General features: G+C 39.3%; 1 protein-coding gene across 1 annotated transcript; it reads left to right on the top strand.

The window, feature by feature from the left end:
* The first annotated feature begins 12,549 nt into the window (after positions 1 to 12,549).
* On the top strand, positions 12,550 to 49,144 carry cxxc4 (CXXC finger 4). Its single transcript, XM_008412037.3, has 3 exons — positions 12,550 to 13,094; positions 16,598 to 17,538; positions 46,349 to 49,144. The coding sequence occupies exons 2-3, from the start codon at positions 16,714 to 16,716 to the stop codon at positions 46,391 to 46,393; spliced, it is 870 nt and encodes a 289-aa protein (XP_008410259.1). The 5' UTR covers positions 12,550 to 13,094; positions 16,598 to 16,713; the 3' UTR covers positions 46,394 to 49,144.
* The last annotated feature ends 22,945 nt before the right edge of the window (positions 49,145 to 72,089 follow it).

Genomic DNA, 72,089 nt, shown 5'->3' on the forward strand with positions numbered 1-72,089 from the left:
AAAAAGCATTTGCTCAAATCTTTTGCAAAACATGTCTGTTTGTGAGGAAATGATCTTGTTGGCCAACTGCCTGACAGCAACAACACATCCCTTTCCTTTAGCTTTATCTGAGTGCTGGCAGCTGAGATGGTCTGATAGCACAGACACGAAATCATCTTCTAACTTGCCGGCGGTTGTTGTGGGGGGATGTAAAAACTACCTTATGGTTACTTTCACAATCACAATTCTGCAATTTAAGCACAAGAAGAAACACAAATAATGGAGGCAACAATAAAGAAGGAAGTTCTATGACACAATACTGGTCTCTCAAGGAGTAGAAACTCTGTCTTTCTGCTCTATATCTGTCAGTTTTGAACACGAGATGGCTAAACATGAGTTTCAGGTAGGTCTGATGTACAGACCCTAGACATTTGTACTCTTTAAAGGGTCAACATGGGATTTATATATATACATATAAATAAAATAGATGATGAATTAACAGAGAATGAACTGTGCTTTCTCCTAATTTGGCTCCATACGTTAAATTTGAACAATTTTGTTCTTGCTCTTACCTACATCCAGTTCCAGAGTTCAGAAGAGAAGTTAAATATCTTCTATATATTTGGTTTGACTGTAACGGATTCTTCCTATACAAGATGCTCACAGCAGACTTAGGGTTGCATATTAATGCTTCATATCCACTGAGTTGCTACACAGTGCTTAATGCCTTTATGTACATCTCTGAGCATGTATAGTGCCATCTACTTGCTACTTTTTAAAGTGCATTTGGCATAACTTGCTGGCATCACCAATATCAGACTTACAAATACTGATTGCTGCAGCATATCAAGTGGAGTTTTTGGTGAGGATGTTTTTTTCTTTTCAAAAATATTATGCCCATAAGGTGTACATACAAACCAATATAAAAAAAAACATGTTCATTCTTTAAGAGTCTTTCAAGTCACATACATGAAAAACTAACCTTTAAAAAGGCTGAATAATCTTTTATTAATTTTATGTTTTCATTGCTTTTATTCTTTATTTACTGATGTTTCTTGGTTTCTGTGTTTTTTCATCTGTAATAAATAGTAGAAATAACAGTTATAACAGACTAACAGAATAACAATAATAACAGAAATAACAGACTGTTAAATATGATATAGATCTATCCTATTTTAATTCATCTGTTACCTTGTAATTCTGTCTGATCTATGAGAATTATTTTGGATTTATTGTGCCTGTGGTGCCCAGCAAAAATATTCACACCCCTTCATGTGTCAGACCCACAAACTATATCACCACAAAATATGAATAATTATGGAAATAATTATGAAGTGGAATATAAAAAAACAGGTAAGTTTGTTTTAAAATTAGTTTTACAAATACAAATCTCTAAAGTGTGGTGTGCATTTAAATGCACAAGTCAACACTTTCTTATCTGTGCTAAAGAAAAGACCCCCTCCCCATACCATGTTTCAGTTTGTAAACGGTTTGTTCAGGATGATGTACAATGTTAGTTTATCCATTTTGCATGTAGACCCAAAAGATGCCAGTACCAGAACCAAACAAGAGGAGGCAGCATTCAGTTTCTTTGCTCCTTAGCACCAGAACAAAATCCTTGAAAACCTGCTCAAATAATTAAATATGGACTGAAATCATCTTGCTGTACTTCTAGATCACAATATCTCACCAATTTACATTTCTCCTGATAACTGAGGAGTGACTAAAGCATGAAAATTAGGATTAAATTTGCTTTTTAGCATTTTATGCAGTGCTTTTCAAGGTGTAAAAACATTTTGCTAATTTAAAATGTGTGATTTGAGTTTCTGTAATGCACCTTTGCTTAAACGGTACAAAATATATATAAACTTGCTTGCTTTGCGGATAGATTAGACTCCCACATGAGCTGTGAGTTTCTGCAACTGCTCCAGAGATACCAATAGATACCTTCTCTGATTGATGTTTTTCTTACTGTACTTGTCAGTTCAGGCAGACAGCCACGGTAGGTTAATCGTCATGCGTCATGTGTGTGACTTTTTTACTCATACTGACCAGTCAAACAGTTTTTATTCCATGAGTCTCATTCACCCAACTCTCACAGTGTTCATACATCTAGGCTTCCCAACTGCATATTCACTTGGAAGCCAGGATCCTACTCACAACCTGCTGGGTCACTACTGAATAGCTTCCTCTTTCCATTTATGGATGTTGGGCTGAAGAGTTCTCCATGAGATGTTATTTTATAATCTAATCTTGCTTTAAGTTACGACCAGAAGATTATCTGTGACCTATCTGGGTCTTCCAATGGACCTCTGATGGATACAACTGTATTTATGCAGAAGGTAATTGTTAGGTGAATTTTGGAGACAAAATTGTACTGGATTTGATTTAAGATGAACAGCAGCACATATCCCAAAATGTGGTCATTCGTTAGGGAGTTTACATGTTCTCCTCTTGCCTGGGTTCTCCCAGGGTACTCTGTCTTCTTCTCACAGACTAAAAATATGACTGTTAGGTTAATGGGTTTCTCTAAATAGCCCAGCTGTGTGTGTGTGTGTGTGTGAAATGTTGTCTCTGAATTGCCCTACGATCGACTGGTGACTTGTCCAGAATGCACTCCACCTTTCGCTCATTGACTGCTTGAGATAGGAATCAGCCCTTCCTTGACTATACAAGAGGGTATAGACAATTGTTGAATGGATTCTGGGTACCAGAAGAAAAGAGGCTGACTACAAATACCTATGACACTTTCCAGATTTTAATTAAAACATTTTTTGGAAATCCTTGTACTACTTTTCTTTAACTTCAGTGTTGCACCAATTGGCTTTCAAGCTCTCTTTCTCCAAAAGCCCATATCTGCAAATATAAAACAGGTACACCATCATGCAATTTAGGTACACAATACATCCATTAATCTCACCTCTTAAATATTCGCAGTCGGAATTACAACTTGGATTTTGGTTAATAGGAAGGAAAACTTGTATCTGATGCTGTGCCACAGACATCAAAACATCCACTAGAGGGCAATGTGCCCAATGTGTTCAATTTATTACCACAGCTTTGGCGACAATCCCCACAAAGAGCCAGTCGTTACACCATGTGCTGCCCGTACCGCTAAATCTGATGATTACCTTGCTGGCAAAGACAAGACACACAAAACTGTAATTTTTTTCCCCCGCACATCTTCCCTAAATCAGAACCACGGAGCATACAAAATGAATTTATAACTTTTATTATTCGTATTATTTCTTGTGCAGGTGTCATTTTTATTATGAGTCGTTGCATGAATTAAAAAAAAATAAATAAATAAAAAAATAATAACTGAACGAAACAATAATTAGAACCAGATGCAAAGCAATAGTTTCAATTTTTACCAGATGATGACGTTTAAAGGTAAATCATTTTTCAAATGCTGGTTTGGTTTCCAACAAAGAAGACGCTGCCTCCCTCCCCATCCATCCAGGATGTTTTTCCTTTCCCCCCCCCCAACCCCTGCCACCCTTTCTCTGCGTCCCCGACGATATCTGCCTCCTCCTCCTCCTCCTCCTCCTCCTGTGGGATCATGGGAATTGTGCGAGCAGCGTGGCGCTCCATGCTCTGCCCGCGGCGCTCTAGGAGGAGGCGTGCGGTAATGACCTGCTCCTCAGCTCGCTCGCCACCATCGCCCTCACAATTAATTCCCGCCTCGCGTTCCTCCTCGGTGGCGGCAAGGGGAGGAAGAGGAAGAGGAGGAGGGGGTGAGAGTGTGAGCTCCCTCATTAGAGACCCTTGTAATGTGTCTGGCAGCAGTTCCCATCCTGCCACTTCTGCATTGCAACCGCTGCTGATGTATTTGTATTATGGATGCTTCCTTCTATGCTTCCTGCCTCGCAGAGTGACTGACACAGGGTGTAAAAGCGCGCCTGGTCTGGTGTTTTATTTATTTATTTATTTTTTATATCCATCAGGGTTTTCGGGAAACATAAATTCACCTCACGCATGCATAACGTGGAGATCTGGTTTTTCTACAGGTTATTCATAGTTTGTCGGATTGCTATCAGGATCTTGCATTTCGTAGATGTGTCCAATACTGTGTGTCACATTGCAATAAAGCCAGAAACAGGCAGTGACATTTTCAATGACTGGTGACACCGAGAACGGCTGAGATTTTACAGCCAAGTGGAGCAGAGTCTGACCTGGTTTTCAACTTGGAATTTGACCACTGGGATATGTCACAGTTTCACTATACCATGGTCTGATTCACAGAGTGGGGCAGCCTGCATATTCTTTGGGAGAAAACAGACCGACTGCACGTCAGAACAACCTTTACTGGCACCCTAGATCGAAATATGTGCATGTTTTTAGTCCAGCTTCTGATATTTAAACTGGTGCAAAGATGTACTCTTACTAATTACTTAAGTTTTTTTTTTGTCACACCTAAAAGTGCTTACTACCTTGAAATAAATTTGAAAATCTGAAAACGATCACCTGAGTAAATACAAAAAGCTTTTTTTCAAATGGCAATTGTAGTCATTAAGAGGAAAGAAATGTACACCAAACCCTGTATGGCCCTGACTTCAAAAGTAATTGTCCCGTAAACCAAATAATGGGTTGCACCACCCTGACGTGGCAACAACCGCCATAAAGTGTTTGCAGTATGTGGCAGTGAGACTTAAACATCACTGAGGAAACTTTAGCCCATATTCTTTGCAGTTTTGTTTAATTTCAGCTACACTGTTGACTTTTAAAACCAGAATAATACATTTAGATCCAAATCTCATACAAATTGAAAGCTGGACTTTGTCTAGGCCACTCCAAAACCATTCTTAGGCTATTCAAATCACTGTCCTGCTTTACCCGAGTGTATCTGAGTCTAAGGTCATAAACTGATGGCTGAATATTCTCCTGCAGACTTTTGTGGGAAATAACTCCCATCAATTGTGGGGAAACCATCTAGAATGAAATCAGAATCGGAATTTATGAGCCAAAAATGTGTGCACAAGAAAGAAATTTGACTTTGGTATTGAGCACTGAAAGCATACAAAGTTTGTATAAATATACAAACTTTAAAGGAAATAAAATAAAGGATAATGGAAACAGTATGTACATGTATTTGCAACCAAATTGATTTCTCTCTATATAAAGAAAGAAAGAAAAAAAAAGGCATGCTGTGACAACAATGCAAATATTATTTTGTTTCACAAAAGCATGGCTGACTACTCTGTCTGTAAGGTGTTTGTTGTGTTCATCAGAGACACAGCTGGGGTTTTAAACCTGCCTCTGTGGCAGCTGTTTTTTTTGTGCAAATAATGATCTGTAACACCAACCTAAAGGTAAAAGTTTAAACAGTTTGCGTCCAGGATGTGTGGGGTCTAAGACTCACCGGGTAAATGCTGTTTTGAATTTCTAGAATTTCGGATAATAATACGATAGTTTTAAAGCACTGATGAAAGACCAAATAATGTTTGTGTTTTGTGAAATGAATTTGTTGCAAAAATGGTTTCTGAATATCATCCTGGGAGGAGGATTAGCATAGTGTAGAGGGGTGAAAAATGAGTTCATAGTAAATAAAAACAATAAGTAAGAAAATAGGCACCCCAACATAATTTGTTTTTTTGTATCTTTAATTTCTCATTGTACTAAGTTCTTTTATGTCATTTTAGTTAGTCCTATGCAATTCCACACACAACCGCTAGGGGCGCTGCCGCGTTGGTGGCATGGAGAAGATTGAGCACACAAGAAAAATAAATTTTCCGGTTGAATGTGAAGGAAGCTCAACGTGTGTGTGTTTTTCCCATACCACAGGTCAGTAAAAATGCGTTTTATGCATATATATTAGTCTTTTGGAAGAGTTGAAAAGGTTCTTGAATCGAATCTCAACTAATGAGTCGCGAAGTTTGCTTTGTAATTGTTATTGTGTACGAAAACGGGACTTGTTCGTGAAGGCTAATGGGAGCTAATGCTAGCGGGCCTTTACACGTGTGTGAGCTAACTGAGGAGCTAGCTGAAGGACAGCGGAGTTCATTTGAACTTGTATTTTGCACTTTTTGAGAGAGTTCTTACTCAAAGGACATTGTTCTGGTTTCTTTATTTTATAAATGTGATGTTTTTCATGGGTTTGTTGAAAAACCAGATAAACTATATCTGGTTTTTCAGATATAATACTCACTGCCTAGTATTAAAGGAGCATTATACCTTTTTCAGTTTGGTATTGAGAGAATTGTTGTTTATGCAAGATGTAAAATATTATTGTTCTACTGAAACAATGGACATTGTTAAAAGCTAAAATGCTTAAATGTTAAAATATATTTTATATATTTTATTTTGATAGTTAAATACAAAAGGTCTCAGAAAAGAGGACCAGGTCTTGAATTTAAAGCACAAACTACAAAATTAATATGGTTTGGAGAAGTGAAAGCTATTTGTGAATTAATTTTGTATTTTGATAGAATTCATAATGCTAAATAGAGCATGTTAAAAGAATGTTGTTTGGTTTAAAGATATATTACAGTCATTTTTGATGTAATGAAGTTAATGGTTCTCTACCTGAAGGATACGATACCTGAAGTATGTGATACCTGAAGTATGTGATACCTGAAGTATGTGATACCTGAAGTATGCGATACCTGAAGTATGTTGTATATGAAGTATGTTGTATATGAAGAGTGTTTATAACACAGAAGAAGAATAAATCTTCCAGTTGAATGTGAAGGAAGCTCAACGTGTGTCTCGTCTTTCTCATACCACAGCATCACAAGTTGAGGGAAGATAATCTTATACATTACCCTCAGCCATCCAAGGTTGCAGGGTAACAATAGTCTTTATCCAGGGCTCATCCAAAACCCTGTAAACGTCTTCAGAAGTGCCAAAGATTTGGATAAATGGAGGCAGTGTAATTTAAGTGAACCATGAATAGCACAGGTATGACACAGGTATTATTTTGCTGAAGTATCCATAACCCTTGAAGTTTATCACATTTTGATAACTAACTAAAATGTATTCAATAAGAGTTTATGTATTACACCAACTTTAGTAAATAATTGTAAAGGTGAAGGAAAGCCTTAAAAACTTTTTTCTTTCCAAATATCAAATTTGAAAAAAAAAAAGATACAGCACGTTTATTCAAATTCACTCAATGCTTAGTAGAACAAGAGCTTTGCACATCTAGAGTGTTAAATATTTGGTCTAAATCAAAAATCTAATAATCAGGGTTTTTTTCAGGCATTGCTGTGGATTTAGCTCCAGTCTATACATAAACAACTATAAATAATCACAGCTGAATCAAAAAAAAGAAAAGTTAGGACTTCCCACCGCACGACGCTGGCAACACCATGTTTCTAGATACTTACGGTCTGTTTATGCTGATGTATAATTTTAATCATGGTCTCATCTCAGCATAGCATCTTCTTCTATGCTTGCTATATGTTCCATACATCATGTGGCAAATGTTCAGCTGGAGCTCTTTTTGCCTCTCTTACATAAAGGCCAGGGTTGTCTGAATGCAGGACTAGTATTTGTCCCGTCAAGTGACTCCCCTACCTAAACTGTGAATGTCTTCTGGCTGCACCTCCGATTACTACTTTTTGTTGGTTTATCACATAAAACCCCAAAACACAGATGTTTGTAGTTGTAAGATGGAAAAATGCTCAGTAGCTATATGATTATTTTTCTACAGCATTGCAGTTCTTAATATGGACATGAAAACTCCAAAATATTTATTTATGATGTATCTGTAGAGGAATGCATTAATAGAAAGAGGGAGCAAAAAAAAAAAAAAAGAATCGTTACAGCTGCAAACTGAAAGGAAATCTAGAAATGTTCAAAGTAACATACTGTGCCAGATATGGAAAGAATATTTTAAAGCAGAAACTCCTACACTCTTGACTGCCAACTTTCCCTCACGTTGCCGGCATCAATAATTTCCCGTCTTACAGGTTAGTGATGGATTTCCGTGGAAAGCGGCTGCATGTAGATGCTGTCATCTGCAACAGACTGTGCCAGGAGTTGGCTCTCTTTTAGCAGAGCTACTAACAGGATAATTAAGGGTACTCTCTACACTCCAATTAGCAGGCAACGCAGAAGGATGGGGAGGCGGAGGGAGGGATCACTCAGCACATCCGAAGCAACCGGCGTCGTACGGGCTGATACAAATCAAATCACAGCGAAAGGCTAATGCACGTAAGGTGAGGGCGTCATAGATTACAGGCAGCGAGAGGAAATGAGGCCGTTTCTTAAAGAAATGCTTCAGAGGCTGCCTCGAAAAGTGGTGCATCACTGCCAAACTCCCCCGCCCCCCCCAAAAAATAATCACACAGCACTTATTTTCTCAAGCTGTCGCTCCTTTTCTTTAGCCTCATTTTTCTCTGCATCTTCTCTTTCTGACTATTAGTCTTTGGACAGTCCCTTAACATGTCAACATGCTTGACGCTATAAAAATTCTTCACCTGGATTGCCACCAATATTTGACATTGGGATGGTGGATATTCCATGTTGCTGCACACACAGATGTTGAACACACTGCTCATATCAATTTGAGACAGCTGAAGCGATGGATTTACACCATTAGTCATTAGACATGCATGCGTCATGACATCCCTCCCCTGTGATTTCAGCTCTCATTGAGAAAACGCAGGCTACGTCTAGTGACTCATGGTTATTAATTACTCCTCAGAGCTCACTTTTAAGCCTGGGGAGACATGAGAGGAAATAGGTGCACAGGCAGAGATGCGGGGAAATGCGGACATGAACAAAGACCAGCTGCAAAGCTTCACGGCTCCCACTAAGGGTGACCCACACTAGCTTTGCAGGTAGAGGTGAGGAGCACCTTGGCAGGTTTCCCTGCAGGGCTATTATCGCATGGAGGATAAAATAATTTTCGCAAAGAGGGATTTTTTTTTACACGGATATGGAATGTCTGATACTGAGAACACTGGAGAAACTCACCTTTCAAGGGTTGCTGGTTTTTAAAATGTAGCTGTCCATCATGGTCTCACTGCTAAAAAATGTTTTTTTTTTTTTTACTCCCCCCAGAGATTGTTGCTAAATGCTTCAGTGCTGTGTTGTTCAAAAGTACTCATACACGTTGACCTTTTTTTTAATATTTCGTCATATTACAACCACAAACTTTTGTTTATTTTACTTGGTTTTAATGTGAGAGGTTAACAAAACACAGGTGAACATTCTTCAGCAGGGGTGTGTGGAAGCTGGTCAGAGTTGATGAGAAGATAGATTAAGGTCAATACAGTGTAGGTTTGGACGAAAAATATGTTAGAGTTTGACACACCGGGCTCAGGTGGAAATTCCTGCAGGACGACAACCTTAGCATGATTTATCACAAAACATCCAAATACAATGCAATGAAGTTTGTGGCTGTAATGTAGCAAAATGTGAAAAGGTTTGAGGGATGTGAAAACTTTTGTGAAGCACTGAAGATAAATAAAGGGAACATGTTGTTTCTCTTTATTTAAAGAATAAAGACAAACCTTTGAGGGAAAGCTTAGCACACTAATGATATCAACAACTTTTACTTTGTTTAAAGCGTGGTATGAAGAATAGTATTAAGTCTTGTATTATTTAATTCTTAGTTATAGTAACAAAGAAAAGGTATACTGCTCATTTTATAACAGTTCTAAATCTACTACCACTAATTTGCCTGGCCAGTTAAAAAAATAAAATAAAATACAATTAATCAAAACCTGCAGCAATACTGTCTTACAAGATGGCAGACTCTTTTCAAACATTTTACTGTGCACTTTTAAATTCTCACCGGTGGTACTTTTAATGTGTCTTATGTATTCATATAAAATGACCGAAAAAGAAATAAAATAACAAAACGCTATACTCAGTTCTCAATTTTGTATTTCAGATTAATGAAAAATTGTCCCAGTGGTGTGCAATGTTCCCAGCTAAACCCTCACCCCGCCCTTACGACTCCTTACGATTCAACCACAATTTATAGTTGAGGTCTTTGTTTCCTCCATTTCTATCTATCGCCGGCTCTAAATACATTCATCAAAGTGTAGCCGTTAGCAGCCTATAGGCCTGTGTCACACAGCGTACCTAGAAGGGCTGTACGACTTAGAAACGTGTCAGTATAGCTGTCAGTTTGTTTACCCACACAAAGCCCGTCTCAGAGAAGACGCAGTGCAGGGACTGTTTATTCCTTTGTGACGTGCTGTCACTTTAAGTGACTTCTAATGGAAAGCTAGAATTATCAATTGAGTGAGTATTCAGCTTTCCTAATAGAAATTTCACATATTTAATCATGCTGCTGTTTACACAAAGCACAGAGGACTGGCTGGACTCTGATCGAGGAAGTGGTTTGAAGATGTCAACAAAGAAATCTTTGCTCATGATCTTGATGGATAAATAAAGGAAGGGTCTGCTGTAGGGTCAGCAATCTATAAATCAAGACAGACCTTCAGCTAACTTTATAATATATGGTGCATGAGTAGGCACCACACATAACCTACCCCTATATATGAGTTAACACATGCAAGTCAAAATTTGTCACTAATTTCCAGCGTTTTCTGACTAAGTGACTCTGATCTCCATTTGGTGTTTTCCTGGACAACGGCTCAGCAGTCTGCTCAGTTCCTGGTTCACTCAAATTTCTAAACTCACTGAATCTGTTCACCTATACGAAAGCAGATGCTCTTCTAATTATTGGATATACTTACCTGAATCTGTGCCATTCTCATCGTGTGACAAACAAAGCTGCTGCCTACAAACTTGCTTCTGCAGCTTCTGCCTTTACATCATCAGCATCACCACTTTCCACTATCACTGTCTGAACTTGGGAAAGCAGAGAACCAAGATCCTGGCAAAACTCACCCTGCTATACTCTACTTCAAGTCCCTACTGAGGTCTTCTCGACCTGTGGAACATCCAAGTGACATTATTCCTTCTTTCTATTAATTTGTGTATAATAAGACTTTTAAAGCTCTCCTGTATTTATTGCTTTTGGGTAACTTATATACAACTGTCCTTGAGCGACCTCGGAACAGGCTGGAAGTACATCAGCATGAAGCTTTGTGAGAAAGTGAGAGCTGATGATGATTTTTCACCCTCAGTCTGAGCAATGTGGAGTTAAGATCATTAAGATGAAGGTGTCAACAGTCTGAAGGTGGTTGGGTTCGCAGTTACGAAGTGCATCACTGATAAAACAATAGCCCGTGTTGTCACAGATTTAAATGTTCAAACCTTTTCAATAGAAGCGACACATATAAACTCGTCTTGTGTTTTTTAAGTGAACAAGTAAATGATTTAGAGATTTTAAGAGAGAGAGAGTGTGCTGTGGTCAGTTGAGACACAAACTGTACTTGCCGGTATCAACTTGACTGACCATATTTGGTGGAGAAGTGCTGAACATGGGGTCTGCAACCTGCGGCTAAAGAGCTATATGTGGCTCTTTCTTCCAGCCCCTCTGGCTCTTTGTAACTTTAGCCAAAAATGATACATGCCTGAGGTGTAATTTTGAATATAAATCCCAAAAAAGAAAAAAAAAAAGCAGTTTTGCTATGACGTATCTGCTTAGAAATTACGCAAATAGAAAGACACAAATTATTAAGCTGCAAACTTTTTCGCAGTCCAATATTTTATTTTACCTCCTAACTTTAAAACGATACTGCCATAATAATTAGAGGCTGCTCATTCATGTTCTTATTTCAATCTGAAGGCGTTAAGAATTCATCCTTCTTATTTGACCTTTTTCAAATGCTTTTTCCTCCACCCAGACTGAGCTTAACCTATTTTGCAAAGAAGAATGAGCAAATATTACAGTGTGTGGATGCGCAGCTGGTAATGACTTGGATGGATATGAGCACTGTGCAAGCCATTGTGTTGTAGCAATGAGACTATGGGAATATAACTCACGATACAGCTGACTCTGAGCATGGATGAGCATAAGTTGCTTTACAGTTGTGCTCAAATGGGGACAGGTCAAAAAACAGTCTAAAATTCATACCGACAATTAGGACAAGATCGTTTTCAGTGTGTGAATATTCAACAGCACCAAACAAGCAAATCCTACAACTGACATCAGTGTCAGTTTCTCTCATATTGCTAAATTACCCACGACAACTCAGAATAAGTGCTGAGTGAGAAAAAAAAAATAAAAATCCATCGTGGAGGTTTGATGGGAGTCTTGATTTAAAGCAAAGCTAATAAGAATCAAAATGAAGGAAAGCGCAAACTCTTAAACGGGGGGGTTTCTAGGAAGAAATGTTTCAGGAGGAGCCCGGGTTGTCAGCTGGAGCTGATCTGAAGGCATGGGTGGCCGGCAGGCGGGATTTATAACGCGCCGGATCCCGGAGGACCCAGTAATTATAGCTGTCGCTGGACAGAGATAGGAAGGAGGGAGGGGGCAACAACCAGACGGAGGCATTTTATCTTAATCACAGCTCAGCGCCGTTTAAATTAATTTGACAAGTCCCCCCCACCCCCCCTCTCCACACACCCGCACACACCAAACCTTATTAAAGGGCGCGTCTGGCAAAAATGACACCCCGCTTCCTCCTCCTCGTTAAAGGTCCCGCCATGAAACAAATATGTTGGAAATGTTTGTGTCAAAGCGCGGCGCGAATACTCCTCTCTCTCGATGCGCCCCTCCGAGCCACATCCCTCCCTCTCCAGTCCTCCCTCCTCCCCAGTGTTTCTATAGTAATTTCCAGCCAATGATCAGTAGGTGTCCACATCCCTGCTTCCTCACCTCAGCACCAATCAGCCACACACAGCGACAGGAGACACGGACCGAGCAGAGAGCAGGCAGACGCACAATACAAGAGGAGAGGAAGCACCTATATATACATCCAGCGCTGCGATCTAGATTCTCCCCCCTCCCCGCCTCCCCACTTTCGTTTTGGCTTATAGATGCACTTTTCAACCTCTCTTCCTAGTTTGGCAGGACAAGCGAGAAAAATGCTTCTTTTGTTTTGAGCGATCTGAACGCACACACTGACAGAGACACGGAGAGACGCGGTGGCTCTGCTCCCCTCGGGCGGCTTGTCTGTGCGTCTTTTCTCGCATCTTTGCATTAAATCCCCCCTGCCTCCCTCCACATATCGCCTCGCAGTGATGTGCGGTAACACGGTGGCGGGCTGGTAGCATCTTGGGAGCCTTGTCTCAACGGGAACCCGGTAGGTGATGCTCTCTCTCTCTCTTCCTCTGTCTGTCTCTCTCTCTCTCTGTGTGTGTGTGTTTGTTTTTTTCTCTGTTTCCTTTGGCTTTTGGCACCTAGACGCATTTTATTAGCCTGTTTCTGCTCCTGTTGCACTCATCTCTATGGATTTTTCACCTATTTACACTGTTGCACCACTCACCTTTATTTACTTATCTTTTTGGATGATTTGACCTTTGATCTGAATGTCTACCTATCTGCATCCTGTCTAATTTTCTCCACTCTTTCCTGTCTCTCTTCCTTCTCCTCCCTCTTTTTCCCCCCTCTCCTTTTTGTCTGTCTCCCTCCAGCTCCAAGTATTGAACATTTCTGTCTCTGGAAACTTTGTTTACAGGCGGAAAAAATCAATGTCCGTGACTTGATTGCCTCTGGGCTGCGTATTTCGCTCCAGGGGTGAATTGATTAAGTAATAATGACCCTTAGGAGGTGCTGATCATTAAGCCAGGGAGGTTTTGTTTACGGGTGGCTGCTGGTCGACACTGAACTTGAAAATCTGGAAGGGATTGCTCACAGCGCCCTGGTGTCACATTTTGTGTGCAGTAACTTCAACATTTCTTAGGAAAGAAATTGTTGCTGTTGTGGCAACGTGATGTCTATGGGGCTATATATATATTTTAACCACACAATGAAGATATCTGCTCTCTTTGAATGGATTTTGGGAAGATGCACTTTAATCATGCAGTTCTAATGAGTGTTAGAACTGCACCGATCAGATATGTTGTGGCAGATTTCCATCAATGACTTTAAAGTTCTGACCTGTCAATACAATAAGAACTATAAATAACCACACCCAGAGCATATGTGTTCTTTTACTGTCCAGATTGGTTAGACATTGTACAATAAAAAGTTTGTTTTTAAAAAAAAGGGGATATAATTATTTCTCCAAAAAGCCAAGTTCTGAATTTTTCCTTCATTGGCTCCGATTGTTGATCAGTAGATCAAAATTACAATTTTCCCCATTGTAATTTATTAAAACTGAGAAGTCCCACAATTTTTGGTCCTCATAGTTTATCAACCATCATCATTTAGTGTTGTGCATGGTTTGAATGTAATGAAAGAAGTTTTAAAGAACATGTGCTTTAATGTAAAAGTCAAACTCAGTGACATATTGCATTATAAGGCAAACATCACACTATGCTAGAAAAAAAAGAATGATTTCAATCAGTACAACTGATAGAAGAAAAGCAATTCTAAAAATGTCTATTGCCTTTAGTTTTCATCCTTGTTCCAGCAGAACCAGCAAGTCCTGGTTGTAAGAGTTCAGAGTAATGCTTGGAACGTTTGGATTTAAAACGTCTGAGATATATGTCGATGCTTCTTCATTTAGAGGTCCAAAAGTGATAGCCAAGATCTCCTGATATACTCTAAAGAGAATGGAGAGACAGTGTGCCTGGTTAGAAATGGAGTGACATGTTAAAACTAGTGTGACTTGGTTAGAAATTTGTCAGTGGTGCTTTGAAAAATCTATTGATGGTCCAAGGATGAATATGTAAAGTTTTTGTGAAAGAAAAATGCCAAATGTACAACAGTTTCCACTATAGATCATGACACTGTAGAATTCAACTTTTCCACAATAGGTAGTAAAAATATGAACGAACCAAAGATTCCTGAAAGTTTAATGTGAACTTTAATCAAAAGTAAACCCCAAGATGCCTGACTGAAGATTTAGCAAAATAAGCAAAAGAACCAAGAATTTTCATTACCCTAGGTACAGTGTTATCTTAGTTATGTCAGAGACATTTCTAGCATTCAAATTTTTCAGTAGTTCAAGCCCTTATGTCAGGCATGCAGCTTAAAAGCATCATGAGACTTGGAAGCCGCGTAAAACAGAATATCATGTCCCTCACAGTGATGATAATCTTTTTAAACGTGCTCATAATGTGCTGAAAAGTAACTGCGGACCAAAATAAAAAGTCGGAGGAGTGCTTTATAGTACTTAGTTACGTAGTTTTTTTTTTCTTCAAATGGAAAATATCGTAAAAGCTCAGATTTACTGTCAGAAGGTTTATTAAATTGTCCAAATATGCATAAGGAAGTCTTAATTATTTTTTTTCTGTCATGAAAAAACATATTTATTGGACTAAGAGGTGATGTCACACTGTGTATGTGAGAGAGGGCAATGATCATGTCACACAGCTCTGTGGTGAAACCCGATTTCACAATTATTTCAAAATGACAATATAGGGCCAAATCTTTAAACTTTCCCTCGTGACTTATCGTAGTGTTGTTAGCAGAACTCACACTCGCAGTAAGCGTGTGTTTTCTGCTGTGTAAAGTGCAGACTGTGCAGATCTTCAAAAAGGCTCCCAATGTCTTAACTGTTCTGTTCTAAAGGGTAAAACTTTTCAACACTGTTCTGAAACTGAAAGCAGTTCGAACTTCTTACCTCAGTAACAACACTGCTCTGAAGAGTGCCTCTGTTATGATCGGCGCCGCTCAAGCATAAAATCATCCGATTGCGGTCACCGGACGATTTCTTGGGGTGACTCTAGTGAGGATCGATCTCAGCTTTGCGTGTGCACATTCATACTTTGCTCTTTGTGAAAACTACGGATGGGATATGAAATGCTTGACGGTTCCAGCGATGGACTGGCAATTAAAAGAGAAAGCCCAGAAAACGGTAATGGAAGTAGGGAGAGATGTGTCTAATGGGCTTTTATCTGTGGAAACCAAATCCAGACAGACTGGTTGGAAAGGCAGAGAAAGGAAATGCCCCCCCCCACCACCACACTGCCCCCACACACATTCAGGAGGCCTATCCTCAGGCAGCTGACACTGTGGTTGGTCTGATCCATGATCTGGTTGTAAATCCACCGCTGGCTATCACTGAGGGCTGTCACTGTAATAGTGGCCATGAATGAATGCCAGGTGCTCTTAAGAGACACCAGTGAGGGTCTTGTTTACACGGACATGGCCGCCTCTGCTATTGCCGCTGCTGCAGATGGAATCGATATATTCACTGCACTTTAGCTGTGCCATGAGTCCTGTGGAAAACAATTTAATGCGTTAGAGAAATCCAAGTAATTATTTTAAGATTGCGGCTGTTGTTGTTTTATAAAGAGTACGAGTGAGGGTCCCTTCTGATGTTTCAAAATGCAGTATCAGACGCAAAATATATTGACGTATTGATACTAATGTCCTAATGTTTAATGCATTTGTTCTCAAGATCTAAAAGTGTTGAAAGTGTTCCTTTTTTTTTCCTGAAATGTGCAAATATTTTTCAGCATTATAATAATTCTGGGTAGGTCTGTCACATTCATCATGTCACTGTCACCAGATGCAGGTCCGTTTGGGCTGCTTTTTAATAGCCTCAGAGCCTGAAAACATGTCACAGAATGCTTCACATGTTCAGCTGCTACCTTTAGAGAGAAACGTGAAGTTGAAAGCTGAATTTCCATGAGACCGTTTACCGTTTTTCCTGCACATGTAACTGTTATTTCTTCTCCGTTTTCTGCTTCTTAGTGCTGAAGAAGACACACCAGGATGGTTACTCATTGTTCCTAACCAGCTTCAGCTCGACAAAGGCCCGTGCACCTTCACACTCTTCCCCCTGAACACTGACAAGCACTTCCCCAGCCATGTCTAACATAAACAATGCGCTTTGCATTGAAAATGGACAAAATGCAGACGTGTCGCTCTTGCAGAAGGATAATCTCCAGGATGGTGGATTAAGTCAGCTCTTGGATTATAACGCAGAAATGGAAAGGTACAGGTCTTTTGCGAACTTTTACAAAACGAACGGTGCGTTTCCGCAGACTGCAAAAATTGCCCGAATCACGACGCCGATTTTTCCCAGCGCCAGAATTGGTATGTCCCCTTGGAACTGTGATAACGCCATGCTCTGGGGAAGGAAATCAGCGGCAATAAACCCTAATAGGACCAGCATGCATAGAAATGACTCCCAGAGGCCGGGGAAGCCTGGCGTGCCGCCAGAGACGCTGCAAATGGCAAATAATAATTTCCTCTCTACCTTATCCCCCGAACACTGCAGACCTTTAGCAGGAGAATGCATGAACAAGCTGAAATGCGGCGCTGCTGAAGCAGAGATAATGAATCTCCCAGAACGCGTTGGAACTTTTTCCGCTATTCCGGCTTTAGGGGGCATCTCATTACCTCCCGGGGTCATCGTCATGACAGCCCTTCACTCCCCCGCAGCCTCAGCAGCCGTTACAGACAGTGCGTTTCAAATTGCCAATCTGGCAGACTGCCCACAGAATAATTCCTCAGCATCCAGTGGAAACCCAGCGAAGAAGAAAAGGAAAAGGTGTGGGGTGTGTGCACCCTGCAGGCGGCTAATCAACTGTGGTGTTTGCAGCAGTTGTCGGAACCGCAAAACAGGCCACCAGATCTGCAAATTTAGGAAATGCGAGGAGTTGAAGAAGAAGCCTGGCTCGTCGCTGGAGGTGAGAACGGAGGCTCTGCTTCCCCTTCTTTTGTTATTATCCCCCTCGCACTCCAAAGCATTAACCTTTTCATCCAGTCACGTTCTAAGCCCTTGAAAATTGTTTCCATGCCCACCCATGCCTGAACATCCCCCTGCTTTCTCAAATCTGCCTACCCGCCTAGCCTAATTGGCAGTAATTAGGGGTGTTTGTGCGGAGCGCAAGCTGAGCTTGGCTCAGACACCCCTAATTGCTGCCAGTCAGGCTGGGGCTGGAACGCATCCGAACAACCCCGAGTTTGGCTCTGCTCCAAGCAGGGCTGGGAAATGGTTTTCAGCAGAGAGCCATCTCTCTCCGCACCCGGTCATTTTAACCAATTATGGAAGCCGTCTCTGGATGGGGAGAATCAATATCCCACAAAGCCTCAGCCACTGACCACCAAGAGATGGTGAGAGTGATGGTGGAGCTGCTGATGGCGTTTTTCAAAACACCCCCCCCTTCCCTGGGCCCAAAGTGTTGTATGCGTGTGTGTATGTGTGTGAGTGTGGGAGGTGGGGGCGGTGGTTAATCCCATAAACTGATCCCCTTCCACACATTATGAATGAACTGATTGAAGTGTGGGTACACAGTATGCAGACTGTGTGTGTGTGTGTGTGTATCAGTCTGGGACAGATGCATATCAAGAGAGCTATGAAGGCAAACAGGTTCATTTAAGCTGATTTATTTTCCAGTTGACATTTGGGCGTCAAGTGCAAAGGCCAAATATGAATCTTCAGCCGTAAATATGCTTCTCTTTGCCCTCAGACTCACACAGATGCCTACAGGGGCCTGGATGAATGTGTTTCTAACAGATGCAACCTGAGGCTCGGATAATTTGCTCATTAATTAAGTGATTACACAGAGAGGAAAACTGGGTTAATCATAAAGTGTTACCTAATCTACTTTTGGAAAAAAAATTGCATTTATGAATTCATTTGTTAAGACTGAACTTAAGACATCGGTTTGTCAAAATCTTTGCTCACTTTCGCCGCCGCCTCTTTACCATGTGTTTCTAAGATAATATAGACTAATGTAATATCAAATTACTGCTTTGACTCCTTTCCTGTGATCAAATGAAAATTTGTTAAAATTGCAGTCAAATTGAGACTCTGATCATATTCACTTCCTGATGTTTTCATTAGATCAGTGTTACAAACGCTAGTGAATAACAGGTTCTACAAAAAAAAAAAAAACGTTTTTTTTTTTTCTGTTGCTACATAACCAGTTTGGTGTTATATTAGTACATCACTATAAAGATCTCGTCCAGCAAATGTTTCATTCTCCAGTTTATAATGTGTACTCTGACAGTTTTCCTGCACAAATCATATTATCTCAGAATCCCACCCATGTGATCTCTGATCAGCACCAGGCGTGCTGGAAGCCACAGTAGAGTACAGGAGGCGTTTGCAACCTGATCTGACCATATTAAAATATTGCTATTTTTTTTTTCTTCAAAACTGACTTAAAAGTTGTGTGGAAGTATTTAGCAGAAAACAGTGGCTGTAACTATGTGAACTGTAACTTTTTAATGTTTGAACGAAGGAAATGTAAGACAGTGAGCTCATATCATAATGTTGAAACGCTGTTATTTGTTTACAATTAGCCAAAGAACAAAAATGTTGGTTGGTTGCTGGTTTCATTAAGCCTCCATCAAACTCCTGTTCTTTCCTCTGATCCAGATGAGAGTCTGTGCTGTGAAAGCTCCATTTTATTGGTGTCAGCCAGAACTTGCAGAGGTGGAAGCAAAAAGAACTGGCGCTAAGTGAGTGAGCAATAGCACCAGTTTAGCACTGGAATTGGTTCGATAAAAAATAAAATACAAAAGAAAAGAAAAAAAACAGACTAGCGGAGTTGGTACGCAGTGATTCAACTTTATTTTCATGCATTTCTACTAACTGTGGAACATATAATTTAACCAGATGGCCAATCATGACTCTCATTTTGACAGGATGATGCTTACAAAAAACTTTTCTCCTTGTTAGAACCTAACTATCTGTCTTCTGTTGAGTAACAAAACTACTTTATTGCTGATTCTATCTTAATTCTTTGAAAAATATATTTTTCAAATTGAACAAACAAGTTGTAGTTGTTTCTTATGTTTTGGGGCTGGGCTAAAACAACAACAAAAAAAAGAAAAGAAATATTGAAACAAAGCATATTATTCACCTCCTCACTGTGAAAAAAAATTGGCCAATTACTAAAATAGATGTTGGTCAATTTAAAAACCAAACCTCAGTTACGGACAGATTTAGATGGCTTTCTCTCCAGGGCAGCATATGTCAAATAGGTATTCCAGAACCTAATTGGATTTCCAATCAGGGGTACTGGGTGTCCATGGTGGTGTAAAGTTGGCATTTAATTAACAAACAAAGGGTTATGTTAGAGTTTTCAAGAAGTCTGTGCAGCTTTTAACCATCTCGTGGTCAACATTATATGTTTATACTGGTTCAACCTTGTCTAGATTATTTTACTCTGATCAGAGATTATCCAAAATACAGTTTGAGATTTGGAAAAACCCATTTGGATTCATGAAAAAACAAAACAAGAGAGTATTTTTGATGCTCTATTTACTTTATGAACATCTTGGTCGGAGAAAAAGGTGAAAAGCACAATGTTATCTTCTTCCTAAAATAATGGTGTAAGTATTCATTTTTGCCAAAAAATGTATTTAGGCAAGAGAAAAAAAAAATCCTTTGAACTGTTGAATTGATCAAACAGGGACCAAACTATAGTACACTGATTCCAGATGGTTCACATATTTTATTCTTAGTTAATCTGAATATATCGCACCTGATTTTTTGATACTAAGTATTCTAAGCTCACTATCTATGCCTTTCAGCTTATATCATGTTTTCTGGCTACTATGTTGTTGTTGCTCTCATTTTGGCCAAAAAACATTCCTCACTGAAAACAAAAGTGTTACAGTTTGCTAGTACAGCTAGCGGTTATTTGGGAAAAAGTTGACTTTTGAAACTAATTTTTAGAAATATGTATGTTTGAATTAAATGTAATGCCTTTTTAATGCAAGAGACATTGTTAGGACAATAACCAGGGTCTCTCTAATTCAAATAAGTCTAAAGGTAAAAACCTTAAAGAACCTTGTATCTTTTGCGTGAATTCACAAGTGTCCAGGTTTTGAACGCCTCTAACGCACTATGAGGTAAACTGAGTTTAATTGATGTCGTTTTTGGACAGTGTGGGAAAACAATGCTGCCCTTGGTTTAGTGTGGACTGGATGTGGATGCTCCAAATGTGTCAGTTTCATGTTCGAACAGGTGCCCCCAAACAGGTGCGCAGGAAGCTGGATTCATGTTTATTATCCGAGGGGAGACTCGCTTCTGGAAAACATCTATTTGCAAAGAAGGGTGGAATTAGCAAGGGTGTGCAGCCTCTAAGCAAACCTGCACTTGCTTTTAAAAGCTTCTTCACCTTCTTCAGTAATTCATAGGATGGACTTTTCCGGCAGTAATTGTTATTTTTGGCTCTGCGTTTGTAATTACAGGTGAGGCTTTGGCTACGGAAATGCTTTTGAGTCAAAAGTTGTGTCAGAGGAGGGAAGTTCATGAGTTAGCTGTGATGAGATATGTTTTTTTTTTTTAAATGAACCTTACATTAATGCAAATACAGTGCCATGCAAAAGTGTTCAGTGTTTTACTGGGTTGTATGTGGTGGACCAATACAGACCAATAGAATATGTGTGACACACATTTGTGCTGAGCCCTCTGTACTCTGCTACTCCTAAATAAAATCCACTATAACCTTCAGAAGTTGCTTAGCTAGTAAAGACAGTCTTCTTGTGTGGTGGCATCGTGATGCTGGGTGGATGCTTTTCTATAAAAGGGATCGGGACGAGTCGATGGAAAGAGAGATGACACTCAGCACAGGGCAAATCTGAATGAAAACCTTTTATGCAAATTGAAGCCGGGGCGGTGGTTCACCTTCCAGCAGGACAACAACCCTAAGAACAAAGCCACAGCTACGGTTCCAGGATTTAGTTCCAGTAATGCTAATACAAATATGTGCAACACTTTTCAGTTTTATTTGTAAAAAAAAAAAAGAAAAGAAAAGAAAAACACTATCTATGCATTTTTTCCCCTTCTCCACTACTTTGTTTAGGTCTATCACTGAAAACCTAAATAATTTTTTTTCTTTTTTTTTCATTTTAACAAACACCCCGAAAAGGAAAAATATCCAGTTGTCATGAATATTTTTGCGAAGTACATTATTTTGTATTTTCCTGCCAATATCAATAGTGTGTTGATTTTATAGGTGCTTAAATTATTTTGTCATCCGGTTGAAAACTTGAGGAACCGGGTGATGTAGTAACCTCAGATGCAGAGCTTACAGAACTCAAAGATAGCGTGTTTCCTGTCTTGCACCTGTTTTCCCCACTCACACAGGCAAAGAGGCACACAAGCACAGAGTAACACACCAGGCATGAGCTGAGCGTACCTTTTTGCCTTGCAAGAGACGATAAGCTACCGGCAACCAGCTAGATTTGCCTGTCAATGTTTTCCACATGGGAATCACCCTGAACTAATTATATCTTAAGCAGCGGTGGAAAATGCAAATCAGAATTTTACTCACACCCCTGAAATCGGAGAGCCAATTTAATCTAATACCCCCTTTAATTTAGCGCGCTAATGCAAGGCCCTGGAGAATTGCCCCGTGTCACCGCTATGCCGTTCTGCAGCAGATCCTGCTCTGTCTCGCTGCTGCTGCTCCCGCTTCTGCTGCTGCTCTCAGGCTCCAGGATGGATTAGTCTGGCAGATGAATCTCATCTAACCTAACATTTCCCGAGCAGTTACCTTTGCATAGCTCGAGCTCAGATGGCTCAAAGGTCCCGCATTAACATTCAAATGCTATACTCATGTGAGAGAGCAGGAGGAGACTTTCTCTTTGTTTGCTGCTTAAGCTATTTATGACAAACTAACTTTTAATTTGTCGAAGAAGCTAACAAATGACTATAACTTGGTAGAGTAAAACTACGTTTTTTTGCATTTTGGAAAGTGTAATGGGAAACACGCTAGCATTCTGTGAGTCTGATTATCTGTTTCTAAACCAGCATTTTGTAGGCTTTGTAACCCAGGATTTTCTGATCATTGCAGAATACGGCCATGTGCTAACATAATCCATAACCGGCTCACACAGAGCTGTCAGAAAATGTGCGATGTTTTAGAGAAAGCACAAACATTTGAAATTTATTCATTCATGAATTCGGTTAATGTTACGTTATACCTTAGTTAGAAATATGACCTCAAACGTTCTCCTTTTTTGACACAGTCAAGATAACTCAACGCAAACAAAAAAGTTTAAAAATGACTCATTTGTTTTTGTCTACAAATAGTTGGCATGTGCAAAGTTGGATGTGTCTTTACTTCTTAAAATCTGATTTTGTAAATCTTTGTACAGTTTGCATATGGATGAGAAAGGCAAAGGCAGTGGAATAGGTTTGTTTTAGTAAATATCTGTCTGTGTGCCTCCCTCAGCATCCTTTGTTTAGCAGGTATAAACAAGTTTATCAGAACCACTGTCACAGTTACTATAATGTTTTTTTAAATCATAATCTTATTTTATTCCTTAAAAAGAAGTACGTTAACAATATATGAGAGCACTGCTGAAGATGATGGTCTAAAATGGTTTCACTGATACAGACGTATAGTTCTGAGTGCCATTTTTTAACATTTTGGTATATTTAATTCTGAGTGACCAAAGCTCTGCAACGCCAGGCAACATTAACTATAACATCATCTTAAAAAGCAAACTATTTTGTCATTGATAACATAACAGTAAGTTCTCTACTTCATAATATTAAAGGACGATTTTTCATGAAAAACCAGTAGTAGAGTAAATCATGTCTCTTGGTTCATTTTCTTCTCAGTTATTTTATACTCAGCATGATCAATAATATTTTGGAGACTTTTTTGGTGTTACATTTGTTGTCATAAAGCACTTGAGTAACAGACATGTGAACCCTTCTGGGGGCAAGATTTTCCAAATCAAAAGCATATACCTGGGTATTTGAACCAAGGGGCATTTATGGATTATTTTTTTTAAATGTATTCTTATTTATCTGAAAATAGATTCATACTTTTTTATGTAACCAACATAAGTCGGACAAAGAGAATGCTTGCAACATTAAAGGTAATTTATTTGAAGCTAAGGGATAAAGAATAAAATGCTCAAGAGTATAAAAACTATAGGCTAACATTAGCATCGATTCTCTATTTCTGTATGACTTCCTGATCATTTCCCTTGAAGCACGTTTTCTCCCAATTGCAGTTAACTGTGTGAACTAAGCACTCAGTTATAGCTCTTATTAACTGGTGATGTATGGTTTGAGTATGACACGCATCTGCACTGGCTAATACAGTCTTTCTTTTGTTACACTTTCCTGTAAAAAAAAAAAATAAAATAAGTAGAGATGAAAATGATTGCTGATTCATTAGGTTAAACGCACAAATTATTTATTTACTTAATCATTTGTTAAACTTCATTTTACAAAGTAAAATGTTTGAGAACATTTACAGACATGACATCGCCAAGATTACCTTCAAAGAAAAGACAAAAAAACCCCAACAAATTTCACAAAATATGTAAAAAAGAGCATGATATTCCTAATTTATAAAAGTACGCAACACTTGGGCCTTTACAATATTTCTGATATTTGCAGATGATCAATTTTTCAACATTTTTAGAGTTCAGCACAGTCATATCGCCCACACCGAAATACAATATGGTACTATGCAACTATGCAATGCGGTATAATATTGAATTTGAAGACATTTGTTCTCATTCCAAAGACAGAGTAAAAAAAAAAACATGCATCTACAACTAAAGAGGCTTCGATTTGTTTGCAGCATAAGGCTGACGGGAGAGCAGGATGAGACTGAACAGATTGCTCTTTCAATTAACAAATGTCAAAGGCCAGCATCAAGTGATGTGCAGGAAAACAGTGTCTCAGCATAGGGAGGGACGCTCACTCTCCCAGTCTCGGTATTTGTGCAGGGCTGGTTTGACTACATGAAATGGTTGAGATGAAACGGCGGCATGTCTGTCTGGAAACCTTTGCTGTAGCGATAAAAGACAAGACCCCAAAATGGTAGAGAGGCAGGACCTCGAGGAAAATAGCCTGGATTTCAGCCCCTTAATGAGAGTGGGGGAGCCAAATAAGCAGCGGCCGCCAGGTCTAATTTGTTTTAGGTGTGCTCAGAATAGATAAGGACAAATCTGTGGCCTCCCCCCCACCCCCCACTACACCCACCAACCTTTGCCTCTCTGGAGATAACACCGGCTGCTCCAAGTCAATCTCTGTGGGCTACGGAGAGGGGGTGAAGAATAAATAAAAAAAAAAAAAATGTGAAGGAAAAACTCTGAAGGACATGTGGCCTTAAGATCCATGGATCTCTAACTTACTGGATTTATTCAAGCTGAAAATTTTAAAATTAACTTGGTCACAGAGGTATGGAGGAGTGTGGAAAAAATAAAAAAATAAATAAAGGAGACGGTGAACACCGCCACGCATCGCAGCCTAAAGGGCAACGGTACACTCCTGTCAAGACAAAGGGAATTTGCCATCTGAACAACAATGCAGACCGCTTAATTATACAGATCTTGCCCTGCAAACTACCCCCAGTTATTTCAGAGCCCAGGTCCCCTTTAGTCACTGTCATGCCCTTTTTCTCCTAGACCGATTGTACCATGTGGATTTTCTGTCAACTTTCATTTGCACTGACTCGCTGTCCTCCCTGGGCCAATGCTGCTCTCTGAAAGGCGCAAATGCAGCACACCAATGAAGGATTCCTCAGTCTTGCCACGGCCACCAATTAAGGCCAAAGCGTAATTGGAGGCGTCTGGACGATGGCCTTACATTATGTGGTCTGTCGCCTTCTCTGCCATCGTTTCATTTAACATCCGTGGTTCAGCGGAGAGAAGGAGGACTTGTCATTGTCTTCATTATAGCGTAAGGAGAAGCTAAGAGAGAGAGAGCGGTGGAAAAAAAAGCCCAGAGGAGGGTGGACAGCGTGAAGGAGCAGGTGTGGCAAGACGTTAATGTGCGGCGCTTTAAATTTTAAATGGCGAAGAATAAATTATTGATGTTAACTCGGGCTGCGAAGTTAAAAGGTATCTCGTCATTATTGAGAGACTGTAAAAAAAAAAAAAAAAGAAAGAAAGACTGAAAGGAAAGTCTTCAGTAAAGATGCACAGAGTATTGCACCACCATATTGGGCCAGTGTGGTTCTGAATTATTTTTGTATTTTATTTCTGCAGTTGTTTTATGTTTTGACTACAGCAAGCTGTAGATATACTGTAACTGGGAAGTGTGAGTGTGAAGCTAACATCAGTTTACTGAATAGACATAAACTTTATTCAATGTCCGTTGAAAATCAGCAGTTGAAATGATGCAAAAGTCTATGAATCGATTTTATTAGTGAATATCTCAGAGTCATGAATTCATTCATGTATTTTGGACATGCGAATGTCCAAAATATGCGACATTTTTACATGTATAGTAAAAACCAGAAATCTGTATCCACTTTTTAAAAACAAGGCGTAAAATATTATTTCTCAGTCTGACGTGAAATCAGACAAAATGTTGCTATTTGGATCAGTTAGATTTATCAAATTTGTTTATACTTACTAAATGCCAGAATAACGAGAATGGTATCTGTTCGATCTTCTTTTGTTTTATTATTTTTCCTTAACTTCTCATGTTTACTTTTCCACTCTGGATTTCTTCTACAGTATAAATGCATGACTGTCAGGTTCATTGGTCTCTCTCTAAATCATCCTTGGATTTAGATGGATGGATGGATGGATGGATGGATGGATGGATGGATGGATGGATGGATGGATCTTACAATACTTTGGTCTTTTAGTTCATTCCTCTCAACTGGTGTAGGTGAGTTAGGTTTGTAGTCTCCTCTGCTTATGCACCTTTTTCACCTCGGCCCACAGATTTTCTACTGTACTCAGATCAGGGTTTATGATGTCTCTTTCCAAACATTGATTTTGTTGTTCTTTGTAACGGATATGGTGGTGTGTATTCTATTTGGAGGACCCATTTGCTTAAATCATTGTCATATATATTTTATTTAACTTTCACATTACTTACTAAATGCTTTCCCATAGCAGATGTTTTCTTTGTTTCTTCATTGTGAATTCAAAGTTCACTTAGTACATTTGAACCTCATCAGTCTAGTGCAGACCAGTTCACAAAGAAACAATTTACTTTATGCCATCTGGTATAAAAACAATGCTGACCAGCGCATTTTGTTCCCCCGGTTTCCGTTTTTGAGACGGCAAAGTGTCCGATTAATGAGAGCAACGTGATTTATGTAAAGGTATTATAGTACAAGGCTTTCTTGAGAAAATGTTCTGTTTCTACTAATTATGCTCTGTAAGTCACAAAGCACTATTCTCTTGCTTTATCCGAACTGATTGTATCACATCCTATTGTATTCTATTAAATCAAAACTCACTGAATCAGACTTAATTATTGTTGAGAGGTGAACTGAATCTTATCGAGTTTGTATTTACTGCTCATTTAACTTTTGTCCGTCGCACCATCGGAAGTGGATCCGTATCGCACTGGCCACAAAGCGGAGATAACCACAAGCTTCCGGCAGGATTCCCATTCATTCGGAGACACCTAGTGAGAACGGCACAGGGTTTTGAAAATGTTATTCTAGGTTGCAACATTTTGTTCAAGGTAGGAAGCAGGTATAAACAAATGCACATTTTTTACATAAATCTGTGTAAATAATAAGCCATGCTTGTGTGATGTTGAAATGGACAGCGTATTTTTGTACTCGCTCTGCATCCCTATCCCCTACAGTAATCTAAAAGGGACTGACTAGATGCTGTCTATAGATTAGGCTTTTCAGATTTTCTGTTTGTTAGCGTCTATGACCGCAAGATCCTAAAAAGTTTTAAGGTAGACAGGAAATGACGTACTACGACATCACGAAGTCAAAATAATTCATTTCCATGGTGCGCCTTAAAGGGCCACAAACACTTTAATAGCTTTCAGAATTCATTAATTAGCTTTTCTTAATGAATCTCTTGATATGTAGCGTAACGTTGTGGGATTATAATTCTTCTTATTAGAAATGGTAACTACAATCAAAACATTTAAACTCTCTATATAGAATAACAGCAACAGCATTTTACAGACTTTTGATCATGTATTTGCAGGTTGTAAAGATCTTTTGCAACAACATCGAGGACAGTCACAAGAAGACATAGTTACGGCTCATGTGAGACAGCTGCCACCTTATTGCAAAACCACCAGCACTTTACGCAAACAGCTCTGGTCTTTGAGAGTTGGACGCTTGTGGTGACAGCTGTAACGCAACATAAATACTCACAAAACAATTGCTGTTTTCCATAAATGCTTGCAAACAGCATCAGAGAAGAGATAATGCTACATACCTGGCAGTGCAGTTTAAACTCGAATCTTGTGAATTAAAACTATCTGTTTAATTTGTGAGAATTAAACTCATAGGTTTTATCCAATTTTTTAGGGCACAAAAGGTGTACAGTGTTTGTGTAGATAAGGACCAGGGTGTAAATATGTTATATTATTTCTTTCTGATGTCTTAAACATACAGTCATCTAAACTAGAGCTGCAGATCTTTGCCTGCACAGACTACATTCATTCAGATATTTGATTTATCAGCATCCACGCTGCAAAACTGCAATATTTAAGTTTGTAATTGTATGTAATTATATCACATGTAGTCAGTCCAGGAGATGATGACCGTGTGGAGCAAAACACTTTAGGTTGCATTCATGCCACAATGAAAAACATTCCTTTACTTCCGACAAAGGTAAAAAATAAAAAATAAAAAATAAAAAAAAAGGTTTTATTAGACAATAATATCCCTGCTTTGTTCCTTTTTATGTTTATTGGGGACTTTTATTAACATGCTGTAAATAACAAAATCGATAAAGACATTAGGCTTCTGCCTTTTAATATTTCGTGTAAAATGCAAGCTTTGTATCGCTGCAAAATTTAACAAAGTCTTAAAGCTGTCACTGATAGAAGTCTGTTGACTGTTGTTCACAGTCTCATAGTCGTGTGCTGCACCTTTTCTCCTGAAACTGCTTTGGTTAAAAACACGTTTTTTCTCCAGTTAGAAGGAGGAAATATCCAAAAGCTTAAAATGACCAGGGAAGGGGAAAAAAGTTTGTTTACTAATGTGACCTATTCAAAACAGACTGTAACAACCACTATTTACTGTGTGCTGGTGCATAGGAGAATCGCAGTGTACTAAAAACTCCCATTAAATGTCACTCAATGTATTTATATAGCACCAGTTCACAATAAATGCTGTCTCAGGGCACTTTGAAAAAACAGAGTCTCATATTATCTGCAGAAATATGTAGTCTGTTTGATCCATTCATATAGACATAAGTCAAAAACACACATTCAAATTCAATTCTAGCTATGAAACAATGCAGTCAAGTTTAGTTTATTATGGCAATTGATAAAACATTTTCTAAGGAGACCAAGCCTACTGTATCAAATTGCTGACTTTGTATTAATCCTTGTGTTGGGTTTTAAAAAGATAGAACAGACCCAATGAAGCACCAGTCCAGAACTACGTTCTTCCGGCTTGTGTTTTATTGCGCTATATGTTTCTTTCAAATAATATTCTTTTCTACGTAACATTTATTCTGGTCAGCATACTCTTAATCCCTCTGCATCCTCCCTCTATACAATACATGTGTTCAAAAAATAGGGATGATTTTTTTTTTTTTTAACACGTCATTGAATTTTCGCAGTTAAACTGGAGCTCTCATATAAAATCAAATTCTATTATTTTTTCTTATCTCGGTTGTTTTAGTCAGTTGTCTTAGTGTGGAGCAAAGTGAAAGGTTTGCGTGTTTAAGTTAAAAGAGAGCAAACGACAGGTGGCTCCGTGGCATTCGGTCTGGAAATAGTGACGTGGATGAGGTGAATTTGTGACTGACAAGTTGTGATGAGAGAAACTGGTCAATGCGGTTTAAGCGCCTCCATTTCTGCAAGTCAAATCCTCGCAGGCTGCCACCTCGTCTTTTGTGGCTCCGGTCTCAGGTTATGAATATTTCATGATGAGCATCTGACACCATGCCCAGAAAGATATTCCTCTTTTTTTTTTTTTTCCTCTGAGATGCCCCGAGGTTCAAGTGTGTCATAGAGGTGTGAAGTCACCCTGTGGTCCGCAGGCGAAGGATAGGATTTATAATGCCACAATCAGGTGGATTAATTTTTTTCCCCTCTTGACTACAGCCGTGGGAGATTCTCCCCTAGTTCAGCCGTTCGACCGCTGCGCCGTCCGCAGTTTGTTGACATTCCTTAAATGCACTGTCTGAGGCGTTCTGTAAAGGGGAGAGAAGTAATTTCAATCAGTTCAGAGTTCAGCCTGTGTCTTTCCAAACTGTTACCAGTTTCCCTGTCTGATTATTGTTGAGTAGCAATGACTTGGCAGTGTGGGAGTCTCCTTGGACTGGCTCTGTATTAAATTGTTGATCCAGGTTTTTGCTTCGTGTTCTAGCTGAATCAGAAACTGTTTGTGTATATTGTGCTTTACAGTTCATATCAGCTGGCTTTCTTACTTGTTCCTCAATAAGTAACTATTTTAGGATTCTACAGTTATTTATTCCACATTATCACCACTTTGTGTTTCAATGTAAACCAAGGTTTAAAACTGACAAAACAGTTCAAGCTTAGCATACAAAACCTCCTTTCACTGAAAACCCAAAGCTGAGTAGAGCAGAAAATTAAAAACTTTGATATTGAAAAACAGAGTTGGTCCTGGCTTCCAAGCACTTCCCTAAAGTTTTAAGTCTGTTGGTTTGTGTTTGCTGTAAGGGGAAAGCCATCAACGTGTTTAACTTTTTAAGATTCAATGTTAAACTAGCCAGGGATGGATACAAGTCCATACAAATTTTGGGGGATTTTTATTTTTTCAAAATGAAAACTGTACAATTTCCCTTCCACGTAACAACACTACTTTGTCTTGGTGAGCTCCATGAAATCCCAATGAAGCACACTGACGTTTGTGGTTCTAACAAGAAAACAATTGCAGGTCATTACATGTGCTTGTTTTTTCCCCAGACGTGTGTCCCGGACGCTTTACATGGGCGCTGCCTGTGTTTTTACTGAGACATATTGTGAGGTTTTCACCAAAGGGTAACCCGCAGAGCGGGAATGTGGTCAGGTGAACCCAGTGGGCTGGTCCTGAAGGTTTGTCTAAACCTTGTCTGCCAGAAAAGGATGTTGATCAACATGTTGCTTTAAAATTACAAAGACTCAAAAAAAAAAAAAGATAGAATCACAAAATAATCCATCAGGTCAGGGAGCAGGGTGTGTGTGGCAAGCTGTGACAAATCGTTGTGCTCCTTATAAACTGTGATGAATTTCCAGTCAGATTTACGGTTTGACAGAGGTGTAGTGGAAAAGCAGCAGCTAAATTTGGGTTTGAGTCCCGACACTGGCTGCATGTGGCTGCATGTTTTCAGCCCTTCTTTCTTTCCCCGTTTCCCGTCTGGTGGCAGTCAATAAAGGGCAACTAGTGCCAGAAGAAATATTTATTTCTGTTTGATATGAAGGTAAAGCTGCGTAAAAACCAATACAGTCATGTTTTTACACCACTATAATATCTTTGCTTTTTAAAGTGCTTAACCTCGATGTTATAAATGTAAGTTTTTATAATAAGCCACTAGTCAAACAATACGAAGCTCAATGGCATTTAGGACAAGCAGCGCCAGGCTGCTAAGCCAAAGGCAACAAGAAAAGCCATAAGAATGATGTTAAACCTATCTTGATGATATTGGACCTTTAACTTGATACCAACTCATTCTTAAACGTCGATTACTTCTTGTTAGTTAGACGAACATTTTTAATTAACATCAACTTCTTATATGTATAATAATAATGACGATAATAATTCTGCTACAACTATTGTGCTGCAGAAGCCTTACTGAGAAGCGTGATACTTAGTGAAAGCTAATATTTTGTGTGTCTTAAAATTTAATTTCCTGGAATGGAGCTTTTGTTATTCACCGTATTTCAAGAACAGATTGCTTTAACTCTCATTTACCTGAGCAAAATTAAACTCTGCCTCAGCTGTGTGTACCTTCCAATCCTAACCTAAATATTATGTTGATTTACTCTAAATATGCAGAGATTTGCGTGTGGACCCTCCAAGTTTTAGGACTCCCACACAGATGCTAAGAAATCTGCTCTAAACAAGACGACCCGCTCCTACTTTGCATTTCAATTTAACATTTCAGAGAACTGGCAGCACGTTGCCTCGCTTAGCCCTCGCTTCGATACACCCACATGGTTTGTCGTCGTGCTGGCTGACGACTTTCGCTGTTCAAAGAGCTGCGACTTGGCTGGGAGATTGGGGATTTCCAGACCGGATCCCTCAGGTAGCCAAACTGCTCCTCCCTCGCGCCTGTCCTAGAACAACCTTTCTTTCCTTCCTGCTCACGCTGCCCTAATCTTCTGTCCTGGAAATCGAAAGAGCTCCACACTCTATTTCATTTACAAAAATACCTTCATTTAAAGGTGATGCTTTGATTTCTTCCAACCTCCATTCAAGTGGGTCTGAGTTTTAGGTAACTAATTAAATTATCTTGAATAATGCTGAAATTTATTTTAAAATACTTGTAGCACAAATATCTTTTGAATAGCATGGGTTGGATGTAGACATTACCCACAGGAAGGATATTTGTACTTGATGTTGGAAATTGACTCCAAATCCCCAAATCTTGTGGTTTCCCCAGACAAACTCCCACTGGGCGACCTTTCACCTGTAAAAGTTCCTGTAGAAAAACTTCTACAAAAATCAAACACATTTTTTCTCCTTTCTTTCTCAAAGTGAAAGTCTTTTGACCAGCTGCAGCCTTAATCAGAGCTAATTTTTTTTTTTTTATCGATTTTTAAGCTTCTCTGCAGATTTTTTTGCATAGTAGAAAAACTCACTTGTATGTAGAAAAGCTTAAGATGAATTTTATTTATTGTAAAGTGTGCTGGGTATCTATGTGTGGCTTATTCAGACTGCTTTGTCGTACTTTATATTTACATTGCAAAATGGAAAAAAGAGACACTCTGACCCCTACATTTGCTCTGCTGCCAACCAGTGGTTAAATATGTAATTTCATAAAAAAAATTAAAAAAAATACTGCTCTCTCACAAGTTAGAGCAATTGTTTCAAGGTCTAACAACAGTTTAAAGGGGATAGTTTGGGAGAGGAAGAAAGGAGGGAAGAACAGAAAGTTTTCAGTAGATGTTTCAGAGTATAAAAAAAACAAACAAAAAAAAAAACGCCTTAACAGGTTATGCTCAATACCTTAGGAGGGTTTGGATCTTATTGTATCACCTCTCAAGAAACCCGCATTGGTCTCTAGACTTGTGATTCTGTCTTCAAGCTTGACTGGCGGGAAAAAAAAAATCTTCAGCACAACAGCAGTTTCAATAGAATCGACGGTCACTTGGTAGCAGGTCACCTGCTGCACAAGCAGATCGATGGATCCTAATTTTTTTCTGGTGAAAATTAAGACCAGGAAGAAAGCAAAATCTCATTTTGCCACATAAAATATTCTAAAAAGCCTCATTATAATTTGGTATTTCAATAAACCATTTGTGAAATAGTTTTGTTTGCGCATCATAAAAAATATAGTAATACTAAACAAGATACTGTTCAAGATAAGGTAACGTTTTTCAGTACAGTTTAAAAGTTACATTTACACATAATAATTTAGCAGAGTTACTAAGCATTTTTCAGTGTTAAATGGGACTTCTTTTTGAATATAGGTAGAGCATAAAAGGCTCAGGCTTTGTTACTGGGCAAATATTGCGTTGCGTGTGTGTGTGTTTGTGTGGAGTTTGGTGTTTACATACACTGCCTCTCATATGTGTTTTATATTTGCACAGAAGGTTTAGCATAAGAAGAAAGTTAGCAGCATAGTTGAGTTGCTTTTCCTACTTTGATGTCACCAGAGAGAGATGGGGATCTTGGTTTGAAAACTGAAAGGCACACACATCCCATCTGTTCTTTTGTTACTGACTGACTCTTAAGGGAAGAAAACAAAAAAACAACTGAAATATGTCAGATGAATAGAAATATACATAAAAAAATATTTGAATTGCATGTATCCTCTACCTATTTTGCACTAGTACTAAATGATTAATACAAGGCTCTCAACAGTTGTTGCTAATGATGAAAAAGACGTATAAAAATGTCTGAAAATTAGTTTTTTTATTCTTTAGTTCAGCTCAGTTTCCCAGTTTAAATCACAGTTCTTGTTGAAATAATAATAATAATAATAATAATAATAATAATAATAATAATAATAATTATTATTATTATTATTATTATTATTATTATTATTATTATTATTATTATCGTGTGCTTGTTTAGCTAAGTGGTTTTTTTTTGTTGCAATATCCCAATTTATACAAGTAAATGTACATAGATGTGACTTGAATATCATGTTCTCTTATCTTTCCCACTTTGAAAAGCCCTATAAAAAAATGGGCTGCTCTATCAAAAATAGACACCAGAAAAGCAGAAAGTCATGGATTTCTAATTTTTAAAAAAGTTCTGTACAGTATAGTGTAAATGACAAAAATCCTCCACACTTGATATTACCAAATCATCTATTTATTTTGAAGGTAAATAATGGAACTGCAGAGCATATTCTCTACAATTGCATATTGGTATTCATAGATAATTGTAACAGAAACTGTAAACAATTTGAATGTACTAATAAGAAAAAAAAAATATATATATATATATATATATATATATATATATATATATATATATATATATATGCCATATTATTTTCACCAATCTTCACCAATACAAAACTCTAACAAAACTCTTCAAGATCATGTATATCTTCTGTAAAGAATCTGTTTACTTCCTCATTTCTTAATTATCCTGTCGATGCCTAAGTTTTAGAGCTTTTTTTGAGTCATGCTAGTTGGCGTCTGCATGCATTTTGTCCTCTCTTATCTCTGGGTTTAAACCTGTTCTCCTAACTGTGGCGTATCTGACTCAGCGGGGGGGTTCTGCCATTGCCAGGAACCGACACATTTCTGCTGTGACATTAATTATTGTGGTTCAGCTGCTTTCTTTCTTAGCTTGGATTTCAGGATTTTTTTTTACAAAGTATTCTCTCTCTATCAGGACTTGCTCATAAAGAGTCATTTTTCAGTTCAGGCTCAGAAATACCGGGTCCATTCCATTTCATTGCCCGCTTAATGCAAAGCCACTCCTATTGCGGGCTCGCGAAATATACGTCCTACAGGAATAGTGTGCTGTAATTACATTCCCTCCCATTACCATACAGAGGCTGCGAGTCACACTGATCTCAGCCTCCAGCAGCACTTTGCCATATGGTCTGTCGGCGCTTCGCGGGCGATATTTGGCGAGACTCTTACTAAAGGTCAAATATCAAGTCAGGGGACTGTGCCGAAATTGCATCTAGGCTAATTGCTCTCTCGTTCACTGCCTCCTCGTTCATCTGCTGCCCCCCCTCCCCCCCCCTCTCTCTCTTCCTCTGCCACTGAAGTAAGTAATCTGCTTTAGGATGGTTCTGAGATGGAGATGGATTTGGGTTTTCCTTCATTGCCCCTCAGCCTAATCTCCCCCCTGTGACCACCCCTCCTCCCTCAGCCATAGCTCTTAAGCACACCATCATAAGCCATCCCTCCCACCATCCATAAATGCCTAGTCAGCAAAAATCACCCAAATTCCTCATTACTCACAAACATCCGCAGTACACTTAGCTAGATTTGCTTGAAAGGGTGGCTTGTTCAAGGCCAGGCGTCGCATTGTAGCCACATCACGGTACTGAGGCGTAATAAGGACACTTGTGAACCTCTTATCGGCCGGCATCTACACGTTGACCGTGTTCGCTTGGGATGCACGGATGTGAATGGGATGTGAATAAAAGGCAATGTTTGTTTCCAAGGAGTCGGGCTGCTTTGAAATGTTTCTCAGCAGTTCTTGAGCTTTTTCAGTGGAATTGAGCCACTTATTGCTGACGGACCAAAGGAGAAAATAGAGCAAACCTGTGTTGTGTCTGCGCAACAGACGACTTAGCAAAGAACCTGTCTTTAGGCAGTTCCTTATTATAAACATTACTTGTCACAGAGGCATAATTTCTTCCCTCTCTGCATTTATTCTCTGAAAAACAACAGAGACAACAGAGGGCAGACATAAAACAGCATTTTAGTTCCAATAAAAAGTATCCTGAAAAGCCCTTAGATGAAAACATGGCAAACTGTAAATAGTTAATATTGCTGCTTTCTGTACAAATATTTTTAAGGTCCTGACTGTCAGATACTTTTAATCTATGGTAGTTAGATTATTATAGCTCCTTCTGCACTTGGCCACTTTCTCTTCGAGTACTAATCGCAAATATGCCTTGATGGTCAGATTGGAGAAAAGAAAAAAAAAGTGAAAAATCAACCAAAGTCCAAATAGGTTGTTTTTATTTGGACTTTGGTCGATTTTTCATAAGTAATCAAAGGAATTAAAAGGAAGGCTCGACAGCTATGTGTCATGACCACCTTAGAAGATTACAAGACAGTCTGGCTCCTTGGAACCAAAACATGCTGAAATAATGGGAGGTTTAAAGGTTTTTCCACTGGATTTTTTCCAAGAGTAGTGTGTTGTTGCTGCCACTCCTGCGGCTGTTGCTCGTGGCCTAAGAGAAGCCTGCCTGAGCAAGGGGCTGCAGGCTGGTAACCAGAGATGATACCCTGACCAATTTAGACCTCATAGTGGGCTGTTAACCTCGTTTTACTCTACATTGAGAGGAGCGCATCTAGCACTTGAAAACCACTGCTAACTTTGGTGAGTGTCGATTATACATTTCTGTCTTGGTCTGTGCATGAGAATCAGAATAACAAATAAATGATGAACGAAATGAAAACATTATTATACCAGTAATAATAGATTTTTTTTTGTTTTTGTCTGAAACAAAAGAAATTAGACGACGTTATGAATCTTTTAATTAATGTGAGGGGTGTGATGAGACCTTGCTGAGGTGTAATGGTACAGTATTTTAAATAAGTGTGAATAATTAGCTGGAGCCTCAGATATGAAGGGGTGTATCACTTTAAAACTTGCAGCTGGAAATCACAGTAGTTCCTGCTTTACTCTTCGGTGCTGACAGTTTGCTCACAGTGCTCAGCAGATAACACTTGTTACGGAAGCACTGCTGTCCAGTGACGATGCTAAAGTTAGCATTTGCTTCACATGTGTTCGTATTGATTCTACACTAAAAGGCCATTTCACAGAATTTGTTGGGCTTGAGCTGCATTTGATCCTCCCTCGTTGAAACCCCAACATGCTGGGGGATAATAAAAAGCATAGCATTAAATAACAAACATGGGGATGCAATGAATTTGGCTTTGTGGCTTTTCAGTCACTGTAAAACCAGATAGATTTGACCTCTTGTTGGAAGGAAAAGAACAGAAGGACAGGAAGGGGACTTTAGCGAGAAAACAGAACATGTGTGGTAATTCTACACTCAAACAGACTCCTTTAATATGATTTCTTATAAATGAAATCATTATTCTATTTATGAACACATAAAGGAAGCAATTTCAATATTACTTCAAATTAGAGAAGCATAAAAAACTTCATTGTATCTACCTCCACTACATTATTGTCAGACAAACATCGTCTATCATGCTGTTTATCAAGTCGGATGCTCTGTCAGATTCCTACTAAATGGCATGAAGATGTGTTATTTTTTCTCAATGTGTATCATAAAAATTGTCTCATCATCCCATGCTTAGCTAATACAATACAGTTTTTAGTTTAGATTTTTGATAGTGTTCTGTCGTTTCGATTTGCTGTAGATTTAGGTGATTTCCAAGCTAAGCTATTACACTCTAAAAACTTGTCAGGTTGTTGCTGATGTAGACTGTACAGCAAAAACAAATTGAAAATGCTCTGATAAAAAAAATATAGTCTTCCAAGTTTTATAAATTAAAAACAAGTAAAAATTATTTAACTGATCAAAAAAAAAAGTGTCTCTTTGAATCACTTTTGCGGGTAACAAACAACTGACAAAAAATATTTTCATGTTAATACAATCAACTTACAAATGTACAATTTTTTTTTGTGGAGGTCATTCAGTGATTTTTAGTGATTTGGGCAATTAAAACTGCTTCCCTTACTGGGTAGCTTCCTTTAAACTGTTTGTCAAAGGCCTGTATTTACTACCAAAGCAGAGTCCGTCAGTGCTTCGGTGTGATGCTGCGTTTTGGCCGCCGTCGTGTGAACGCCTGGATGAGTCCTGCTGCGATGGTGGCCTTGGAGAAGCGCCTCTCATAAACGGCCCTCGGGTGGCTGGGACACCAGTGACAAGGCTCCAGATGAGATTTCAACCCCCCTCCCACCGGCGCCGGTGAGCTCCCCAGGTGATGGATCGCGATACCTTCCACGTTTGAGCTCAGCAACGCCCCAATATTTTTGCAGAATAAAGTGACAGGATATGTAAAACACATCAGTTAAGGGTGACTGCACCCCAGAGCCCCTCTCAGCAGCACCGCCACAGCTCGATCAGCGCTGGAGGTCGGTCGTGAATGATTGGCTTGCTATCATAGTCCCCCCCACACCGACTGACTGATGAAACAAATTAATTCTTGTCTCTTCCTAGTTTTCCGCTCTAAAAACAAGTTGAAATCAATAAAAGCATGGTGTCATTTGACCACTCTGGAATGATTGCAGTCTGAACTTTCAGCGCCAATGACTAAGAAGTGTCGAACAATCTGTGCGCGTTTGCGTGTGTGTGTGTGACAGTGGTGATTATTTTTATTTTGGTTGCAGCCTGTCAGGCGACTGTGGTCATAAAAACTGGGCTCTTTCCCAGTGTGGAGTCTAATAAATAATGGACATTGTCACAGTAATGTATGGGCCATGAGTTATAATGAGCATTTGGGAACACATTGGCTCACTCCCGCTGGCTGCTATTCAACCTGCTTAATGCTACTCACTGAAATTCCTTTCCTCCCTTCTGCGGCTCCCAAATCTCTGTATTATCTTCCACATTTATTTAGATTTTTCAAAAATTATTACAGCTTAAGCATTTTCAAGAAATCTTGAGAGTAGAAATATTGTACTGTCTTGGTACTTACGCAAACATTTCTCGCACACACCGCTTCAACTTCAAACTTGCTGCTGCTTAAATGATATATTGATTACTACAACTAAGCCAATAAATTTATTGCACAGAAATCTCTAGGTTTTTGCCTTTCTAACTGTTGCTAGAATCACACCAGAATAACAAGCTGCTGTTGGGCGGTAATTTCGTTGGACCACCATTTCCAGCAACCAGCCTTCAGGCAACCGCTTCACACATGAGCCACTACAAATCCTATACTTTCTGTGCTCTGTTACAAATATTTGAAAGTGTCTTTTTTTCTCCAGTCAGCTGGCAACTGCAACAGTAGTGGTTCACATTTATCTTTGCTTTGAATATTGGCATAAAATTCCTAAAATGTCTTTAAACCACAGGAAAGGTAATGAGAGAAAGGTTAACCGTTTGAAACTATAACTTTATAACTCCTTCATAAAGCGTAGCACCTTGAAACAAAAAGCTAAATGGAGAAAAGTGAATTATGTTGGAACTTCTTGCAACCTTTTATTGTACCCTGTTCATCAGTTATGGGCATATCCACTGTATGATCCAGCTGTCGGCCGATCACATAAATTACTTTTACTTTCAGTTAAAATCAGACCAATACATTTTTTAATTGTTATTCTTTCATAGTAGTTAAAGCTAAATGCTGCCTCTCTAAATGTTGTTGAAATGTGAACCCATTGCGTGTTGGGGAGAGAAAATAAATTATGCAAAATTGACTTTTTTGAGCCTTATAGTATGTTATGATGTCATTTCCCATCAGACACAAATCATTGCTTTGACCAGTGATTTTATTGACAAACCCTTGAGTCTCTCATGCCTACCATGCTAGTTGATACAAATAAAAAAATGTTTTGGTGGCTAATGTGTAACATCAAGTATCAACAAAATGATATTTGGATTTGTATCTTTTTTTCATGGACAAAGAAAAGCACAGCCTATTTCCACAAAGCGCCTCCTTGGAGATTCAGTCCTCAGCCAAGCTCCTCCCCCACAGATCACCCCTCCCCCACATAGCTCCACCAGACTAGTGGCAGCAGAAATTAGCAAACCTCAGGACGAAGTATTGAGTTTATCGTTCAAACTACGGCATTCCTGGGAACGGTTGTAAACATCAATCTACAGCATGGAGAAGTATTGTTCTGAGAGAGGATTGCTGAGCAGGAGCTTCTTAAAGACACACAGGGCAATTTCAGGGCGTTAGGTACAACTATGAGGTGAAGTGAAATTTCTTGTGCTACATCCCTACCTGGCTGGCCCTATATATTTTGTATCCTTGCAGTCTGACTTGGCTTTGGCTCCTGCTCTCAAAACAAAAGAGTAAAACGGCCCCAGAATTTTACCCTGGATCCTGGAAAAGCTTCTCGCTGTGGAAATGTACCTTTTGTAGCTGGGAAAGAAATAGAAAATTCATCAGCAATTACAGGAAATTAAACGTTTTAAGATGTTATGCCTGCCTGTGTGTATGCCCTGTAAGTACTGTAGATGGGAGGGAGGGAGGGAGGGGAGGCGGGAGGGGGAGAGGCAGTGAAGGGGCCTTTGTGACAAGGCTGGCTGAGGGTTAGTGCCAGACATGTCTCAAGAGAAACCGGGGCACATTTGCAATCACCCTGAGTTCAAAAGGGTAATTTATTCACAGTCTGTGGTTAAAGTAGCGCTGCTCAAAATGCCAGTGGGATTGTGCTGGGAAGCAGAGCGGTTGAAACACATTATATTCATTTTTCTCTCGCTCCCCCTCTCTTTCTCCCTCTCCTTTTCTTTCCTTTTTCCCTCATGGCCCTCCACATCTCTCGCTGTTGTTTCTCTGAGCCCTGTGTGGCATCTTTTAACACACGCTGGCGAACATATTTCACTTTTACACTCATCCGCATTGACGTCCAGGCGCTGATTGAATTTTGAGGCGCTGCGGCGTCTGCCATTATCATCCTCATCGTCTTGAGTGGTTTATCTCTGGCCCCGGCGCAGAGTGACGCCAAGGCTGCAGGGGATAAGAGGAGCGGGGCTTTCGGTGGGCTGGGAGGTTGAGGACATTTCATGCATTTTTATTGTTTGTGTGGATAGAAGACGCTTTGGACCTGACTCAAAGGTTGGATCCTTCAGATTGCGTTTGAAGGCTTACGTCCCCAGCACATACGAGCACCATTTTACTGTTTTATTTATTTAGTTTTTTTCTTTGACTTTGCTTATGATTCACCCTCCCGTACGAGCCAATAATGTCTCTCCGCCACCTTGCCCAAATCAGCTGACAACATGTCTGCAACATTAACGGCACATGCCAGGTTCGGTTAGGATCACAGGGCGTCTTGGCAGCCCAGAGACCTCACACTGCCTCACCAGAATCAGCGGAGAATTATTCCACCACATGTCAGTTTTACTGTGCTGTTATCACCCAGAGCCACCGGCAGACACTTTAGGATACCCTGCCTACTGTGGCGATGTGGTGGGGTTAATTCGAGGTCTAGTGAAATTCCTCCGTCTCCTGGAGTCAGTTTGCCACTTTTTCTTGTGTGCATTTGCAGCCTGTGCAGGAAATTGTCTCTTGTGTTCCTCTTGTGTGTCGTTGCTGCCGGGTTGTTTTGTATGCTTTCCTGCAGAGGCAGCGTCATTAACATAAGGCGCTGCCGCCGCTTCGGAGTCTTGATTTGACGTAAAACCTTGGCATTGCTCCCTTGTCCCAGGTAACACGGTCAGTGCTTCCCTTCTCCTCAAGCGTTCAATTTCTCTCTCTCTTTCTCTAGCTTTCCTATCCCGTCTTTTCGCCCCCCTCCCTTCCCCCCCACCCCCTTTTCCTTCCTCCCATTCTTCCAGTTGATGGAGTGATTTTGAAGGTGGGGGAGCAGACAACGCAGAGCCGGTGCTAATTGAGCCTTCTTTGTGCCTGGTCACTGCTGTGCGCCGAGGAGAGATGGCCTGGGAGTGAATCCAAGCAGCACTCAAGAGCCCCACTGGATCGATAACGCGGGGAACTTAACAAAACAGAGACATGGCGAGTGCCCGGATCAGGGTCATTATTGTCTCTGGTGAGCCGCACTTCCACCAGGGATTGATCAATGTGAGAATATGGATCAAGATAAACATTCTCGGCTCGCCTCACTCTCTGCTTTGCTTCAGCTCCCCAGGCATTACAATGCTGACAGAAATGGGCTTAAGCCTTTAAAGTGCCCCTGCAGATCCACCATAGACGGTGCAGATGTGCATCCTTCGCACTAGTCAGGTTTGCTCTCTTCAGAGTAACCTTGACAGGAGAAATTACAGTACTGATGGACTATTTTTTTATTTATTTATTTATTTTACAAATTACAGAGCATATCTAGTTTTAAATTTAAGAAATGTGTCAGCAAAAAAGTTTTTTATATTAGCCTAATAATTTGATATTTACACATTTCCCATTGTTTTACCAGTGCAAGATAAAATATTATATATGCCCAGGCAGGCAGGGAGACAGAATATTCAGCTTGCATATTGGCTGTCTGGTGTTCTGGCAGAGCCGTACTGATTTATTAAAGTCTAAAGAGATCAGGTGAAGTCGTTAAGATGTTCAACAGGCTAAACCTGTCTTAGTTGTTTTTCCCCATGCAAAGGACTGTGTTATGTTGTGTTCTTTATACTATATGAAATAGTCTAAGAATGTAAGTTAGTTTTTTATTCAGATGTGATCATTTTGCAGTTATGAATAAGAAAACAAATTACGTAAATTCAAGCTTGCATAAGTTAATTACAAGAAAATAACAGTTAGCCCTATACGAGTATAACAATACATCCTGGTCATGATATAATACAATACACAATATAGAGTCCATGAGGATAAAACAAGATTTTAGCAATATTTTTTGGAAAAAAGGAAAAAGAATTGCCCTTTTTTCATTAATTTTACTAATTAGGTCTACAAGTTGTATTTTACTGAACCTAAAGGTGTTTATCCAGTTTAGATTTTTTCTATTGGTATTACAACCTAAAGATGATAAATGTACTTTCAAGATGCACTAAAATACTGAGAAATAGCCCTTTAGTGTATCTCCTACACTAGGAATCTAAACCAGTAACTTCAGCATTGCTAGCAGCTAACAGTTACCTGCTAGCTAACTGTTAGCTTAACAGTTAGCATCAACCCAAAATTTAGCTCTAAAGTGAAGCTAACTTCAACTTACCACTCATGGTGTGTTCACACTCGCCACTGTTATAGATGTATGGAACAAATTGTCCAGAACTTTCTCAATATGTCAGTGTTTCTTTTTAAAGAAAGTGCAAAGTTCTGTTCATAACGTAAGGTTTTGGTTGAAAATGTTTCATACTCTAAGATATTTAAGTTTTAGTGTTTGTAATGTTTTTACCGTTTACTGTTTATCAGAGAAACTGTCTCTGTGGCGGCCGTCTTTTTTTTAGGAAATAGTGCTCTGTAGCACAGACCTGAAGTAAAATATTACTCTGTGTCCAGGATGTGTGGGGTCTGCAAAGATGTTAGCTGCCCTGGTCCTGTCCCTAGACCCTTAGTCCTGGATGGAGGGAATGTGAGCTTTTATGATCCTCTCCACAGACCTAACGTTTGTTTGCAGTTTGGATGAGCCACACAGTGAAGGACGAACACAGGACAGACTGAACAATGGGAGTGTAAAAGATGACCACTAGCTCCTGGGGAAGGTTGTACATCTTGAGGTGTCTATTCACATACAATAGAGTATCTAAATTTGAGGGCTCAAGTCCCAAGAAAGGGTGGTTCCTATACAGTGGAAATGATCAATGGTAGTGCTGGGGAGGAAGTCCACCGTCATCTCCACGGTCTTAGTGGGTTAAGCTCTGGGTAGTTCTGACGGAACCAGTTAATCATCACTGTCCTGGAGAGGATTGGTAACAGTGGTGTCATCTGCAAATTTCAAGAGTTACATCCTGAGTAATTTATGTAAATAGAGAACAGAAGATGCTAGAGAAAACTCTGCTGGGAGGTGCCAGTGTTATTGGCTCTTGTTTGGGAGAAGATGCTTTTCACCTGTTGCTGCTGGTCAGTCAGGAAGCTGGTGATCCACTGACAGACACTGTGAACTGGGTGAGCTTCTGGTGGACGACGTTTGGGTTGGTGGTGTTGAAGGATGATCTGAAATAAAACAGTAAATCCTACATTATAACATGTTATGCAACATGCGGTGAAATAAAGACAAAAAAGATCAATAATGAAGACGTAGCAATGTCTCTTTGGGAAACCACACTTTTTTTCAACAGACTATTGAAACTGCTGCCCCACAAATGCTTAAAAAGCGCTAAAAGTTTGTTCAGTGTAACTGGCTGTTGTTAGCTAGCCAGTGTTGTCAAAAGAGCAGTCTTAGATCAGTCCTTCAACTCTACAGAGCAAGAACTCAACTACTTGAGTTCTTGCTCAAGTAGTTGAGCAAGAACTTTTTTCAGTACAAGAGTCAGTACACTGTCCAGCTCAAATAACATGCTTTTATATAACCTAACAGACATACAATATATCAGCATCTTAATAATAGTTTGGACTCCCTTAAATACATAAAATCACTCATTGTCAGCAAGTTCAGAGCGGTTCTGGAGACGGAGCTTCCTTTGCCGAGAAATGTTTCAATATCTCGACATTTTTTGTCACATGATCTTGTTGCCTCCTTACTAAACAAATGTTAAAGCCACTACAGCATATATTAAACTCAAGTAACAATGCAACCGCATCTCTGTACAGAAGAAACTCTATCCATAAAACATTTTTTCTTTCTTCATACTTTAGAAGATTTCAAAAAATATGTCTAGACAGTTCCTTTTATTCATGTCACTGGGACATCCTTTCTGTTTTTCTTGCTCTGTAGGATACAAGCAAAAATTCACATAGTAATTTATTAAACTGCATAGAAAGTGACAGATGTAAATTAATAGAGTCATGGTGACATGCAGCAATAATCAGCTCATTGTTATTAGGTAAAAAAATAAAATAAAAAAATAGAGTAAAAAAAAGTTGACATTAGATGTGTGAGAACATCTTGACTGCTTCAAATAAGATGGTGTTTCATTTCTCCCATGGATTTAAATTGGTGACGATGGGCCCCTGCTGCTCTGGGCTCCTCTGTTACTCACTTGGAAGGATAATAGTATTTGGTTAATATGTTGTGAATATATGGTAAATGGCTTTTACAGAATGTATGCACCCGAAATGTGTGATGAGCTTTTGTTGTCCGTATGAACAGACAGTTGTAAAGTTGGGTCTTGGAAGAACTGCTTTTTAAAGCAAACTGACACATCCGCACTGATCCAGTCTCAACTCTTTCACAAGTAGTGGGATGTGTTACCCAGGATGATTTGCAATGTTTCGTCGGAGGCATCGCAATCAGAGGAGATGTTTGCAGACATTACTTTTTTGCTGTCGCTCGGGGTTATTTCATTTTGGGATTTAGTTGCATGGTTGCAGTGCCAACCACAGAAATAAGTAATCTTCTGTTGCAATAGCTTCTTACTCCATAAGATTTAAGACAAATGCAGATTGCAATTTGGGTACATTTATTTAGTGGGGAAAAAAAATTACTGAATATTAATTAATAAAATTGCATCTAATTTAGTTGTTTTGTACAATGGCTGGCACCGCTCAAAATGAATCGAAAATTAATCTAAAACTTGCAAGTTTGCGTCACAAATAAAACACTTTCTTTGACACATTATAACACACATAACCTGAGATGTATTTTAGAAGCCGACCTTTGATAATAATCAGAAATAAAACATGTAAGATTCACGTAAACCAAATTTTCCAACATCACAACTTTACATTTTTTTTGTGTAGTAGTAACTTAAGAACTTTGAGTACCTTTTAATTTGCAGTCACACGTACAGCACAGCCCAAACTGCACTGATTACACTAAAGAGCAGTCTCATCATATCCTAAATACCAAGCAGAAAACAAACGAGGTTAGCAAGTATGCTTGGTCAACAGCCTGTGAACTCAAGGATAATGCTACAGCCGTCATCAGCCTTTAAGGAGCCACCGATGACACTTGGTATTAAAATGTCAAATTGCCCCTTCCTCGAGCTAAAATGATTTTAGTTGTGATTATGCACCATTTCCCCTCTGTTAACCCTCTTCCCTCACACACTCTCGCACATACAAAAAAATATGCTAATTGGTCACGGGGATTGGTAGGAGACTCTGGTATTTCACGTCTCTGACTTCTAAATGAGTTTCAGGACACGCGGCACGGAGGTTTTTAGAGAGAAGGAGGTGGGGCAACTGCTGGTGCGGGCTCAAATTGAAATGATGCTCTGTTCCCCCTCACTGCGGCTCCAGCTCACAGTAATTAAATGCCTCATTGTTGCTCCATGGGAATTTGTATCGAATGTTTCATCCAGCGTAATGATTATTTGGGTGTGGGTGGGACGTGCATGTAATCACCTTGGCTGGCTCTCTGATGAAACACTTGGTGGTTGGGCTTCAAGTGCCTTCAGGGTTTTTACTTTACTCAGACCGTTTCTAATTGTTGAATTAATAATAATAATAATAATAATAATAATAATTTAAAAAAACTCTGCTTTTAAGTGCGTTTGAAATTTCTGAAGGTTTTCCTTCTTTTGACCTTCACTTTGACCTCAGAGCCCACAAATTAAAACCTCCTCTTTCACATTTTGTCTCTATCACAGAGGACGCCGGTAAACAACGGGGAAGCTTTTCGGTGGTTCTTTTAGAAACGTGAGAAGTGGACCTCCACCCAGCAGCAGGAAGACAGGCAGGACTCTGGACTGTCTTCCAGGAGAATTTCATGGACACACAGCACGTAGCGCCGCCCAAACATTTTGGAAGAGGACGCAAGGAGACAAAGTGGACAGACACAAGGATAAACGAAAACATAATGGTGTTGTTTTAACTCTGTAATTTCCTTTTTTTCCCTGTGTAATTATTGTACCTTTTGACAGTATCATTATGTATATTTTTGGTGTCTATGAATGTGTTTTCAGTGTCGTGGCTGTAGGTTTTACAGCCAGCCCTGTGTAAAGAACTCAAACAGACAATCATACAAACACACTGAATCTGACAAAACGAAGAGGCCACAAGAATCAATTATCAAACAAACACCTGTCACTCTGGAGCAATAAACTGATCCTGTTGATCATTCCTCATATTCACATTTCAGTAACATTTATGCCCCAAACTGAGTCATATTCTAGCATTGTCTTTTAGCTCTGTATACACTCTAAAAACTGCTGGGTTAAAAAAACAACACTAAATTCAGGTTATTTTGCTGACAGCCCTGGGTTAAACACTCGCTGATCTAAACTTTGGTTGATTTAACAAAACATTGTGACTCCAGTGTCAAGACACCAGAGAAGGTTTTTAACTGAAAATATTGGTTAAAATGACAAATGTTTTAACGATAACAAAGAGAGGGTTGAAATTATAAATTAAACCCTGGATATACGTACATCCTTAATTAAAAATGATCAGATGAGGAGTATCAATCTTTTGGAAAAAAATATATATATTTGGCAAATTTTATTTGTCAACATTTTTTCATACCAATAATTATTGGGAAAAATTGCTGACCAGCTTTTTGCACATTTCCAGTGACATCATTGGTGATGGCCGCCAAGTGTTTGGAAAGGTCTCCTTACAATAACCCTAATCATGTACTTAATGAGATTCGAATCAGGAGATTGGCTGGGCCATTTCAAAATGTTAGTTTTGCTTCCAGCCAGAAGAAATATATTCAAAAAAACAAAACAAGCAAAAAAAACGTTTAGTGTTGTTTTAAGACTTGCTTAATCCATCAGGGGCGCGACTGCTGCTGGACAACTTTATATAAACAGTATAAAAAGGACCTCTCCATTTGATTTTATGACTAGGGGTTTGGACAAAGTGGGTGTGTTGAAAATAGCTAGCATTAGCTTGAGCTAGCTACTTAGCAACGAACAGGCTAAATGTTCTTTGCCAACATTTTTTACTTAAATGTGTGCTAAGTGAAAAAATCTAATCTTAATGGTACACTTTTCTCCTCAGTACATCATTGCTTAAAACTCAAAAATTAAACGGTAAAGAATTATATATGAAATAAATGTTAAATCAAGATAAATAGTAAAAGTAATGTAACTATTTAATTTTACTTTTTGACCAACTGATTGGCCAAAGTGTAGTATTAGCAGGAAAAGGGATAGTGTTACATTTAGTTAGCAAGCTTCATCTCCAGTGTTAATCATCAACACAAAACATTGACATCAAGTGTTATCACAGCTATCAGGTTGTCGTGGATGTAAACCTTAATTTAACAATAATATTGCCTCACTGTTTACATATTTACACAAGATAAAAATGAAAAGAAAGACATTGTTGGGATCCATTTCACTACAATAATACTGATGAGTGATGACCTTTTAATTTCCAGTTCAGTTTAATTTTTCATTAGCTGAAATCTTTCCAAAAAACTAAATTTGTCTTGTAAGCAAATCAAAAGCCTTCTTATGGCCAACTGACCAGCAGTGCCCAGCAGCAGGCAGGGGAGCAACAGCACTGCGTTACTCTACAATCGGTGCCAAAAGGCCTGATCACTCTGGCACTTTCTTTGGCAAATTATAATGTTGTAGAAATTATACTCTGGGAGGTTTCTAGACATTTTTTTCTTTTGATACACTCCTTATATGCTCATATCTAATCTCTTTGCCAGCCTACAAAACTTTGGTCATGATTTCTGATTTTCAAAAAACCATCCAACTTCTGTTTCAACAATTGAATTAAGAAATAACCCAGCAGTTTTTTTTATGTGTGTGTGTGTGTGTGTAATGTTGAAACCGTTTATACCAGTGTGAAGGCGGCAACAGGCATGGGGACTGACTGAGCTTGTGTGGACACACTCCAGAACAGGGCACATTGTCCTGCATTAGTGAGCTGCACTTCTAATTGTTAGCATCAGCACCTGATACTTAATTGCTAACCGGAGGTCATATTCCCCTAGATAATTCAACCTTTTTCTTTCTCACAAAACTACACCAGTTGTTATATCTTTTTTTATACCGTTTTGGTTTGGGGGTCACCGAAGGTTAATATGAAAGCTGGAAGAAATCCCAGTGAAGTACTGTAAACTACGGTGGAAAATCTGGAATTAAATGCTAAACGGTAGACAAGATTTTGCTCTGAAGCTAAAGTATGTTCTGGACTTTTCTTCAGTGGAGTAAAACAGCAGTCCGGTCTACTGCAAAGTGGCGTTAAAACATTCCAAAAAACAAAGTTATTCAATAAGTTACTCATTGTCTTAAACCCTATTGTTGCATGTGTAAATGTGTTTTTGGTTTTAAAGATTACTAAGAATTTGTATATTGTTGTTGTGATGCTTTTATGTGTTAAAATAATAAAAAAAAAAAGAACTTCAGTAAAGAAAAAAATATTTATTTGGATGGAAAGAATCTGATACACAAGATGGAAATAAAGACCAATTTAATAGATGAGAAGGACAATCGTCAAAGATCCTCCGATGGAGACTTTCTATGCGGCTGGAACGCATCCCCAACAATAACAATCTGAAGGAGACAGTAGAAATGTAACAGCTTTGGTTACCTCCCCAGTCACGTATTCCCTCGAATACTAAAATGTTGCATGAAGACGAGCGGTTCCCAGAGGCAGCAGACTTTAAAGGACTTGTGAAATCCCGTGTGGTTTGTCACGCTGGAATGCTCCTGGGGGGTGGGGGGGGGGGAAATGGAGGGATGCTAGGAAGCAAAAGAGAGGAGGGTGGCTGGTAAGGTGGGAGGGTGAAGCAAGACAGGCTCCTGAGATAACGTGAGCAACTGAGTGATGGCTGGGTGTTTGAGTATCAGGGGAGAGGAGGGGGTGTAATAATGCTTGGGGGAGGAGGTGGGGGGGCAGCAGTGGGAGGGAAAGGGAGGACAGAAGCACATTTGGACGATGGCTGAGGTGGGGAGGGGTGTCAGCCTCGAGGAGAGGCGAGTAGAGAAGGAGGAAATCATCCGGGACCGACTTCTCCCCTGACTGAGCACGCTTGCCATCAGCCAAATTGAGCTGCCGACTGGTTAGAGCCGGACAGGAAGACGGTGCTCTGCAGTGGGGGCGTTTGGCTGCAATGTAGCATCTGAGGCACCCAATCTTCCTGGCTGGTCATCAGAGGCTGATGATGTGCATCAGGAGTGCTCCGGCTGGCTCGCTCCCTGGCCTCCGAGATTAAATAACATCAGAGACAGCTCCTCTCTAATCCTTCCCTCACCTCCCACTCCTCGCTCTGAAACTGGGATTCTGTAAGTCCTCGGGCCCCAGAGGTAATGTTCAGTTTCTTGGTTTGACAGGGTGGAGAGGTAGCGATTCAGAGGGTAGAAGGATGCGAGCGACTTGGCACGCTGGCAAGACTACATAACAAGACCCCAGACCTCCACAGTGGTTCTGTCAATTAACAGCACGTTTAATTATAATCCTCAACCATATTTAACCTGTTTTTCCTAAATTAATACGTAGGTCCTGTAAATTCTTCAGAGATTTCTTAGATTAGTAATTTCAGAGTTTACAACAGGAATGTGAAGGTAAGTTCAATGTTGCAATTGTTTCAAAAACACATGTGGGAAGCCCTTTAAGTTGTTCACATTTTGTCACATTACAGCCACAAACTTTAAAATGTTTAACTGAGATTTTACAAGACAGACCAAGTCAGTGTAAAACTATTAAATGGAAGAAAAAGGATATCTGCAACCTCTTTTGTAAATTCAAATACAAAACTTGTGGCATGCATTTGTGTTCAGCCCGCTTTACTCTGATGCCCCTAATAAAATCCAGTGCAACCAAGTTCCATAACAGCCTCATCAAGACTAAGGAACATAGTAGACAAGTCAGGGATTAAGTTGTGGAGAAGTTTAAAGAGTGGGTAGATTATAAAACAATATCATAAGGTTTAAACATATGATGGAGCTCTACTAAAACCATTTTGTGAAAACAGAGACTACAAACCTAGTCATGAGAATCCACCTAAACTCCAAAGCTGTTTTGGGAGAAGCAATGAAGAGGCCCATGACTACAACGAAGTACCGGCAGAGACCCGCAGCTTAGGCAGGAGAAGCCGTTGCCATGATAACTATTCCACAATTCTGACCTTTATGGTGGAGCGGCAAGGAAAAGCTCATTGTTGACAGAAAGCCATACGAAGTGTAATAGGAAATAAGGTCATAGAAAACATGTTAACGAAGGCACTGTGGTCAAATGAAACCACAATTTGACATTTTGGTCTTCATGCAAACTGCGTGTGGCATAAGCTTAACACTATACATCACCCTAAACCCAGAACACTACAAAACATGATGGTGGGATCATGTTGGGGGGGGATGCATTTCTTCAGCAGGGAGAGTAAAGAAAGTAAAAGTTAATACGATGATGGACAGAGTTAAAAAGGTGATAGTCCTGGAAGAAAACCTCTAAGAGACTTTAAAATACCTAAGACTGGAGAGGAGGAGGTATGCCCTCCAACATAGTGAAAGCTTTAAACAAAACCTTTAATCAAATGGTTTAAGTTCAAAGCATTTATCTGTCAGAAAGTCCTAGTCAAAGACCAAAGGTAAATGCAACCGAGAATCTGTGGCGAAATTTAAAAATACATTTTGTAAAGAAGAATGGACAAAAATCTAAATTTACAAATGCATCAAAGGTAAATGTTTCTAAATTTACAAAAATGTGCAAAGCCTAAATAACCTTCATTGGGAGAATATCAAAATGTTTTTTTTTTTTTTTTGTGAACTATTAATCCCTAAGAAGAAAGACTACACTGGTTTTTGGGTGGTGTTTTGTTATATATATATTTATGTTTGTTTTATATTTAATAGAAGTGTGGGACCGTATAGTTCTTAGCCTCAGAACAGGTTTTTAAACGTGGCCTGCAACCAATCTAAATGATGACAAATTTCTTAGATACTGTTTTTTGATTATCTGACTTATTTCTGACAGTGTTGCCGCAGGACTATGTGACCAACTTCTGGTAAGACAACAGCAACACTAAAGATTTGCACTATAATGCAAGTCTGTCACTTTAAAAACCGTCACTACATCAGGTGTGTTTTAAGGTTTAGCAAATAATGAATAACATTCTGTTGTTTTATGCTGTGTAAAAGTTCACTGGATAAATCGAGATAAATCTGAATTTGCAATTCATTTTAAATAACATTATTTAATAAATTGCGTGTGTGTGTTTGTGAACTACTGGCATATGTTTTGCAAGAAAGTAAACTAATTAATTTCATGCAAATCAATAGCATGTTAAGCATGTTGAATGGGAAAATTAACACTGGGCTCTAAATATTCTTTGCACTACAGATTAAAAAATGTGCTTCGACATTTCACTCAAAACAAATTCATTGCATTTTTTGGAACTAATTTTGTGTTTAGTTCCTGTCTAACCTCAGCTGTGGAACTAGTCAGGTCCGTGTAGTTCTACCAGATCATTCGAAAAGTGAAATAATATTTTTAAGATTGAAATTTTAATTTGTTTCCAACTTTTAGGATACAGATACTTGTTAGTGCACATACTTACACGCAATTACGTATGCTGCTTTCCCACAATGACTCTCTCACGCATACGGCGGACGGAGAAGGAGACGGATAAAGAAAATGTCATACAGAACCTCCCCCCTCCGCCCCTCCTGCTTCCTTGCCTTTCATTATTTATTTACTGTCTGCAGCTTTTCCATCGCACGCATATTGATGCAGGGAAAGCTGGGTGTGAGTGCGTGTCAGAATCATTTCCTGACGAGGGAGACAAGGTGGAAGTAATCAGCAGAGCGCTGATGCAATATGACAGCTCCTAGAACCGCTGGTACACAGTTAAGAGCAGGAGAGAAACGAGAAAGAAGGAGAAGGGGAAAAAAAAAAACTCCCATGGAAAGAAGCAGCAAGATTTGCACGGGCAACAATTGGGTGAAAAGTAGATTTCTAAAGTTCTGAAAGTTCACTGAAAGAAAATCGGCTCCTGGGTCTGTGTTGTCAAAGCTCGTCGCTGAAAATTATTGAAACCTTTTTGCAATATGCACTTCATTCACTCATTCAACAAGCTAAGTGAGCTGCCAAGTTTTAGAGGATGTGAAGTGCTCGAGTAATTTGAGTAACTTGGAAACTCTGTGGGTGTAGGAGTCATGAAAGGTGACTGGCATTTACCTTTCTGAAGAAATCCAACCAAATACGGTGAAATGTGTCTATAGGCTGGTATACGAGGAGGACGCCGACTAAAAGAGAAGCAAGGAAGCAGCAGTGTGCCAAAATGACATGATCCCTCTCTCTCTCTGCACTAATCTTGCCTGACTGTTCCTCCCCCCTCCTGCGAAGCAGCTATAGATTGATTAGTTATCCTGCAGCCATCACGGAGCACGCCGGGCTTCTCTCTGTGTAGCACACCTGTACGTATCTCCCTCACACATCTGTACATCTCTATCTCATACATTTCTCTCTCTGTCTCTGTCATCACCTCTCTCTGTTTCTGACTAACACCTTCACCCTGTCTCACTCACTCTCACACACACAAAGCGAGACGCACACACCATCTGCTCCCCCTGACAGACACAACCTTCCTCTGTGCCGTAATTGATGAATGTGGAAGACGAAGCTTTTAGGGTCTCCCTACCTGTCCTCTTCACGTGTCGACCTGGAAGACACACACACACACACGCGCGCACAAGCGCACGCACGCTCAGCCGGCACCAAAACACATTCAAACACATACAGCGAGGGGCTGGAAGACTGATTGATTGGGACGTTTGGCTTCATGATGGCTGGCGACATTTCTCCACATCTTGTCAACGCCTGTTGGCAGCCAGAGTCTCAGAGTGATCTCTGAGGAATTAGGCAATCAAAGTCAGCAGGGCTGGAATCCAGGAAAGTGTCCCCGTAAGAGCCTAATGTATCTAAAATATACCGGGAAATATCATCTGTTCAGCCTAACGTACAGTTTTGCCTAAGACTGTTCCACCTTCCACTCTAAATTGGGTTCGTTGGCAAAATCCAAAACTGTTAAATAAAATAAAAACACACTACAACTGCTTTAGTAATTAAAACATAAATTTGAAGTATTTCATCCAACTTCAACAGTAAACCCCTTTAGGGACTACTGCAGACTCCAAATTTTTCAAAACCCTTGACACAAAACTCTGCAGCTCACATTTGTTAACTGGTGTGTCATTAACGCCTGGCGCAACCAATCAAAATGCTCGAGTCAGAACACCTCAAACACACGGACTGCTGATGATAATGTTTAATGCGTCTATAAAAGTGGCTAAGTAAAGAGAATTGCCCAAAAGTTTAGAGAAACGACCATTGTCTTGTGCACAAAGAGAAAAGATTATAAAAAGATAATAAAGACCCCGAATATTCCTAACGACTAAGTAATTAAGCCAAATATGTTTTGAGATTCTGTTCTGTTGGGCTATGAAACAAACATTATAAAATATTTCAAAATCAAAGGCCTGGATTCAGAAGAGATTTTATACTTAGAATCTGAAAAAGGCAGCAACAGGCCACAGGCTACCAGAAGCTGGTCTCTACCTAGCAATCGGATATGCAACAAGCCACACCAACAAAGTCTGTCTCTAACAATTGCTTAAGATGTTCATCCCTAAGTGGCTGAATAATTTCGATACTGCAGAAATTATTAAAAATGACATTATCTCACCTATTTAGAGCAGGAACTTGAAAGTCTAACACCACTTTGTGTTGTACTATCACATCAAATCCCAATGAAACATTTATCAAAATATAAGAGAAGGTGGTTTATTAATAAAACTGGAATAGGTGTTTATTTAACCCACAGCAGCAGTTTTCTGTTCTTAGGTCAGTAATGTAATAAGTTGTCATTTACTTGGAAACACTTGCATGAGAGAGTTCAGTCTGTCAACAAGCTTGAGTAACAGCAGCTGCAGCCTAAGAAGATGATGAAATACTGCTAAGGAAAGGAAGTGATGTTACCGTACAGATAATGAAATAGTGTGAATTTTCAGTTAAACACTTGGACATTTAGTTCAGAAGTTACCTTTCTGAACTAAATGTCCTGAAAAACACAATAAAACTTAACAGTATTTGTGCCTCGTTTCTGTTGCTCCCCCAGTACAAAAGGAAATGAGAGAAAAGGCATTCTTGGTTCACTTTAAGCTAAAAAGATATATTGTTAAGGCTTTTTTAAATCATAAAAACAGCCCATATCAAATATGAACCACCAAATGTTATCCAGATACATTTTGTATAGATTATGGGAAAATGGAACTGAAGGATGAACTTTCCTGCAGTCTAGGCCAGTAAAACACTGTGTGAGGTTATGGTCTGGACTCATATGTAACACTGTGTTGCTGAACCTCATGGTGACCAGCTAAGGCAAACATACGCTACAGGATGAGATGAGATGCCTAAAGTTATCTTTAAAAGATTCAGATTCAATGATGCAGGCACCAAGTCATTTACCAACTGAAATATAATTACAAAAATATCGTTAAATATGAGTGATTCTACCACCTCTATATTTTGCTCTGGGGATGGTGCATTCAGGGTGATGTGAAGTATTACTTTTCAGCACAAAAAGGCTAAAAAGTTTTTATATATATATATATATATATATATATATATATATATATAACCAGAGCTCTTGTTTTCAATATATTCTAATTAGGTGACCTCAGATTTTTTTTCATTCGGAATACAAATTTCAATATATTTTAACATTAAAAGAATATAAAAAAATTTCTGTGAATAATTTTTCAGGGCACTGAATACAGACTGCCTTTAACTCTACTGTATGGGATACATTGTTGATCTATTTGTCCAGTACAGCTCATCCTAGCATCATAAAAAATGTAATCAGAATAAAAGAAACATGCTAACATACTTCATCACTGAAAAGGCTCTCACTCACCTATCTGCTGTGAATAACTCTGTGAATCTGTCGTTCACCCATCCCCCCCTCCACTATTCATCATCTATGCATCCATCAACCAACTACAGCACAATGCTTCATCCATCCATATACCTGGAAGGGACCATTAAAGTTATCAAGAAGCCTAAAGAAGACAAAAAGCAACACCAACTGCAGACTGCAACTTCAATTTGCACTAAGACCACGAAACATGTTGGTGAGCGAGCTGAATGTTTGGAAGGGGAGATGAGGCTCTGAGGAGAAGGGACAGGGAGGATCCAAATGTCATGTCCCATTGGGGTCAGAGGATGGCGGCTACATTTAGCGAAGCAAACAGCCAAGAGGAACAGAGTACTTCACCTGTCGCTGTGAATTACCCTATTATCGCATCCAGCCAGTCTTACAATGGCACATTCTAGCCTCTCACGATTCAAAATTCATACAACGTGCTAAATAGTGGCTGCTATAAAACACCAAACCGCACGACTACTCAAATTTTTAAAGAAGCGCTGGGCTTGCTGAGAGGAGTTTACCGTGTTCCTGAACTGCTGAAGCAAAGACAAGTTACTGGTAATCTCATGAATGGAAAAAGCAGTAGTACAAAGATAAACATCATTTGAATGCTTCTGACTTGCAGTTTTAGGGTTATTTTCCTTTTTAACTGGAACTGACAAACTACAACACACCTGTTTCCATGTCTATTTTCTTGCGGATTAGACTTTTAACATTTGTGTCAGTTTAGTTGGTGAAAACAGCTTTGACACCTGTGTTGTTTTGGTTTGTGTAAACTGGGATTATCATCATTTCATCTTTGGGTTATCGTAGATGTTGGAAATAATTTGTGTGTACACACCACACTAAGCCAAAGTCCACGTAATGTTTATCACATTGGCAATAACATAAAGCTGCTTGACGTCACCTGGGACAAATGTTCTTCTTTACATACATGTTTTTCAAATGTGCAGACATAGTTTTCTCAATTTGAGTTATTTTAAATTTACTTTCAAACTCATCTTCTATGTCTAGATGTTCCCTCAATAACTTCTATTTGATTCCTTATACTATCTGTATTCTGATTTATTTGTGTTTAAAACAAACCATCTCAAATCTCTGATCCCAGACTTCAGGCTGGAGATGTTTGCTGTTAGGTAGCAGCTTCAGTGACCACAACCCATTCAGTGTACAATCATAAAAACAGATATAGAAAGATTAAAACAATTAATGTAATGTTTTTTCCCCAAAGTAATAGATTTCATATATGTAAAATATTAATTTACCTAAAAGTGCCTTTGCATTACTTTGCAGCCATGCAGAGTGCAAATGCTTTCATAATACCGCTGTGGCTAAGTATGGCATTAAATAGAACACAGGAAATGGCACAAAAGACATATTCAGGGTAAAGAGCCATCTCAGAGGAGAAGAGTGACAGCAAGCACTCCCTCTTCTCCTTCTCAGCAGTGTGATTAATAACCCCTGTGCCCCATAATCTCTCTATCATCTATCTATGTAAATGCCCCCAGACCTGCAGCGGCAACACACTTTGACTGATGGCTGTTCCACAGCACTGGGCTGGGTGCGTGAGTGCGCACAAGTTTTCTGCTCATGCACTCAATCTTCTGCGAAAGTGTAGGAGTTTTTCTATGATGAGTGGAAAAGAAGAGAAGAGAAAAGAAACGGTTTACTCTCACAAACAGCTTCTCTCCGTTTCACACAAGCAGAGAGGAAGAGCAGAATCAAGCCGAGCAAAAAGACACAAGGGAGGTCGTAATTTACTTTCTCAAATTATATAATAAAAACAGAATTAGATTTGGCAAAATTGCTTAATAACTTCTCATTTCATCCCCCGAGTCCCTTCCCCCCCCAAAGTCATTGCAGTTTAAATGGGGTAAATTGGATTAATTAGGATTCTCAAAGCCCCACTGCAAACAATACATAATTTATTGATGCCTGTGAATATATATCTTTTATTTAGTGAAAGCGTTTTGAAAGTAACAGCATGAGTTGTTGCCTATACGTAAGCAACCATTGTTAAACTAAAACCCAAGCCTGGGTGGTATGGCAAATTTAAATAATAATAAAAAAAACTCACTAGAATGGATGATGACTTGTACATGCTGCTCTTTGTACAACCGTCTCCTAGTCTCAATATAATATACAGGTCCTTCTCAAAAAATTTGCATATTGTGATAAAGTTCATTATTTTCCATAACGTAATGATAAAAATTAAACTGTCATATTTTAGATTCATTGCACACCAACTGAAATATTTCAGGTCTTTTGTTTTAATACTGATGATTTTGGCATACAGCTCATGAAAACCCAAAATCCCTGTCTCAAAAAATTAGGATATTTCATCCGACCAATAAAAGAAATGTGTTTTAATACCAAAAAAGTCAACCTTCAAATAATTATGTTCAGTTATGCACTCAATACTTGGTTAGGAATCCTTTTGCAGCCTTCAATGCGGCATGGAGGCAATCAGGCTGTGGCTCTGCTGAGGTGTTATGGAGCCCAGGATGCTTCTATAGCCTTCAGCTTATCCAGAGTTTTGGGTCTTGGTCTCAACTTTCTCTTCACAATATTCCACAGATTCTTTATGGGGTTGGCAGGCCAATTGAGCACAGTAATACCATGGTCAGTAATACCAGTGGTTTTCTCACTGTGAGCAGGTGCCAGGCTGTGCTGAAAAATGAAATCTTCATCTCCATAAAGCTTTTCAGCAGATGGAAGCATGAAGTGCTCCAAAACCTCCTGATAGCTGCTGCATTGACCCTGCCCTTGATAAAACACAGTGGACCATCACCAGCAGCAGACATGGCTCCCCGGACCATCACTGACTGTGGGTACTTGACACTGGACTTCTGGCCTTTTGGCATTTCCTTCTCCCCAGTCTTTCTCCAGACTCTGGCACCTTGATTTCCGAATGACATTTGCTTTCATCCGAAAAAAGTACTTTGGACCACTGAGCAACAGTCCAGTGCTGCTTCTCTGTAGCCCAGGTCATGCACTTCTGCCACTGTTTCTGGTTCAAAAGTGGCTTGACCTTTGACCTGGGGAAAGCGGCACCTGTAGCCCATTTCCTGCACACACCTGTGCACGATGGCTCTGGATGTTTCTACTCCAGACTCAGTCCACTGCTTCTGCAGGTTCCCCAAGGTCTGGAATCGGTTCTTCTCCACAATCTTCCTCAGTGTCCGGTCACCTCTTCTCGCTGTGCAGCGTTTTCTGCCACACTTTTTCCTTCCCACTGAGGTGCCTTGATACAGCACTCTGCAAACAGCCTATTCGTTCAGAAATTTCTTTCTGTGTCTTACCCTCTTGCTTGAGGGCATCAATGATGGCCTTCTGAACAGCAGTCAGGTCAGCAGTCTTACCCATGATTGCGGCTTTGAGTAATTAACCAGGCTGGGAGTTTTTAAAAGCCTCAGGAATCTTTTGCAGATGTTTAGAGTTACTTTGTTGATTCAGATGATGAGGTTAACTGTTCGTTCAGAGAACCTTTTCATGATATGCAAATTTTTTGAGACGGGGATTTTGGGTTTTCATGAGGTCTATGCCAAAATCATCAGTATTAAAACAATAAAAGACCTGAAATATATCAGTTGGTGTGCAATGAATCTAAAATATGACAGTTTAATTTTTATCATTACATTATGGAAAATAATGAACTTTATCACAATATGCCAATTTTTTTAGAAGGACCTGTACATAAAAAAAATGGTTAAAATGTGCAATTTTTCATTGCAAAACTTTTAAGGCACTTGCACAGTTTTGTGAATCTCGTTTTCATTAACTGACGGTTTTAAATGAGACAAGCTCAGACATTTTCAATTCAGGTGGAAGAATATTCCTAACAGAAGAAATAGAGTAACTAAAGGCATGATTTCCCCCACTCTGTTGAAATGGGAGGAACTGGTTGGTGGAAAATATCACTACAGCACAAAGCATAATGGCTGCTCGTTCTTTCGAGAAGCAAAGAAAAATTTGATCCATGTGTAAAAGATCACCAAAATCAAGACAACAGTCGCTTCTCTTTCTTCAGCGTAATCCTGTCTGTAAAGTTTCACATAAAAAAAAAATCATACTTCCTTGTAGAACATCTGCTTAAGCCAAACTATGGACAATTTAAACCCATAAATTGTTAAGTGCCTCAACAAAACCATCGATTTATGGTAAAAAAACAAAACAAAAAAAAGTAGTGAAGACAAGCATAACTGTGACAAACCAGCCCTGGGAGATGAGACATAGTGAGGAGGCTGTATGCTGAGCAGAAATAATCAGGGACAGGTGTGAGTGTAATCAGACACAGGTGAACTCAGCCAGGCAATCAGGGGACATGCAGCAGGGGTCTGCAGAAGGACTGGGGAGCAAAGTGAGGACTGAAAAAAAACAAAAAAAAAACAAGCTCTGATTATTTATATATGTATAAATACTCACCAGCCACTTTATTGGGTACACGTCTCTAGAACTGGGTTGGATTGCTTCTTTATTTTCTTCAGAACTGCTGTAATTCTTCAAGTTAAGATTTAACAGGATGTTGGAAAAACCCCTCAGATATTTTTTGTGACATAATAGTGTCACAAAGTTGCACCAAACTGACTGCACTAAACTATTAGATAATGAAATTTCACTCTGGCCAGAGCTCCTTTCAGAATGAGCCTCTTTAGGGCCTCCTGTCACTTTAAGATGCTGTTGGCCACACCCCTCCAACTCAACGTTTACAGTCCACAACCTCACTTCTTTGGAAAGCAGATTTAGACCCTCCTGCCCGTGAGGGTCTAAATCTTCTGTGCAGATTTAGACCCTCCTGTCTAACAAAAATGCAGCAAGTGAGTTGTGAATGGTAAGTTAACATCAAAACATTTGTCTTTTCCAATTGCCACTATACAGCACATACAGTAGTAAAACCAGCTGACCAAACATTCTGGAGCTCTGCTTGGGTTGCTAGGTGACTGGCTGGATTTAGCTGGGGTTGCTAGGTAACGGTGCAGTGCTCCTCAAATGTAACTTGCCATTCAGGAAGTTTTTTTTTTGCAATGACTCATTTTCCAGAGATCAAAATACATTAACTTACTGCCAAAAAAGTAGCTGAGGAGTTTTTAGGTGCTGTTTTTAGAAGCAGTCGAACCCAAATAAAAGTATAAAAATGTGTATTTTGCATAATAGATCTACAAGTTTGTTAAACGCTTGACTATAATTGACTCACTTGTGTGTGTATGTAGCTCTGCTTACAATAAACACAAGAACAGTTTATGAGTAGTTTATATATGAACAATGTTTGAGTTTGAAGTTTCACTAGCAACTCTATTAGTTCAATATCACAGCGTAGCAGGCTGTGATGCTGGCAGACAGAAAATAACAGTAAACCAACAAAGCTTGTCTATAAAAAATAGAAGCCTCACTTTAACATAAACTGTGTGTCTGAATCTGGAGCATTTATACCAGTTTGAACTTTTGAGTTGATTCAAAGCAGGATGGATTCATATTCATACCGTTTACACTATTGGTTTCCAACCTTGTCCTACGTGTTTAGACGTGTCTGTTCCAGCAGACCTGATTCAAATGATTGTATGACCTCCTCTGCATGACATTTGGTATTGCTGAAGCTTAGTTCATCAGCCAGTTTAGGTATGTGGCAAGAAGGAGACACCAAAAACATGCAGGACAGGGAAGCTTGAGCTTCTAGTGACAACGACCAAAGGAATTGACAATGTAAACTGTTTTATCGCCTTGTATTAGCCTGGTGAGCACATCAAGCATTGTTAAGATGGCAGCCAAGTATATTTAATTGAGAATGTATATTATTATTTTAACCCTGGGATTTGAAAATATGGCATGTTCCATGTTAGACAGAGATTAAAAGTCCTTAAAGATAAAACACACTAACTTTGCTGTACCCTTTTCTCAGTCTTCCTGTTATCTACTGAAAATCTCACACTCTTCAGCAGTTTACGAGACATAAACATGTCTAAACATGTTCAGTTTCTGTCAATAATAAAACTTCTAACCTTTCTCTGCTTCCTCTGACTTAATGTTCTGACATCTAACTGATGCCGAAAATAAGTAAACTCTTTGTCCCTGCGAAATAATTTCCACATTGAGGAATGTTTATATGACACAACCTGTTAGAATTTAATCACTGATTAGAAAAAGTTAGGATATTTTAGCCAGTTGCGTGTCAAGGCTGATAAAGATGAAAATCATTCAATTATAGCAACCAGATTTTGTTTTTTTAGGGGGACGACATCTCTGATAAAGTATCAGTGTATCAGTGATAGCAATCGTCATTTACACATGGTATATTGCAAAGATATATAACTGAGCCCTACATAGAGTTTTTGTGTAAAAAAAAAAATCATAACAATAAAAACAATAAACAAAAAAAATCCTCTCCCTGCTGTTTACTCTGACTGCTCTCAGCAAGTTGTAGCATTCTGCTACTGATGAACCTGTAAACAACGAGCAATCTTCAATTAAACATCTTGACATGAAATGAAACGGATATGAAACTGTTGCTAACCGCTTGTCCTGAAACAGTCTAATACTGTGAATATCTCGCTATCCAGATGAAACGCAGCTACCCGTCTGCACTCCAAAGAACCTTTTTCTCTGTGCCACCTTCACACAGTTCTTCAGAGGGGAGACATGTTGTTAATAATTAAGGCTGTGGCTGGAGGCACAGAGAGGCTAAACTTCCTCTAACAAGTGGCTTTCTGACAGCGCAGACATATGGCTTCTGCTTCCCCATCTTCTCCTCTTGCCTGCCAGACTTGTGTATTTCACACACGTTTCAGGCGGGGGTGAGAAACCTCCTCCCTGGCTGCCAAAGAACAATAAATCACGTTCCTAATGGTCTGAAACAATCAGATAATTATGAGTGTGGCCACGTGTCATGAAAGGGAATTTTCTTCTTCAGATCCATAGACAATTATTTATTTATTTTTTGCTTGGTTTCAGTCACGGGATAAGAAGATTCAGTCTAACAAGTGACGGTAAGTCATTTTAAGATATCATTAAATGGGAAACTTTAGACATAATTGTTTCTGTAAATTCAGCCTCTTACCTGTAGGCATTTTGAATAAGACATAAAGATCCTACGGCAAAATAAACAATTTACAATGCTTAATATATTTTATGAGTTTTTTGGGGTTCTTTTTTACCTCAACTATTTGGCAAAAGTAATCCTTATGCACAATCATATCCAAAATATACATTGTTGGAAGAACACCTTTTCTATACGTATTGTTTCGGTATATTTTGAGAGGCGTACGTCTCAAATCCTATGAGAAACAAACCTTTTGGTTGAATGCAACTATTAAAACTAAATCTTTCAGAGGTATAAATTATTCTGTGCTTATCTGTAAATGGAAGAAGAAATGGGCCAAAATATTGTTATTCCATTTTTGTTTTTCAAGTTAAACTATATAATACATTAATAAAAGCACACAATAGAAATGAACCAATTAAGCACAATCAAAAACCACATATTACAATAGCATAGTCTAGAAAAGTCCACCAAAGGGCCTCCGGATCTCTTTAACCTTTTCAACATGTCCTCTAGTTATATCAGTAAGAGTGAGCTTTTCCAGCACAATGGAGGATGCCATCATGCTTCGTTTTTTTTTTTAAGCAAGCCCAAGCGATTGACCAGGGAAACAGCTCCTTGTTTTTAACAACCATTGCATTTCCTGATCCTCTTTCTGCAGTGTGGGGGGAAGGGGATATAATTCTTGTTTTGATACTGGTGCTGTCAGGGGGCTAGCCAGAGAGGATAGTAAACACTGCCTTTGCAGAACATTTAAAATCAATCCTTCAGCCACAGGCCTCCAAGCTCCCCTTGCTTCTCTCCCCAGCTCTCTTTCCTTCTGGCTTTTTTTTTTTTTTTTCCCCGTTTCCTTCTTCTCCCTCCTCCTGCTCTGTAATGTGTCTGCAGCTCTCTGCGAGTAGACGTAGCACTTAAAAGCCGAGCACGGGGGCTGAGTTTTGTGACAACAGCTCAGGCTTTTATTATCGTCCTTAGATGCGACCAGCGCCACCCGCCACTGCCATCAGCAGCAAAGATCATAGACATTTACAGATGCGGCACACATCCACACATGTATGTACGTCCCACACTCGCATCTCCCTGATGAGCAAATAATCACATCATTAGCCTGTAAGCTTTCAAGGCAGCGGCTCATTTGCCAGCCTCCAAGCCGTTACCTTTGCTCATCATTGGCCGCAAGATTAGTCGAAAATCATTTTATTTCAACCGTTATTGCTTTATTAAGTCACCATTTACCAGCAATCTGAGGCATCTAACTGAACTTCTATCAGACCACCAAAGACGTCGGGGCAGAATACTAATGAATGTGTCCTTAGATGACGTTATGGCCTGTTTCTGCCGTAGAATTCACTCCAAAGGGCCGGTCAATCAAAAGCGTGTTCATCAGGTTAGATTTCCTGCCACAAGTCGCATGTGGCTTTGTCTCAGCATGCACCATTAGACGGCTAAGCTGCAGCGAAGCGTCAAGCAGCTGGCGAAGCGCACCTGAAATCTGACCCCGGTCGAGGTAAAACGAAGCCTGAAACAGACAGCACTCTCACCCTGAGGGCTGTGTGTGTCGCCCGCCAGCCCCTCTTTGTAGTGTTTTATGTCTTTCACCAGGAGGAGTGTAAGAGAAAAAGCCGGCGTTATTTCAGCTTTCTGTCACCGCCTATAAAAATCGCCTTGCAGCGCATTCTCCGATAAAGTCCCCGCAACTTTTCTGAACGAACAATTTTCTGCTTAGGAACACTATTTTTAATTTGGCGAACGATACCCAACGTGTTTTTTTTTCTTTCTTTCCAAGTCACAGGGGGAGTTTTCTGCGACAGAAACATAATCTAAATCGTGCTGCTGGTATAGAGTCTAGTGTGTGGTGACAAAAATAAACTTCTCTTTGTTCAACAGCTCAACATTTTTTAATGGTTTTAAATATTGTTAGGTTGACTGTAAACATGAGCAAGTTTAGGCAAGTAGCTATTTTATTGCAACCATGTTCATGTCCGTGCAAATTCTTGCATGTTCTCTTGTCTTTCTAATTTTGAATAGTGCTTGAGCCTCTTTCATTTATAAACTGGAAATGGGAAGACTTTGCTTACAAAATAGATGCTCCTGCACATGGTGATCAAACAAAATTAGAAATTCGAAGACATTGGTTGTATTCATTTTAAGGAAACTGCTGGAAGTGGCAACAAGTGTGGCATCGTTGACGATTAAAGATAAGGTTTTTGTAACCTAAAATAAAAGATAAATTTATTAGGGGTGAAAGGCACCCTACTGCATATATCGTAGTAATGTCTAGTTTATAACTAAGCCTTTGATCACACATAGCTGGCTATCTGATAAACCAAATAGATTTTTATGCCGTGTGGCCTTTTTTCTGCACGTTATCCTCTGTTTTTAATAGTATTAAAACCAATTGATAATACAAACTCCGGTTGAAGATTTGCAAATTCTCCTGTTTCCATGTGGATATTGGAAACTGGGAATTTAGAGGTAAACACATTGCAGACCCACAACTTGAGCACAAAAAAATAGGGATGCAAATAGGAAAGAGAATTTGTGCAAGAAGAGCAAAACGTAGTTTGAGGGAAAGACGACTTATTTGTAAGCTAATAGGAATTATTTCAGCGCGAGAGCAGAGTTTTGAGGGCAAGCAAACTTAAGATAAGAAATCCTGCTTCTTAAATTCAAAGTGTATATTCTAATTTTAAAATCACATTTCCTCTCTGAAAAAGCCCAGGGTTCATCAGATGCACATGACCTCAAGTGTTCAACTGTTGCGTCATGGAATAGCTGTTTGCATGAATCACCTGCACAATCATCCCTCCGTTGGCTCGTAAAAAAGCGAGAGCTATCTGTGTGCTTTAACACACAGTCAGCAGCCGACACAGGGATGCTGTAGATATATATTAGGCCAATTAGGTCAGCTGGCTCTGAGAGGGTGTGTTAATTTAAACATTGAAGATGTGCTGACAACAGAGGAAAAAGTCACCAACTGGATAAATGAGAGGGCAACTTACTAAAATGAAATGTCAGTCTTGCAGTATTAGAGCTAAATATGACTTCAAGATATCAAAATGTGTCTGTTGATGCAGAGTCAGAAACAACCTTTTGCTACATGGTTAAAGATTACACTAGTTTAAATGTGTTTACATACTGTGGCTGGTTTTAATATGCTTATGGCTCAACACTTGGGGCAGCATCTTCTTGGTGTCTAGCTCTAAATAAACCTCTGGTGCTGAATTTTATTTATTTTTTTACTTGTTTATGTGCAATTAGCATTGGGGACTGTGTAATTTATGTAAGAAAATATGGCTCACTCCTCAGATAGCTGAAGATAACGATGTTATCTTAGTTTGGACTTCTTATCCAATGCTAAATCTATGGGATGTTTTTTTTAAATATGTTTTCTAAAAAATCTAAAATACTAAGACTGGTGAAATCTGAACTAGATTGCTCTAGACCAGTGGTCTCAAATCCAGGGCCTAAGGGTCAGCATGCTGCTGGTTGTAGATGTGTCCCTGCTTCGACACACCTGAGTGAAATAAGCAGGTTAATAGCAGGACTCTGGAAAATGCCTCGGTTTGCGGACCTGTGCTCTAAAGCAGCAGTCTGCAACCTGTGGCTGCAGAGCAGCATGTGGGTCCTTTGTAGCACTTAATACTTAATGGCGTCTTTGCAAAAATTCAAAAGAACTGAGCAATGTCTTAAAACGTCAAGGTAATTTTAAAACAGCTAGCTTTAGGAGTCTTCTGTAGGCTTTTTCATGGAGTAGACCTATAGTCATAATATTTCTACAAAGAAAAATACTTATAGTGTAGGAGGAATACGTGTATGCATTTAAAATATATATATATTTTTAGTAACTTACTTGTGAGTAGATTGTAAACCGTATGGTCTTCAGGTGTTTGAGTTTTGGGTTTCAATTATGTTTGTGTTCCTTTATTTTTGCCATATTTCCTTTAGGTCTTGCCATTTTTAGGTCATTAGTATTGCTTTAGTGATATGTTTGTTTATGTTCCACCCTTTGCATTTAGTTAATTTATTCTCATTTTATTAGTTTAGCATCTTTGTGATTATCATTCTCCTTCCCTCAGCCTGTTTGTTGGTTCGTTTTCACCTTCTCACCTGCATCAATGTCACTCACTACTCCTTCCTCGGTGTATATTAACTCTCTGTTTTGTTTTGTTTTTTCTGGTCTTTTCTGGCTCCTTCCATGACATGATCTGTCTGTTTCTGACCTGTAAGTTATTATTTTATTAAATATTATGCACCATGATCGTCTCAAGCTCCTGTCTGATTTTTTCTTCTTTTGGTTTCTATCTAAACCAACAAAACATAACAAGGCATTCTTTTTTTGATGTCGCTTTCAATGAAAAAAAAAAATTGAATATCCCATTGAAATCAGAAAAGCAAAAATGAAATTGCTCAACATTAAAAAGTCTAAAAGAAATTCCAATAAGTCCCAGAAAAACATGCTATTTTATTTCAAAGCCTCGTGTCACTTTTGTATCCCTAAAGAGATTTTGTGGTAACACTTTATTTGAAGGGGGGTGAATAAGACTGACATGACACTTTCATAAACATGACATAACACATGTCATGAACATGAATATTTATGACTGTTGCTAAAAAAAATCATTACTGTTTAAACTTTACCTTTAATAACATAAAGATAGCTCATTTTTAAAGTGCAATCAGTTATACTTTTATAACAAATTTATATCAGTAATGATTTATTGGTTAATGTCAAGTTGTCATAACAAAGGCATTTTGAATAAAGTCAACTTTGTATTAAAAGTGTCATAATTTACCGAATGACGCTTTATGACAACAGTCATAAATATTCACGAAGGCCTATTAATGTTCACGGCATGTGTTATGTCATGTTTATGACAGTGTCATGTCAGTCTTATTCACAACCCTTCAAATAAAGTGTTACAGACTTTGTTTTGCAGCACCAAAGGCAAAAATGGCTCATGGGATGTAAATGTTGCCACCGCTATACTATTCAGTGATGAAGGTTTGAAATTTACCTAACCTCCATTACATTTGCACAAGCACAAACAGCATTTTCAAAACTTTCTTGGGATTAGAACCATCTTAGATTGAGACAAACATCAAAAGTACTTTATTGAAAATTAAACAATTCAACATTGATTCCAAATTATTTTGAACATAGTTTGCAATTTGTAAAACAAAAATGTTTTAATAAACATTTTTGTTTATTAAACAAAAATGTTTTAATAAACATTTAATGCCACGTTTTTTCAAATTAGCTCAGCATTGAGAATTATTTTTATATGACCTACATTCGAGTAAATAGCTGCTTTATCAGTAGTTCCTGTTTATCAAGTCAAAATATCATGTTGCAACCCAAGTTGTCGGTTATTTAAGGAATTGAAAAAAACTGTTTCCCCAATAAACAGCAAGCAAATCGCTACTCATAAAATACAGTAATAAAAATATCTTCCAACAACTGGTTCTTGTGGTCTCGACTAACATTATTAGGTACATCGTGCTAAAGTGTGCCGAGATGAAACTCCTGCTATATAGATCGTTTTATTAGAAATGACATCGCTTTGCGTAGAGCAGGTTCAAACAGAATGACTGGCCACTGCACCTTGGAAGGTCGGATGTCTACAAGACGCTGCAAAGTGGATTTTTTCATATATAAAACAATAGGGCAAGATGTGCATTGGCCTTACCATTTATTTGACCAGACCTAGTGATAAACGTAAACTGGATAGTACTTTACAAGACAAACATTGATATACTATATTTATGAATGCTGTTTTATTATCATGAGATCCAGTGGTGAGAAATGACGAAGTATAAGTACTTCGTTACTTGTACTTCGTTACTTGTACTTCGTTACTGTACTTAAGTACAATTTTCGTGTGTACTTTACTTAAGTAGATTTAATAATGGATACTTTCTACTTTTACTCCACTACATTTTACAGTATCTGTACATTCTACTTCACTACATTTCTACAAAACTGTCGCGTTACTCGTTACATCCAAGTCGTATTGCTCTTTTTTTCCGTTAAAATGTGAAGTTCAGGGACTTAAGGTAGTGCCGTACAATCCGAGCAATAACGTGACTTACGTCTGTTGTCACCCATCGGCTCCCCCTTTACTCACATGGGAAGCTCCAGGACATGCGCAGTGGTTTCCTCTGAGCGGGAGAAGATGTCTGTCTAATGTCAGTAATATAATAGCGCTGCATAAATCGATATGGCGACATGTAAAATCAGCAGCGCTTCGCTTTCATAGACGGTGGGGACTTCGTCCAACTTTTAGCGTCACTTTGAAGGAAAGGTTAAAGAAAGGTAAGCTAAGTGGACGTGTTGCTAGCAAAGCTAGCTGTACAGACACACATGTTGCATCTGCCTTGAAAAAAAGTTGTCACTCATGCTCTGAATTATTGTGTGGAGGTGTTGACTGAGGTGTCGCATATATGAGACAACACTGGTACCAATGTGCAATATAGTGTTATGATATTTAGGAAGGATCCGATTCTTCTGGACGGATCTTTACTGATTAAATTTGTTTCAGCTCTAAGTATTTAATATCTAGTTTTTTTTATAGGAATGTGAATCTTTCAGATCAATTTGAGAAGCAGTTTTGATAGGTAAAAGTTAATTACTTAGTGTCACATAGCGCAGGGTGCTGGTCTTGACTTGGTCTTGTGTAGGTGGTCTTGACTACAACTCTGCTACTGGCTCCTTGGTTGCCTGTCCTCTCCCACCCACCTTCTTTCCATCCCCTTTCTGTTGGATTTCTTTAAAATTAAAACCCACTAGTAGCAAAAAAAAGTGAAGTTCATGTTATGTTAGGACAGGAGACCAGACGTTTCCATCCCTGAAATTATGATGCATAGAATCACATATCTAAGTCTAAACTATGTTACAGAGTAAACACAATAAAAACATGGTTCATGTGGCATTGTTCATTAAAATGGCACATTTCTGATGTATTAAAATTAAATACGATCGGTACACTTAATGATATTAGCGATTAGGTAATCCATTCACCAAGTACTTTTACTTTTAATACTTAAGTATTTTTAAAAGCTAGTACTTTTTTACTTTTACTTAAGTACAAATGTTAATGTGGTAGTTTTACTTTTACTTGAGTACATTTTGGTCTGTGTATTTGTACTACTACTTAAGTTTTGAGTACTTTCTCCACCACTGATGAGATCTCATCAGCGCAAGTTGAATTCATTATATTCTTACGCCATTTCATCTCTTCCCAAAAACCATCTTGTACCTTTGTACTTACACCATGGCAAGACAGATTATTTTTTGCCGTAGTCGATAACTTAAAAGGTTAAAGGGGGAGCATTATGTAATTTCCAAATATGAATGAACCAAAAATTTGTATAACTTATTGGTTTCCAGGAGCTCTGCCTTATGACTGACAGTAGAATACAGAAAATAACTTTAAATTGATTTGGTTATCAAAGCGGGTACGAAACAGCAGCTACAAAATGGTGAAGAATGACCAGAACATGCATCTTGTCAACAACCTAATATAAATTTCAGCAATACATAAACCAAAAACACGGGCACCGTAGCAGATTGGGCAAAGAATTAGAGATGTGTTCAAATGTATTTTATTAAAAATGGAAAAAAATAAAAAATAAAATTCCGCATGAGTTTGCGCTGGCAACATTGGTAGATTTATTTAGTAAAAAATAAAATGTTTTAAGCCTGTGTGGTCACAAACAGGTAAAAACAGTCCTTTGAAATGCCTCTGCAAACTGAGATATGGTGGCCGTGGCGCGGGCTTTGTGGCTAACGCTAAGTTAATGTCATTGTCAACACCTGTTTGTGCTGAAATCCACACAGAGGCGATAAACAAAAAATGAAACCTACAAAAACCTCCATGCAATACGGAAGTCTTTCTTTACTCAGTTCTTTTTCTCAAAGAAGAAGGCTTTCTTTATGCATGATTTTTTTTTTGCCGTTTGCCACCGTGAAGAATGTCGTAGCCAGGCAACAGGAATAACAATGACACAGGTGCTCTTCCTCTCTGTCTCTCTCTCTCTCATCCAGTGTTTGCGGGTTTAGCATCCAGTGCCTAGTAATGTTAAATGGCTTTTGTTCTAAGTTTATCTGCAAAAAAATTTACGGGGGGTGGATAGAATACTCTAGGCAATCCTGATTGATTTGAGACTTTTTCCCACAATTCAACAAATGTGTGTGGGGTGGGGGGACCCAATCCTGATGAATATTTTAATATTATTGTTAGATTATTATTAGAAATATAAAAAATGGATTAAACTGAAAGTCAGAAATGAATGCATTAGCACACTTTAATTTGATTCAATTAAGACTTTTGGGACTAAATTGAGGAGAAATTAAACAAGATATTTAGGCTACATTGCGTGGGAGAAAATAAGTTTATAATCCACAAGCCGTGCTCTTGTTTGCGGGGAACAGAGCAGTGGTTTTCAAAGTTCTTTTCAAAAACCTGGAGTAATCCCAGCTCACATTTTTTTAAACACCAAATCCTAAACAAAGACGGAGACGGAGAAAAGCAAGGGCAGAACTAACAAGCTGTTAACACCAGCCTGAGCTCGTCCCGGTCTCCTCCATGTCTGCTTCCTTTCTTGCTTTTCAGAGACGCCAGCGCCTTTGAGCTTCGTTAAATTGTCCCTCTTGCCCCTCCCCCACCTCTCTGGCTCCTTTCTCTCTTTTCCTCTATCTCCTCTCCCCGTCTTTCCCTTGCTTCCTCACTCTGTTCTCTACATCCCTCCTCCTCCTCCCTCTCCTGCTCCTCCGCCCCCATCACCTCAGCCGACAGTATTTCGCCCTTAATCAGAAGGCTGCGGCTCCCAGTGCTTCACTGCCTACCCACCTCCCACACCCCCCACCCCACACGCTTCTATCCTTCCACCACCAGCCACCACTTTCCTCACAACACTCGCTATTTTTCTCCCTTTACATTTTTCCTTCCAACCCCTTCACCCCACACCACCACACCTCCTCCAACAACCCTGCCGTTAGCATCTGCCAAAGGCCTCCTCTGTTCATCACTCACCCGTACACTTAGCAACAAAAGATGGGTGGTAATTTCCCACCGCGTGCGGCAGACTGCTGGCCAGTCACACCCCAGGGGGCGATGGAGGGAGGAGTCCACCGAGGCTCTTTGCCTCGCCACTGCTTGCTACTGACCTCCATGTCACGCATGATCGGCGCGAGGGAGAGCGGAGGGCTACAGCTGCGTGACTGGCAGGCCGGGAGATAACTGCGGTGGGATAGAGTGGGGAGGGGGGCAGGACGATTGAAGGCATTGGAGGTGATGTGATGGTGCATGTGTGCGTGTGTGTGTGTGTGTGTGTGTGAGCACTAAGAGAAGGAGCAGAGCTGATGGCTGCCAGTGGCCCTGGCCGCCACGGTGTGTTTGTTAAAATGACTTCCTCATGGAGCATTGTCACTGCCTTGGTGCTGCACCTGCTCCCGTTCTCCCTCCTACCC

The sequence above is a fragment of the Poecilia reticulata genome, chromosome 1, assembly GCF_904066995.2.
Source record: "Poecilia reticulata chromosome 1, P_reticulata-male-v2, whole genome shotgun sequence".
Classification (NCBI taxonomy): Eukaryota; Metazoa; Chordata; class Actinopteri; order Cyprinodontiformes; family Poeciliidae; genus Poecilia; species Poecilia reticulata.

Bases quoted from the DNA above. Each gene is read 5' to 3' on its own strand.
- cxxc4 (XM_008412037.3), top strand. From the start codon at position 16,714: ATGTCTAACATAAACAATGCGCTTTGCATTGAAAATGGACAAAATGCA. The intron at 17,539-46,348 runs GTGAGAACGGAG...TCTCTATCACAG, and splicing joins AGCCTGGCTCGTCGCTGGAG to AGGACGCCGGTAAACAACGG.